Genomic DNA, 72089 nt, shown 5'->3' on the forward strand with positions numbered 1-72089 from the left:
ATTGTTAAAATACCTAATGAGATACATACTTATAATAAAATCATGTTAACTATATATATAACCATATATATGTCATCGTATAGTTTTTTTACAAGTTTTAACGTTCGTGAATCACCGGTCAACTTGGGTCGTCAATTGTCTATATGAAACCTATTTCAATTAATCAAGTCTTAACAAGTTTGATTGCTTAAAATGTTGGAAACACTTATTCATGTAAATAAAAATTTCATTTAATATATATATAAACATGGAAAAGTTCGGGTCACTACAGTACCTACCCGTTAAATAAATTTCGTCCCGAAATTTTAAGCAGTTGGAGGTGTTGACGTATCTTCTGGAAATAAATGCGGGTATTTCTTCTTCATCTGATCTTCACGCTCCCAGTTGAACTCGGGTCCTCTACGAGCATTCCATCGAACCTTAACAATCGGTATCTTATTTTGTTTAAGTCTCTTAACCTCACGATCCATTATTTCGACGGGTTCTTCAATGAATTGAAGTTTTTCATTGATTTGGATTTCGTCCAACGGAATAGTGAGATCTTCTTTAGCAAAACATTTCTTTAAATTTGAGACGTGGAAAGTGTTATGTACAGCCGCGAGTTGTTGAGGTAGCTCCAGTTGGTAAGCTACTGGTCCGACACGATCTATAATCTTGAATGGTCTAATGTACCTTGGATTTAGTTTCCCCCGTTTACCAAATCGAACAACGCCTTTCCAAGGTGAAACCTTAAGCATGACCATTTCTCCAATTTCAAACTCTATATCTTTTCTTTTACTATCCACGTAGCTCTTTTGTCGACTCCGGGCGGTTTTCAATCTTTGTTGAATTTGGATGATTTTCTCGGTAGTTTCTTGTATTATCTCCGGACCCATAATCTGTCTATCCCCCACTTCACTCCAACAAATCGGAGACCTGCACTTTCTACCATAAAGTGATTCAAATGGCGCCATCTCAATGCTTGAATGGTAGCTGTTATTGTAGGAAAATTCTGCTAACGATAGATGTCAATCCCAACTGTTTCCGAAATCAATAACACAAGCTCGTAGCATATCTTCAAGCATTTGTATCGTCCTTTCGCTCTGCCCATCAGTTTGTGGATGATAGGTAGTACTCATGTCTAGACGAGTTCCCAATGCTTGCTGTAATGTCTGCCAGAATCTTGAAATAAATCTGCCATCCCTATCAGAGATAATAGAGATTGGTATTCCATGTCTGGAGATGACTTCCTTCAAATACAGTCGTGCTAACTTCTCCATCTTGTCATCTTCTCTTATTGGCAGGAAGTGTGCTGACTTGGTGAGACGATCAACTATTACCCAAATAGTATCATAACCACTTGCAGTCCTTAGAAATTTAGTAATGAAATCCATGGTAATGTTTTCCCATTTCCATTCCGGGATTTTAGGTTGTTGTAGTAGACCTGATGGTTTCTGATGTTCAGCTTTGACCTTAGAACACGTCAAACATTCTCCTACATATTTAGCAATATCGGCTTTCATACCTGGCCACCAAAAATGTTTCTTAAGATCCTTGTACATCTTCCCCGTTCCAGGATGTATTGAGTATCTGGTTTTATGAGCTTCTCTAAGTACCATTTCTCTCATATCTCCAAATTTTGGTACCCAAATTCTTTCAGCCCTATACCGGGTTCCATCTTCCCGAATATTAAGATGCTTCTCCGATCCTTTGGGTATTTCATCCTTTAAATTTCCCTCTTTTAAAACTCTTTGTTGCGCCTTCTTTATTTGAGTAGTAAGGTTAGTGTGAATCATTATATTCATAGATTTTACTCGAATGGGTTGTCTATCCTTTCTGCTCAAGGTGTCGGCTACCACATTTGCCTTCCCCGGGTGGTAACGAATCTCAAAGTTGTAATCATTCAACAATTCAATCCACCTACACTGCCTCATATTCAGTTGTTTCTGATTAAATATGTGTTGAAGACTTTTGTGGTCGGTATATATAATACTTTTGACACCATATAAGTAGTGCCTCCAAGTCTTTAATGCAAAAACAACTGCGCCTAATTCCAAATCATGCGTTGTATAATTTTGCTCGTGAATCTTCAATTGTCTAGACGCATAAGCAATCACCTTCGTCCGTTGCATTAATACACAATCGAGACATTGCTTTGATGCGTCACAATAAATCACAAAATCATCCTTCCCTTCAGGCAATGACAATATAGGTGTCGTAGTTAGCTTTTTCTTCAATAATTGAAACGCCTTCTCTTGTTCATCCTTCCATTCAAATTTCTTCCCTTTATGCGTTAATGCAGTCAAGGGTTTTGCTATTTTGGAGAAATCTTGGATGAATCTTCTGTAGTAACCAGCCAATCCTAAAAATTGACGTATATGCTTAGGAGTTTTTGGGGTTTCCCACTTTTCAACGGTTTCGATCTTTGCCGGGTCCACCTGGATACCTTCTTTGTTCACTATGTGACTGAGGAATTGAACTTCTTCCAACCAAAATGCACACTTTGAAAACTTAGCGTACAGTTTTTCTTTCCTCAATACTTCTAGCACTTTTCTCAAATGTTCTTCGTGCTCTTGATCATTCTTTGAGTAAATAAGTATGTCATCGATGAAAACAATGACAAACTTGTCAAGATATGGCCCACACACTCGGTTCATAAGGTCCATGAACACAGCTGGTGCGTTAGTCAATCCAAACGACATAACCATAAACTCGTAATGACCATAACGCGTCCTAAAAGCAGTGGAATATCATCCTCCTTTACTCGCATTTGATGATATCCAGAACGTAAATCAATCTTTGAATAAACCGACAAGCCTTGTAGTTGATCAAATAAGTCGTCAATTCTCGGCAGTGGATAACAGTTTTTGATGGTAAGTTTGTTCAACTCTCTGTAGTCAATACACAACCTAAATGTACCATCCTTCTTCTTGACAAACAAAACAGGAGCTCCCCATGGTGATGTGCTTGGTCGAATGAAACCACGTTCTAATAGTTCTTGCAGTTGGCTTTGCAGTTCTTTCATCTCGCTGGGTGCTAGTCTATAAGGAGCACGAGCTATTGGTGCAGCTCCTGGTACAAGATCTATTTGAAATTCAACAGATCGATGTGGAGGTAGTCCCGGTAATTCTTTCGGAAATACATCGGGAAATTCTTTTGCGACGGGAACATCATTGATGCTTCTTTCTTCAGTTTGTACTTTCTCGACGTGTGCTAGAACAGCATAGCAACCTTTTCTTATTAGTTTTTGTGCCTTCAAATTACTAATAAGATGTAGCTTTATGTTGCCCTTTTCTCCGTAAACCATTAAGGGTTCTCCTTCTTCTCGTACAATGCGAATTGAATTTTTATAACATACGGTCTCTGCTTTCACCTTCTTCAGCCAGTCCATGCCAACTATTACATCAAAACTCCCTAACTCTACTGGTATCAAATCAATCTTAAATATTTCGCTACCCAGTTTAATTTCTCGATTCCGGCGTATATTATCTGCTGAAATTAATTTACCATTTGCTAATTCGAGTAAAAATTTACTATCCAACGGTGTCAATGGACAACTTATTTTAGCACAAAAATCTCTACTCATATAGCTTCTATCCGCACCCGAATCAAATAAAACGTAAGCAGATTTATTGTCAATAAGAAACGTACCCATAACAAGCTCCGGGTCTTCCTGTGCCTCTGCCGCATTAATATTGAAAACTCTTCCGCGGCCTTGTCCATTCGTGTTCTCCTGGTTCGGGAAATTTCTAATAATGTGGCCCGGTTTTCCACATTTATAACAAACTACATTGGCATAACTTGCTCTGACACTACTTGCTCCGCCATTACTCGTTCTGACACCATTTGTTCCTTTCATTCTGTTAACCCCTGGTCCATAGACCTCACACTTTGCCGCGCTATGACCATTTCTTTTACCCTTGTTGCAAAATTTGGTGCAGAACCCCGAGTGATACTTTTCACACCTTTGGCATAGCTGCTTCTGATTGTTGTTGTTGTTGCGGTTGTTATTGTTGTTGGGATGATTGTTGTTGTTGTTGTTGTTGTTGTTGTTGTTGTTGTTGTTGGGCCGTTTGTTGTAGTTGCGATTGATGTTGCGATTGTTGGGATAATTGTTGCGATTATTATTGAAATTGCTGTTGTTGTTGTATTGGTGATTCTTATCACCGTTTTCCTCCCACTTTCTTTTGACTTGCTTCACATTGGCCTCTTCAGCAGTCTGTTCTTTAATTCTTTCCTCAATCTGGTTTACTAGTTTGTGAGCCATTCTACATGCCTGTTGTATGGAGGCGGGCTCGTGTGAACTTATATCTTCTTGGATTCTTTCCGGTAATCCTTTCACAAATGCGTCGATCTTCTCTTCCTCATCTTCGAACGCTCCCGGACACAATAGGCACAATTCTGTGAATCGTCTTTCGTACGTGGTAATATCAAATCCTTGGGTTCGTAACCCTCTAAGTTCTGTCTTGAGCTTATTGACCTCGGTTCTGGGACGGTACTTCTCATTCATCAAGTGCTTGAATGCTGACCACGGTAGTGCGTACGCATCATCTTGTCCCACTTGCTCTAGATAGGTATTCCACCATGTTAACGCAGAACCTGTGAAGGTATGCGTAGCGTACTTCACTTTGTCCTCTTCAGTACACTTACTTATGGCAAACACCGATTCGACCTTCTCGGTCCATCATTTCAATCCGATCGGTCCTTCGGTTCCATCAAATTCCAAAGGTTTGCAGGCAGTGATTTCTTTGTAGGTGCATCCTACACGATTTCCTGTACTGCTAGATCCAAGGTTATTGTTGGTATGTAGCGCAGCCTGTACTGCGGCTATGTTTAAAGCTAGAAAAGTACGGAATTCCTCTCCATTCATATTCACGGTGTGTCGAGTAGTCGGTGCCATTTCCTTTAAAATAGTCAAATGGAACAAGTTAATCATACAGAATATTAAGAGTAGTTAATAGTATTTCGTAGCATAATATGAACTCATTTATAAAAGCTTTTTCTTCATATTAGCGTTTTATAAGTTTAAATTAGGGTAGTACCTACCCGTTAAGTTCATACTTAGTAGCTAATATACAATTCAACTACTACAATTCTATATGAAAAACTGATTATAATAATATTTCGCGTTCAAACTTTTATACAATATTTTACAAACTTACAATACCGCTTATTTTACATAAAGCATGAAATATAGCACACAATAACTTTGATACAAGATAGTTGTGAAGATAATTCTATCTAGTACACAAGTCGTTCAGAAAAGGCAATAAAGACACGTAATTCATACGTCCAGAAACAAGTCATGCATTCGGGTTTTACTAGGACTACTTCCCATCCTTGGTCTTGTGGAACATAACCGTTATGGCCGTTGATAAGACAGCGTGTTGTAACGTCGTCAAAGGGATGAGGGTTACGTAATGTCCAACAGTCCCGTAACAACCTAAAAACCTCATTTCTTACCCCAATTACCGATTCCGTCACTTGTGAGAACGTTTTGTTTAATAGTTTTCTTTTTCTCACTTTGGTGAGAAGCGAACATTACTAACCCGTAAGCATAGCATGCTTCTTTATGTTGCATGTTAGCAGCTTTTTCTAAATCATGAAGTCCTATATTCAGATACATTGAGTCAAAATAATTTCTTAACTCGTTGCGTTAAATAGCATTTGGGTTCCCCGCAATATACGCGTCAAAGTAAACACATCGTAACTTATGGGTTTCCCAATTTGATATCCCCCATCTTTCAAACGAAAGTCTCTTATAAACCAAGACATTCTTGGAACGTTCCTCGAATGTCTTACAAACTGATTTCGCCGTAAATAGTTGTGCCGAAGAATTCTGACCGACTCTAGACAAGATTTCATCAATCATGTCTCCGGGTAGGTCTCTTAAAATATTGGGTTGTCTATCCATTTTGTGTTTTTATACTGTAAAATAGACAAGAGTTAGATTCATAAAAAAAATACTTATTAATACAAGCAATTTTTACATATATCATAAAGCATAAGCACACTATATTACATATATTACACCACACGAATACAATTATCTTATTCTGACTCGCTCGTTTCTTCTTCTTCGGTTTTGGTTCGTTTTTCCAAGTTTCTAGGGATATATGATGTTCCCCTAATACTAGCTGTCGTTTTCCACAACGGGTTACAAAAACCTGGTGGTTTAGAGGTTCCCGGGTCATTGTTACAACTTAAGGACTTCGGGGGTTGACGATACATATAAAGTTCATCGGGATTGGATTTAGATTTCTCTATTTTTATGCCCTTTCCCTTATTATTTTCTTTTGCCTTTTTAAATTCAGTTGGGGTAATTTCTATAACCTCATCGGAATTCTCGTCGGAATCCGATTCATCGGAGAATTGGTAATCCTCCCAATATTTTGCTTCCTTGGCGGAAACACCATTGACCATAATTAACCTTGGTCGGTTGGTTGAGGATTTTCTTTTACTTAATCGTTTTATTATTTCCCCCACCGGTTCTATTTCCTCCTCCGGTTCCTCCTCTTCCGGTTCTGATTCTTCTTCCGGTTCTGATTCTTCTTCCGGTTCCTCTTCGGGAACTTGTGAATCAGTCCAATATATATTCGACTCTTCGTTATTATTAAGTGAGTCAATGGGATTTGTGCTAGAGGTAGACATCTATCACACAATATCAAACATGTTAAGAGATTAATATATCACATAATATATACATGTTAATCATATATAGTTTCCAACAAAAATGTTAAGCAATCATTTTTAAAGAAAACACGGTCGAAGTCCAGACTCACTAATGCATCCTAACAAACTCGATAAGACACACTAATGCAAATTTTCTGGTTCTCTAAGACCAACGCTCGGATACCAACTGAAATGTCCCGTTCTTATTGATTAAAAACGTTCCATATTAATTGATTTCGTTGTGAGGTTTTGACCTCTATATGAGACGTTTTTCAAAGACTGCATTCATTTTTAAAACAAACCATAACCTTTATTTCATAAATAAAGGTTTAAAAAGCTTTACGTAGATTATCAAATAATGATAATCTAAAATATCCTGTTTACACACGACCATTACATAATGGTTTACAATACAAATATGTTACATCGAAATCAGTTTCTTGAATGCAGTTTTTACACAATATCATACAAACATGGACTCCAAATCTTGTCCTTATTTTAGTATGCAACAGCGGAAGCTCTTAGTATTCACCTGAGAATAAACATGCTTTAAACGTCAACAAAAATGTTGGTGAGTTATAGGTTTAACCTATATATATTAAATCGTAACAATAGACCACAAGATTTCATATTTCAATACACATCCCATACATAGAGATAAAAATCATTCATATGGTGAACACCTGGTAACCGACATTAACAAGATGCATATATAAGAATATCCCCATCATTCCGGGACACCCTTCGAATATGATATAAATTTCAAAGTACTAAAGCATCCGGTACTTTGGATGGGGTTTGTTAGGCCCAATAGATCTATCTTTAGGATTCGCGTCAATTAGGGTGTCTGTTCCCTAATTCTTAGATTACCAGACTTAATAAAAAGGGGCATATTCGATTTCGATAATTCAACCATAGAATGTAGTTTCACGTACTTGTGTCTATTTTGTAAATCATTTATAAAACCTACATGTATTCTCATCCCAAAAATATTAGATTTTAAAAGTGAGACTATAACTCACTTTCACAGATTTTTACTTCGTCGGGAAGTAAGACTTGGCCACTGGTTGATTCACGAACCTATAACAATATATACATATATATCAAAGTATGTTCAAAATATATTTACAACACTTTTAATATATTTTGATGTTTTAAGTTTATTAAGTCAGCTGTCCTCGTTAGTAACTTACAACTAGTTGTCCACAGTTAGATGTACAGAAATAAATCGATAAATATTATCTTGAATCAATCCACGACCCAGTGTATACGTATCTCAGTATTGATCACAACTCAAACTATATATATTTTGGAATCAACCTCAACCCTGTATAGCTAACTCCAACATTCACATATAGAGTGTCTATGGTTGTTCCGAAATATATATAGATGTGTCGACATGATAGGTCGAAATATTGTATACATGTCTATGGTATCTCTAGATTACATAATATACAATACAAGTTGATTAAGTTATGGTTGGAATAGATTTGTTACCAATTTCACGTAGCTAAAATGAGAAAAATTATCCAATCTTGTTTTACCCATAACTTCTTCATTTTAAATCCGTTTTGAGTGAATCAAATTGCTATGGTTTCATATTGAACTCTATTTTATGAATCTAAACAGAAAAAGTATAGGTTTATAGCCGGAAAAATAAGTTACAAGTCGTTTTTGTAAAGGTGGTCATTTCAGTCGAAAGAACGATGTCTAGATTACCATTTTAGAAAACATACTTTCACTTTGAGTTTAACCATAATTTTTGGATATAGTTTCATGTTCATAATAAAAATTATTTTCCCAGAATAACAACTTTTAAATCAAATTTTATCATAGTTTTTAATTAACTAACCCAAAACAGCCCGCAGTGTTACTACGACGGCGTAAATCCGGTTTTACGGTGTTTTTCGTGTTTCCAGGTTTTAAATCATTAAGTTAGAATATCATATAGATATAGAACATGTGTTTAGTTGATTTTAAAAGTCAAGTTAGTAGGATTAACTTTTATTTGCGAACAAGTTTAGAATTAACAAAACTATGTTCTAGTGATTACAAGTTTAAACCTTCGAATAAGATAGCTTTATATGTATGAATAGAATGATGTTATGAACATCATTACTACCTCAAGTTCCTTGGATAAACCTACTGGAAATGAGAAAAATAGATCTAGCTTCAAAGGATCCTTGGATGGCTTGAAAGTTCTTGAAGCAGAATCATGACACGAAAACAATTTCAAGTAAGATTTCCACTCGAAATAAGATTGTTATAGTTATAGAAATTGAATTAAAGTTTGAATATGATTATTACCTTGTATTAATAAGATAACCTACTGTAAGTAACAAAGGTTTCTTGATCTTGGATGATTACTTGGAATCGATTTAGAAAACTTGGAAGTAAAGTTGCAATCTTGGAAGTATTCTTGATTTTATGAAACTAGAACTTTTGGAATTTATGAAGAACACTTAGAACTTGAAGATAGAACTTGAGAGAGATCAATTAGATGAAGAAAATTGAAGAATGAAAGTGTTTGTAGGTGTTTTTGGTCGTGGGTGTATGGATTAGATATAAAGGATATGTAATTTTGTTTTCATGTAAATAAGTCATGAATGATTACTCATATTTTTGTAATTTTATGAGATATTTCATGCTAGTTGCCAAATGATGGTTCACACATGTGTTAGGTGACTCACATGGGCTGCTAAGAGCTGATCATTGGAGTGTATATACCAATAGTACATACATCTAAAAGCTGTGTATTGTACGAGTACGAATACGGGTGCATACGAGTAGAATTGTTGATGAAACTGAACGAGGATGTAATTGTAAGCATTTTTGTTAAGTAGAAGTATTTTGATAAGTGTCTTAAATTCTTTCAAAAGTGTATGAATACATATTAAAACACTACATGTATATACATTTTAACTGAGTCGTTAAGTCATCGTTAGTCGTTACATGTAAATGTTGTTTTGAAACCTTTAGGTTAACGATCTTGTTGAATGTTGTTAACCCATTATTTATTATAACAAATGAGATGTTAAATTGTTATATTATCATGATATTATGATATATAATATATCTTAGTATGATATATATACGGTTAAATGTCGTTACAACGATAATCGTTACATATATGTCTCGTTTCGAAATCATTAAGTTAGTAGTCTTATTTTTACATATGTATTTCATTGTTAATACACTTAATAATATATTTACTTATCATTTAACATAATTAACCAAGTGTATCAATATCTTAATATGATTCATATGTACCTAGTAAGACGTTGTTATAACGATAATCGTTATATATATCGTTTTCGAGTTTCTTAAATTAATAGTCTCATTTTTATGTATATAACTCATTGTTAAAATACCTAATGAGATACATACTTATAATAAAATCATGTTAACTATATATATAACCATATATATGTCATCGTATAGTTTTTTTACAAGTTTTAACGTTCGTGAATCACCGGTCAACTTGGGTGGTCAATTGTCTATATGAAACCTATTTCAATTAATCAAGTCTTAACAAGTTTGATTGCTTAACATGTTGGAAACACTTAATCATGTAAATAAAAATTTCATTTAATATATATATAAACATGAAAAAGTTCGGGTCACTACATCAATTCTCCTAGGTCTAGTTTAGTGTATAGTGAATACGGCATTAAATTTATACTAGCACCTAAGTCTGCCAATGCTTCTATTGAACTAAGACTACCCAGAAAACATGGAATTGTGAAACTTCCTGGATCAAATAATTTTTCTGGTATCTTATTCAACAGCACTGTTGAAAAATTAGCATTCATAGTAACGGCCGAGAGTTCTTCCATTTTTTTTCTATTTGTGATTAAATCTTTCAGAAATTTAGCATATCTAGGCATTCCTGAAATTACATCAATGAAAGGAAGATTTACATTTATCTGTTTAAACATATCCAAGAATTTGGATTGCTCGGCTTCAAATTTCTCTTTTTTCATTTTACTCGGGTAAGGAAGTGGTGGTTGGTATGGTTTAACATAAGGTTTAGCCTTAACTGTGTTATCTTCATTAACCTTTTCAACTACCGGTTCTTTTTCCTTATCTTGTTCAGGTTGTGGTTCTTGTGGAGTAGGAATAACTTCATCTGAAATTACAGGTATTTCAGGTGGTTTAAGTGTAATACCACTCCTTGTGGTAATGGGTTTAGCTGTTTCATTCCGGGGGTTAGCATTTGTATCAATAGGTAAACTTTCCGGTTTTCTTTCACCTATTAACCTTGCTAGGTTACTTACTTCTTGTTCCAAATTTTGAATAGAAGCTTGTTGATTTCTAAATGCTTGAGCATTTTGTTCATTGGTTTGTTTCTGAGATGTGAAAAACTGCGTTTGAGTTTCAACTAGCTTCGTCATCATATCTTCTAAATTTGGCTTTTTATCATCGGTTTGTGGTGGTTTGTTTTGAAAATTAGGTCTTTACTGATTGTAAGTATTATTGGATACTTGTTGATTGCTAGGACCTTGTTGGTTGTTGTATGGAATATTTCGGTTATAATTCTGGTTTTGATTGTAAATTGGTCTTGGCGGTTGATAATTATTCTGATAATTATTTCCAGGCCTTTGGTTTATGTATGAAATATTCTCTCTTTGTTCCATTGTTAGTTCAATACTGAGACAATCTTTTGTCAAATGTGGTCCTCCACACTGCTCACAACTAATTCGTATTGAGTGTATATCCTTAGTCATCTTTTCCATTCGTCTCTCGACAGCATCTATCTTTGCAGAAATGGAATCAAAGTCATGGCTAGAATCGGCTCTAGCTGCTTTAGATGATCTAACGATATCTTTTTCTTGATGCCACTCATGTGAGTGGGAAGCAGTGTTATCAATAATTTTATAAGCGTCAGTTGCGGTTTTCTTCATAATGGAACCACCAGCTGCTATATCGATGTCTTTTCTTATAGTGATGTCGCATCCTTGGTAGAATATTTGTACTATTTGACAGGTGTCTAAACCATGTTGCGGACATCCTCTCAATAACTTTCCAAATCTGGTCCACGCTTCATATAGAGTTTCATTTGGCTTTTGCGTGAATGTAACAATTTCTCTTTGAAGTCTCACGGCTTTAGATGCAGGAAAGAATTGTTTAAGAAATTTTTCAACTAAAACGTCCCATGTATCGATCGCCCCTTCAGGTAACGATTCCAACCAATCTTTGGCTTCTCCCTTTAAAGTCCAGGGAAATAACATGAGATATATCTGTTCATCCTCCACTTCTCTTATTTTAAATAGTGCGCAGATCCTATTAAAGGTACGAAGATGTTCATTTGGATCTTCCTTCGGTGCACCACTAAATTGACATTGATTAGTCACCATGTGTAGAATTTGTCCTTTGATTTCATAATCTGGCGCATTAATGTCAGGATGAGTAATTGCGTGACCTTAGCCAGTGCGTTTAGCTCTCATTCGGTCTTCCATACTTAGAGGTTCCAGATTCTCCATAATTGAATTTGTTGAATCTGAATCACTAGAGGATTCTGATTTAATGGTTCGTTCCTCAACAATCTCTGTTTGAATAATTGGTGGTTCCGGAGGAAAAATTAATGGTTCAGGATCTATGAATCGTCCCTGAATATTCTCCGGATTCTCAATTGTGAGGTCGGGTTCAAAAAATGGATTATCAGAAATTTGAATTGGAGTACTTGGTCGACTGGATGACGATTCTAAAGAAAAATCAACGGCGGCAATATTTGCTAGATGTCTTGATTGAGTTACAGGTGGTGAACGTACAAAAGGTGGTGAACGTCTTGCTCGGTGCATTCACTGAATATCCAATTAGTTTTTAAAAGGAAAGAAAAATTATATAAGTTATCCAATTAATAGACTTTTCTGATTTTGCCCACGTTTCGAATAGCCAAAAGATGCAGCAGAGGGGCAGGATTCGTTTGGTCTCAATATAATTTAGTACTGTTTGGCTCCAATAACCTGGTCCACGTACAAATCCAACTATTACTACGAACTAGAAAATTTTGATGTCTATCAATTTAACCACTTAAAATAAATTTTCGTAATTTTAAGAAATTTAGATAAGAAGTAGAATAAAAATCTATGTCCTAAAACTGGAATTGCGAGAAATAAGAAAGAAAAAGAGCGCGTCAAAAAAGGTCGAAAAAGAAAAGGGTTGAAAAATAAAAGGTGTCGAAAAATAAGAAAGAAAAAGAGCGACTTATAAGACTTTAAAACACTCGTCTAACCCAACCTTATTACTATCACTAACTTAAAATTAAAATTGTAAATTAGATTACTAATTGGAGTGATAATTGATACATAGGTAAAAGGTGTCGAAAAATAAAAATAAGAAAGTAGCGCGTTGAAACTTAAAAAGGAATTAAAAACTAAAAATTAAAAGTTGCGTCTAAAAATATAAAAGCTTACAAGAAAAACTATATCCCAAATGGCAATATCTTAAAAAGGTTCTAAAACTTAAAAAGGTGTCGCAAAATTCTAAAGCACCTAAATCTTAGTCTAAAGAAAAAGCACTTAAGGGATTTTACGGCAAAGCCTAAAATTCTAGAAATAAAAATAATTATGGCAAAAACTATAACTTAAAACAAAATATGAGCGAAAAATATAAAAAATTACGCTAAAACAATTAAAAGGGACAAAATATAAAAATATACTAAAAGTTGTAAAAAGTACAATTTTTATAAAAATATTATTTTTATATTATTTTATAAAAGCCTTAATTTTTATATATATTAAAACTAATTATAATTAATTATACTAATTAAATTATAACTTAAACTAATTAATATTAATTAAAAACTTAAACTAAATTATAATAATAATAAAACTAATTAGGGTTAAAATAATAATAATAATTAATTACTCCGTATTAAATGCAGATTAGGGTTCTGGACACGCGTGTCAGGGTGGCTCCGCGAGTCGCGGTGAACCCAGTTCAAAAACTCCGCGGGTCGCGGAGGGTACAGTTTCAGTTCAGAAACAGGTCAAGTTTCGACGGGTTTCGGTTTTTTTTAATTTATTTTTTTTTATTTTCTGTTTTAATAATTAAATAAAATATTTATATAAATTAAATAAAAACTTATGTTTTAAAAGCTAAAATAAAAATAGAAATACTTTATAATTTTATAAAAATCTTAAAAATAGATTTATATATATATATTTTTTCGGTTTTTTTTTATATATTTTAAATAAAAACAAAATATTTAAATAAGACTTATATTTTTATAAAATAAAAATAAAGAAACTTTATAAAACTTAAAAATTTAACAAACTCTTAAAAATATTTTTATTTTTGTTTTTCTTTTTATATTTTTGAATATTTAAAACGTATTTTTACAAAAGCGTATTTTTTATAAAAGTAAACTAAAAATAAAAATCTTTTTTTTATTTAGCGTTGCGCTTCCGGCTTTTAACCTAGATTTCGAATCCCCGGCAGCGGCGCCAAAAATACTTGATGTTATGCGAGGTGTATATGAAATAGCTTTATTTTTTTACTAGGAAAAACTATTAAATACGATACAATTTTACACAAGATATTTATTTATTTATAGAATGGATATACTTAAACCTTGCTACAACACTTATAGGCAGTGTACCTAATCGTACAGTAGTGTAGTTTTTAGTAAGTCCAGTTCGTTCCGCAGAGAATCTTTTTAAACAAAGCTTAACGCTATATTAGTTTAATTTATAAAAATACAAATATATATATAAGTAATATTATTATTATAAAAGGGGTGTTTTTTACCGTTTAATGACCGGTTTGTCGATTTTAAAACTTTAGTCGCAGTTAAAACCTAATGTAAAATAATAAATAAATAAAAGACTAAATTTAAAGCGTAAAGTAAATAACGATAATGAAATTGCGATAAATAAAAGTGCGATGAAATAAAATTGCGATAATTAAAAAGTGCGATAATTAAAAGTGCAATTAAATACAATAACAATAAATAAAAGTGCGATAATTAAAAGTGCAATTAAATATAAAATAAAGGAAATTAAATATGAAATAAAAGAATTATGCTTATTTAAACTTCCGTAATCATGATGTTTGACGTGTTGATTTTAGTTTTATGCCCATGGGTTAATTGTCCTTTGTCCTGGATTATTTAATATGTCGATCTGGTTTTTGTCCATAACAGTCCATCAGTCATAAATATAAAGTGCGAGTGTCCTCGTCAAATTATCCTTATACCCGAAGTTAAATATTCCAACTAATTGGGGACTTAAACTGTAATGAGGTTTTAATACTTTGTTTAATAATTACACCAGGTTATCGACTGCGTGTAACCCAAGGTTTTAATACTTTGTTATCAATTATGCCAAGTGTCTTTGTACATAATTTCACCCCTGTTTTAATAATTCTAGTGACTATTAATCCATTCCCGTGTCCGGTTAAATGAACGATTATTCGTACATATAAATACCCCACCCATCGTGTCCGATCGAGTGTATATGATTATTTATAGGGACGTTCAATTGTAAATCTTTATATTAAAATTAACAAACTTTCATTTAGTTAAACAAATATAAAGCCCATTAATAGCCCATAGTCTAATTTCCACGAGTGTCGTTCTTTTGTCCAAACCCCAATTATGGTACAAAGCCCAATTACCCAATTTTAATATTTTTAGCCCAACATCATGATTATTTCGGATTAAATAAGCATAATAATAACTTAGCTACGAGACATTAATGTAAAAAGGTTGAACATAACTTACAATGATTAAAAATAGCGTAGCGATACACGGACAGAATTTCGACTTACACCCTTACAACATTCGCTAACATACCCTTATTATTAGAAATTAAAATCAAAATTAAAAATATAAATATATATATATATATATATATATATATATATATATATATATATATATATATATATATATATATATATATATATATATATATATAATTTACGTATGATGAAGAAGGAAAAAGATGATTAAAAAAGATCAAAATGCGTTGGCTTTTATAGGCGTTTTTTTCCAGGGAGGCTCGGCGAGTCGCGGTATTTTTTCACTACAAACTCCGCAACTCGCGGAGTTTGCATTTACAGCTCACACAAGTTTGGATCTTCTTTGCTGACGGTTTATTATATAAATATAATATATATATATAAATAATTATAAGAATTATTTAAATATTATATTATATTTATATACATAGTTAACTTGTAATTTTTAGTCCGTTGCGTCGAGCGTTGAGAGTTGACTCTGGTCCCGGTTCCGGATTTTCGAACGTCCTTGCGTACAATTTAATATCTTGTACTTTGCGTTTTGAATCTTGTACTCTTGTAATTTCGAGACGTTTCTTATCAATAATTGGAACCTCTTTGATTGTCTTTTGTACTTTTGAGCTTTTTGGTCGTTTGCGTCTTCAATTTGTCGAATCTGTCTTTTGTCTCCACCTTTTAATATTTAAACGAATATCACTTGTAAATAGAACAATTGCAACTAAAAGCTTGTCTTTCTTGAGGAATAATGCTATGAAATATATGTTCGTTTTTAGCATTATCAACTATTACTATGATTTCCTTGTAAAGCTTGGGGAGATCCAAATTGAAGCTTTCGTTAACAACAAGCATTAATAGCGAATTATGGGGCAAACGGAGTCTATTACTTTAGGCCCGCATAGTTTGTTGTCTTTTCAAGGTAGAGTGTGGGTGCCTAAGATGGGTGGTTACCGACAAGTGCTACCTGATGAAGCACATAAGTCAAAATATTCCATTCATCCGGGTACGACAAAGATGTACCTTGATTTGAAGAAGGAGTATTGGTGGCTCGGAATGAAACATGACGTGGTTAAGTATGTTGAACAATGTGTTACGTATTTGCAAGTTAAGGCCGAGCACCAAAAGCCGTATGGTATGTAGCAACCGTTAGAAATTCCGAAGTGGAAGTGGGAGCACATTACCATGGATTTCATTACAAAGCTACCAAAGACAGCGAGAACCCAAATTAATACAATCTGGGTAATAGTTGATCGGTTGACTAAGAGTGCATTGTTTCTTCCTGATAATGCTAAAAACGAACATATATTTCATAGAATTATTCCTCAAGAAAGACAAGCTTTTAGTTGCAATTGTTCTATTTACAAGTGATATTCGTTTAAATAATAAAAGGTGAAGACAAAAGACAGATTCGACGAATTGAAGACGCAAACGACCAAAAAGTTCAAAAGTACAAAAGACAATCAAAGAGGTTCCAATTATTGATAAGAAACGTCTCGAAATTACAAGAGTACAAGATTCAAAACGTAAAGTACAAGATATTAAATTGTACGCAAGGATGTTCGAAAATCCGGAACCGGGACCAGAGTCAACTCTCAACGCTCGACGCAACGGACTAAAAATTACAAGTCAACTATGCACATAAATATAATATAATATTTAAATAATTCTTATAATTATTTATATATTATAATAAATAATAAAAACCGTCGGCAAGAAAGACTCCAAACTGGTCTGAGCTGTAATTTCAATCTCCGCGACTCGCGGAGTTTGAAGGCCAAAAATGCCGCGAGTCACGGAGCCCCAAGTTTTGAAACTCCCTATAAATCCAACCGAATTCTGAGCATTTTTTCATCATCCTTTTCTTCTTCTCCTCATTCATACGTAAAATATATATATATATATATATATATATATAAATATATATATATATATATATATATATATATATATATATATATATATATATATATATTTATAATTTATATTTTAATTTTAATTATAATTATAATTCTAATAATAAGGGTATGTTAGCGAATGTTGTAAGGGTGTAAGTCAAAATTCTGTCCGTGTAACGCTACGCTATTTTTAATCATTGTAAGTTATGTTCAACCTTTTTACATTAATGTCTCGTAGCTAAGTTATTATTATGCTTATTTAAAACAAAGTAATCATGATGTTGGGCTAATTACTAAAATTGGGTAATTGGGCTTTGTACCATAATTGGGGTTTGGACAAAAGAACGACACTTGTGGAAATTAGACTATGAGCTATTAATGGGCTTTATATTTGTTTAACTAAATGATAGTTTTTTAATGTTAATATAAAGATTTACAATTGGGCGTCCCTATAAATAACCATATACACTCGATTGGACACGATGGGCGGGATATTTATATGTACGAATAATCGTTCATTTAACCGGACACGGGAATGGATTAATAGCCACTAGAATTATTAAAACAGGGGTGAAATTATGTACAAGGACACTTGGCATAATTGATAACAAAGTATTAAAACCTTGGGTTACACGCAGTCGACATCCTGGTGTAATTATTAAACAAAGTATTAAAACCTTGTTACAGTTTAAGTCCCCAATTAGTTGGAATATTTGACTTCGGATATAAGGATAATTTGACGAGGACACTCGCATTTTAAATTTATGACCGATGGACTGTTATGGACAAAAACCAGACGGGCATATTAAATAATCCAGGACAAAGGACAATTAACCCATAGGCATAAAACTAAAATCAACACGTCAAACATCATGGTTACGGAAGCTTAAATAAGCATAATTCTTTTATTTCATATTTAATTTCCTTTATTTTATATTTAATTGCACTTCTAATTATCGGATTTTTATTTATTGTTATTGTATTTAATTGCACTTTTAATTATCGCAAGTTTTTTTTATCGCACTTTTATTAATCGCAATTTCATTATCGTTATTTACTTTATGCTTTAATTTAAGTCTTGTATTTATTTTTAATATTTTACATTTGGTTTTAACTGCGACTAAAGTTTTAAAATCGACAAACCGGTCATTAAACGGTAAAAACCCCCCTTTATAATAATAATATTACTTATATATATATATATATTTGTATTTTTATAAAAGTAAACTAATATAGCGTTAAGCTTTGTTTAAAAAGATTCCCTGTGGAACGAACCGGACTTACTAAAAACTACACTACTGTACGATTAGGTACACTGCCTATAAGTGTTGTAGCAAGGTTTAAGTATATCCATTCTATAAATAAATAAATATCTTGTGTAAAATTGTATCGTATTTAATAGTATTTTCTGTAAAAATATAAGTTATTTTATATACTACTCTGCTAAAACACCAAGTATTTTTGGCGCCGCTGCCAGGGAACCTCTTAAAAGCCGGAAGCGCAACGCTAATATAAAAAAAAAATTTAAGTATTTTTAAGATTTTGTTAAATATTTAAGTTTTATAAAGTTTCTTTATTTTTATATAAGTTTTATTTAAGTATTTTGTTTTTATTTAAAAACATATAAAAAAAAATATATATAAATCTAGTTTTAAGATTTTTATTTATAAAATTATAAAGTAATTCTATTTTTATTTAAGTTTTAAATATAAGTTTTTATTATACACATATTTTTTTTTATATAAACAGAAAAAAATTAAAAACAAAAAAAAAACGCGTAAATTTTAAACTGTTTCAGAGTTGAATTTCTGAACCCCGCGACTCGCGGGGTTTTCTGCCTGATATACCGCAACTCGCGGAGCTTTTTCTGACACGCCTGCCAGAAACCATAACTGCAATTAATACGGAGTAATAATTATTATTATTAATTAATTAAGATTTAGGCTTTAATTAAATTAATATTTAATTTTAATTATTTAGTTATATTAAGTTTTAATTAGTTTTATTTATATATTTAAATTAATACTTTTATAAAATAATATAAAAATAATATTTTTATAAAAATTGTACTTTTTACAACTTTTTGTATATTTTTATATTTTATCCCTTTTTAATCGTTTTAGCGTAATATTTGTATTTTTAGCTCATATTTAGTTTTAAACTTAGTTTTTGCCATAGTTATTTTTACTTCTAGATTTTTAGGCTTTGCCGTAGAATTCCTTAAGTGCTTTTTCTTTAGAATAAGATTTAGGTGCTTTAGAATTTTGCGACGCCTTTTTAAGTTTTAGTTTCTTTTTAAGTTATTTGCATTTGGGATATAGTTTTTCCTATAAGCTTTAATATTTTTAGACACATTTTACTATGTACCAATTATCATTCCAATTAGTAATCTCAATTTGCGATTATAATTTTAAGTTAGTTGTAGTAATAAGGTTAGGTTAGTCAAGTGTTTTTAAGTTTTATAAGTTTCTTTTATTTTTCCGTCACCTTTTATTTTTCAACTATTTTTCTTTTTCGACCTTTTTCGACGAGCTCTTTTTCTTTCTTATTTCTCGCTATTCTAGTTTTTAGGACATAGATTTTTATTCTACTTCTTATCTAATTTTCTTAAAATTACAAAAATTTATTTTAAGTGGTTAAATTGATAGACATCAAAATTTTCTGGTTCGTAGTAATAGTTGGATTTGTACGTGGACCGGGTTATTGGAGCCAAACAGTCCTCAATTATATTGAGACCAAACGAATCCTGCCCCTCTGCTGCATCTTTTGACTATTCGAAACGTGGGCACAATCAGAAAAGTCTATTAATTGGATAACTTATTATAATTTTTCTTTCCTTTTAAAAACTAATAGGATATTTAGTGAATGCACCGAGCAAGACGATCACCACCTTTTGTACGTTCACCACCTGTAACTAGATCAAGACATTTAGCAAATATAACCGCCGTTGATTTTTCTTTAGAATCGTCATCCAGTCGACCAAGTACTTCAGTTCAAATTTCCGATAATCCATTTTTTGAACCCGACCTCACAATTGAGAATCCGGAGAATATTCAGGAACGGTTCGTAGATCCTGAACCATTAAACTTTCCTCCGGAACCACCAATCATTCAAACAGAGATTGTTGAGGAACGAACCATTAAATCAGAATCCTCTAGTGATTCCGACTCAACAAATTCAATTATGGAGAATCTAGAACCTTTAAGTATGAAAGACTGAATGAGAGCTAAACGCACTGGCCAAGGTCACACAATTACTCATCCAGACATTAATGCGCCAGATTATGAAATCAAAGGACAAATTCTACACATGGTGACTAATCAATGCCAATTTAGTGGTGCACCGAAGGAAGATCCAAATGAACATCTACGTACCTTTAATAGGATCTGCACACTATTTAAAATCCAGGAAGTGGAGGATGAACAGATATATCTCATGTTATTTTCCTGGACTTTAAAGGGAGAAGCCAAAGATTGGTTGGAATCGTTACCTGAAGGGGCGATCGATACATGGGATGTTTTAGTTGACAAATTTCTTAAACAATTCTTTCCTGCATCTAAAGCCGTAAGACTTCAAGCAGAAATTGTTACGTTTACACAGAAACCAAATGAAACTCTATATGAGGCGTGGACAAGATATGGAAAGTTATTAAGAGGATGTCCGCAACATGGTTTAGACACCTGTCAAATAGTACAAATATTCTACCAAGGATGCGACATCACTACAAGGAAAGACATAGATATAGCAGCTGGTGGTTCTATTATGAAGAAAACCGAAACTGATGCTTACAAAATTATTGATAACACTGCTTCCCACTCACATGAGTGGCACCAAAAAAAGACATCGTTAGATCATCTAAAGCAGCTAGAGCCGATTCTAGCCATGACTTAGATTCCATTTCCGCAAAGATAGATGCTGTGGAGAGACGAATGGAAAAGATGACTAAAGATATTCACTCAATACGAATTAGTTGTGAGCAGTGTAGAGGACCACATTTGACAAAAGATTGTCTCAGTATTGAATTAACAATGGAACAAAGAGAGAATATTTCATACATAAACCAAAGGACTGGAAATAATTATCAGAATAATTATCAACCGCCAAGACCAATTTACAATCAAAACCAGAATTATAACCGAAATATTCCATACAACAACCAACAAGGTCCTAGCAATCAACAAGTATCCAATAATACTTACAATCAGCAAAGACCTAATTTTCAAAACAAACCACCACAACAAACCGATGATAAAAAACCGAATTTAGAAGATATGATGACGAAGCTAGTTGAAACTCAAACGCAGTTTTTCACATCTCAAAAACAAACCAATGAACAAAATGCTCAAGCATTTAGAAATCAACAAGCTTCTATTCAAAATCTGGAACAAGAAGTGAGTAACCTAGCAAGGTTAATAGGTGAAAGAAAACCGGGAAGTCTACCTAGTGATACAAATGCTAACCCCCAGAATGAAACAGCTAAAGCCATTACCACAAGAAGTGGTACAACACTTAAACCACCGGAAATACCTGTAACTTCTGATGAAACTATTCCTACTCCACAAGAACCACAACCTGATCAAGATAAGGAAAAAGAACCGGTAGTTGAAAAGGTTAATGAAGATAACACAGCTAAGGATAAACCTTATGTTAAACCATACCAACCACCACTTCCTTACCCGAGTAAAATGAAGAAAGAGAAACTTGAAGCCGAGCAATCCAAATTCTTGGATATGTTTAAACAGATAAATGTAAATCTTTCTTTCATTGATGTGATTTCAGGAATGCCTAGATATGCTAAATTATTGAAAGATCTAATCTCAAATAGAAAGAAAATGGAAGAACTCTCGGCTGTTACTATGAATGCTAATTGTTCAGCAGTGCTGTTGAATAAGATACCAGAAAAACTATCTGATCCAGGAAGTTTCACAATTCCATGTTTTCTGGGTAGTCTTAGTTCAATAGAAGCATTGGCAGATTTAGGTGCTAGTATAAATTTAATGCCATATTCACTGTACGCTAAACTAGACCTTGGAGAATTGAAACCAACCAGAATAAGCATACAACTAGCCGATAGATCAATAAAATATCCTAGAGGGATAATGGAGAACATGCTAGTTAAAGTTGGTACTTTAGTATTTCCAGTAGATTTTGTTGTTCTGGACATGGAAGAAGATTCTCAAGTTCCTCTCATATTAGGAAGACCATTCTTAAACACGGTTAAAGCAATGATAGACGTGTTCGGTAAGAAATTGACCCTAAGTATAGAGGATGAGAGTGTTACCTTTTCAGTTGATAGAGCAATGCAACAACCACAATCTGCAGATGATACATGTTATTATATTCAAACTATAGATGCACATGCAGACTTATTAGAAGAATTTCCAGAATTACAAGGAACAGGAGAATGTTCTTTAGGAGAAGGTAATGAACCAATTGATGAAGCTGAAACATTAGCTACACTTATAGCTAATGGATATGAACCAACAACAGAAGAAATTCAAATGCTAAAAGAAGAAGACAGATATCGATATAAATCATCGATAGAAGAACCACCGAAATTAGAATTAAAGCCACTTCCAAACCATTTGGAATACGCTTATTTACATGGTGAATCTGAATTACCTGTAATAATATCGTCTTCTCTTACTGAAAATGAGAAATCACAACTCATTTCTGTGTTGAAAGCTCATAAACCAGCCATTGCATGGAAAATTCATGATATTAAAGGAATAAGTCCTTCGTATTGCACTCATAAAATCCTTATGGAAGAAGGTCATAAAACGTATGTGCAACGCCAACGAAGACTAAATCCTAATATGCAAGATGTAGTTAAGAAAGAGATTATTAAACTGCTAGATGCAGGTCTAATTTATCCAATCTCTGATAGTCCATGGGTAAGCCCTGTTCAATGCGTGCCAAAGAAGGGTGGCATGACTGTCATTACAAATGAGAAAAATGAGCTTATTCCTACTAGGACTGTAACAGAATGGCGTGTATGTATTGATTATAGAAAATTAAATGACGCCACCAGAAAAGATCACTTTCCCTTACCTTTCATTGATCAAATGTTGGAAAGATTAGCCGGAAATAGTTACTATTGTTTCCTAGATGGATTTTCCGGATATTTTCAAATTCCAATAGCACCCGAGGACCAAGAGAAAACCACATTCACGTGCCCTTATGGTACTTTTGCTTACAAACGCATGCCATTTGGACTTTGCAACGCCCCAGCAACCTTCCAAAGGTGCATGATGGTGATTTTTCACGACATGATAGAAGAATGCATGGAAGTTTTCATGGATGACTTTTCAGTCTTCGGTGATACATTTGAATCATGTCTAGTTAATCTGGAACGAATGCTTCTTAGATGCGAACAATCAAATCTAGTTCTTAATTGGGAGAAATGCCATTTCATGGTTAAAGAAGGCATCGTTCTTGGTCATAAAATTTCAAAAGAAGGAATTGAAGTGGATAGAGCTAAAGTAGATGTAATTGCTAAACTTCCACATCCCACCAATGTTAGAGGATTTAGGAGTTTTCTAGGGCATGCCGGTTTTTACCGACGTTTCATAAAAGATTTTTCTAAAATTGCCACTCCTATGAAAAAACTCCTAGAAAAGGATGCTCCATTCATCTTTTCAGATGAGTGTATCAAATCTTTTAATATTCTTAAAGAGAAACTCACTAATGCACCGATCATGATAACACCAAATTGGAATCTACCATTTGAACTAATGTGCGATGCAAGTAATTTTGCAATGGGAGCCGTTTTAGGACAAAGGATTGAAAAACGATTTCAACCTATATATTATGCTAGTAAGACGTTACAAGGAGCATAAACGAACTATACAACTACTAAAAAAGAACTCCTTGTTATTGTCTTTGCTTTTGAAAAATTTCGATCATATCTCGTTCTAGCAAAAACGGTGGTCTATACCGACCATTCTGCTCTTAGATACCTATTTTCGAAACAAGATGCTAAACCAAGATTAATCCGTTGGATCTTACTCTTACAAGAGTTTGATATTGAAATCCGAGATAAAAGAGGAGCAGAAAATCTCGCCGCTGATCATCTTTCTCGTCTTGAAAATCCTGAGTTAGAAGTTCTAAATGAATCGGCCATACAAGACAACTTTCCTGATGAATATCTATTAAAGATAGATTATAAAGAAATCCCATGATTTGCAGACTATGCAAACTACTTAGTTTGTGGATTCCTTGAAAAAGAATTATCGTACCAAAGACGAAAGAAATTCTTCAGTGATATAAAACACTATTTCTGGGAAGATCCACATCTGTTTAAAAGTTGTCCCGATGGAATAATACGCCGATGTGTATTTGGAGATGAAGCTAGTAAAATATTAAACCATTGTCACACAGGACCAACAGGAGGGCATTATAGGCCTCAACTAACAGCAAGAAAAGTTTATGATGCTGGATTCTATTGGCCTACAATTTACAAAGATGCACACCTTCTTTGCAAATCCTGTGATGCTTGTCAAAGGGCCGGAAAAATAAGTCAACGTGATGAAATGCCACAAAATGTCATCCAAGTATGTGAAGTATTTGACATTTGGGGTATTGACTTTATGGGTCCATTTCCAAAATCTCATAATAATCTATATATACTCGTAGCCATTGATTATGTATCTAAATGGGCGGAAGCACAAGCTCTCCCAACTAATGATGCACGAGTTGTAGTCAACTTTTTAAAACGTCTTTTTGCAAGGTTTGGAACACCGAAAGCTTTGATAAGTGATCGGGGTACTCATTTCTGTAATAATCAACTTGAGAAAGTTCTTAAAAGATATGGAGTAACTCATAAAATCTCCACCGCATATCATCCACAAACAAGTGGACAAGTTGAAAATACCAACCGAGCCTTAAAACGTATTCTAGAGAAAACCGTAGGATCAAATCCGAAGGAATGGTCCATTAAATTGGAGGATGCACTCTGGGCTTTTAGAACAGCCTACAAAACTCCAATTAGAACCACACCTTTTAGACTTGTTTATGGAAAAGCATGTCATCTTCCAGTAGAAATTGAACACAAAGCATTTTGGGCTTTGAAGACATGTAATCTTGATTTACATGAAGCCGGACGTCTACGATTAAGTCAACTAAACGAATTAGAAGAATTAAGACATGAAGCATACGAAAATTCGTTAATCTATAAAGAAAGAACGAAGAAATGGCATGATAAAAGAATCAGAAGTTCAAAAGAATTTAAAGAAGGAGACAGAGTTCTTCTTTTCAATTCACGATTCAAGCTATTTCCTGGAAAATTGAAATCAAGATGGTCTGGACCATTCATAGTCAAAAGAGTTTTCCCATACGGAACAGTAGAATTGATAAATTCAAATGGGATTGAATTTAAAGTTAATGGTCACAGAGTTAAACACTACATACATAGTCCGATGGAAGTCGACAACGAAGTTAATCACAATTTCGACACCACAGCTAAGTAAGTGTGGGGAGAATCAAGTCTTTAAAGGATAATATGTATTTCTGTTAGAGTTAGATTGTCTGTTTTCGTGTAGATTCTCGAAAATGGAACCCGAATGGTCTTTCCCTAGCAGACCCTAAAGAACTAGTCTTCTCCCCCCATTCTGAATTTTTATTTTTTTTAGGTTTTTACAAAATGAAGACTGCCTGTGAACTAAACCATGGTCTAATGCTACATGCTTTGATCACTAAACGAAATAATGACATACTACCGAGTGAATTAGTATCAGTAATCAGAGAAAGAATGGACGGAGTTAGAAAAGAATCCAGATGCGAAGATAATAAATTACAATTTGGTAAAGGAAAATCAAAATCCGCAGCGAAAAGAAGAGCACGACACCTAGAACGATGTCACAAATGCGGAAAATGGTCACATGGAGGTAAATGTTCAAATAATCAAACCTATTCAAATACCGAATTTGTTACTTTATGCAGAGACGGACCGTTCATATGTTTAGAAGAAAAGACACTGAATGCTCGAGGTTACGCCTATGTAGCTATGGAAAACCAATTAAACCGACTATCTTATGAATGGGATAGATCATATAACTAAGAAATCTATTTCACAGGTATGTTTGTATAGTTTTTATTTTTATTTTTAACCTTTTGATAATAAACGCTAATTTGTTCGCTATAAAGTATTAAATTGGTATTAAATAAAATTAGGTTTGGCGACCGAAATTATTGATATCATTCAAAAATTTATTACATCACTGCGAAATTTAACGTTTATTCTTAAGGTATAAATATCTTTAATCAATCAACCCAAAATATTTCAAAAATTCGTCATGAGTTAAATTAGGTTTTGGAACCGAAATTACTTTACCGAAAAGAGGGGCGCATATTTTTGATAATATTTGATTGATTAAAGTGGGATAAAAAGCCAAAAAGATTTTTAATTTTATTTTTACCATGTTTTTAAAATTAATATTTAAATCTTAAATTAATATTGTAAACTTTGTAAAAACAATATATTTAAAATTGTAAATATTTGAAAAATTAATATAAGTTTGGTGTGAATTTATAATATGAATTTTTAAATTAAGTTTGGTGTGAATTTTTAATTTTTAAAATATGAATTTTTTAATTTTATGCATTTTAAATTTTAAGTTTGGTGCGAACTTTTAATATTAATTTTGAATTTTATATTTAAATTGTGTGAATTTAAAAACAAAAATTTACTTTATCTCATTAAGTTAAAAATATGATTTTTAAAATTCGTCGTAAGTTGAAGACTAGGTCTTTGAACCGAAATTGCTTTACCCGAGAGAGGGACGAGAACTTTTATTATCATTATTTTTAATCTTATTGAATTAAAGTATGCCAAAAACAATAAAAAAAACCCAAAAAAATCTTAGCTTTTAAAACAATCGCTACAAAAAGAAAAATTTTAAAATTTTGTCGAGGGACGGACTAGGACATCGATCCGAAACGACCTCGTCCTAAATAACAAGGAAAAAAAAATTTTTAAAATTAATTGCTTAATTGTTTTATAAGTTAAAGATTATAAAAAAAAAAAAAAAAGCAAACTCCGCGACTCGCGGAGTTTGAAGTGTCCAAACACCGCGAGTCGCGGGAGGACCGAAATCCAGAAAAAAAAAATATAAACTGATCGAATTAATCAGTCCACACACCACAAAACCAAACCTGCAAAATAAACCCGAAATACTGCGCGAAAAAGCACCCAAAACACCCCCAAAATCACAATTTTTAACCGTTAATCACCAAATCTTTTACTAAAATCATGTTGAGAAGGATGCTATCTAGGAATTACTCAAGAAAAACGGTAAATTTCTACACCTAAACACCATTTAATCCGAAATTAGTGTTCTTGAGCAATTTTTTCCCCAATTTGATTTTGATGCTTTTTAGTGTAATTAGGCTTAAATTGTTTATGTATTATGCTTGTATAACCTAGATTGATGCTGTTTAACATGATTAGAAGCCTTAAACTTCAAATTTTGAGTAATCTATGGTTTGTGTTCTTGAGCAAATTTGGGGCTTTTTGATATAAACAGGTTATGGCCGATTTTTGTCATGAATTGTTGCTAAATTAAGTAGTGTAACATGTCTAGGTAGTTAAATGATCCAAACTTTGAGCCTAAACATGATTTTGAGAATTAAAGTGGACTTTTTCAAGTCTAAAATCCATGAACTTGATTTTTGAAAGATAATGCCATTTGAAACTTGTTTAATTGCTAGTAATGATTATTTTCACATGTTATTTGAGTTGAATGCTTATGAACTTGGCGAACATTTTCGTATATGCTTATTTGAAAACGTGTAGATTTGATGAAAATATGAAAATAAGCTTAAGTTTGATATAAATTGATCATGTCATTGTAATTATTTTGATTGATGATTTTGCTGACACTAATGCATATTTGGATGCACAAAAATTGTGTTAGATGTGTTTTGCAGACTGAAAGGGGTGAATCTTCATCCCAAGCCCGCAATGCTCCTGATGAGAATGCGGAACAACAGGAGGTGGATAACTACTACAAGCAGGATATACCTCATCCAGTCATGACCTTTTCTGATATGCACTTGGAAGAGTTGCACCCGAACCTGAGATTTGACAGACTTTGGATAGATTATCCAAAATACCAAAGGGGTTTGCATACTCTTCATTCTAAGGTTGTTGAGGTACCGAGGGTCATAGAATGGGGACCCTTAGAAGCTGTAGAATTGGCCGGGCCAATTAGGGAATTACTTGTACAGAGGTATGGTAATTCTACTTTTAATGACTGGGTACGTTTATTCACCATGCGTAGACCTGTATATAAAGTATGGTGTGAAGAATTGTTGTGTAGTATAGAGTTGAATGATCGGGTAGCTAGTTTAACCGATCGTTCTTTTATTAGATTTTTGTTAGGCAGTTCGATGCCCCACATGTCTTTACTGGACATGGCTCAGGCTTTACGTATATATACGCCTGAGGAGTTAGCATCTGCCGATTGTAGAGGGTTGATACTAAACGGTAGAAAGATAGATGAAAATTTTGATACACACGGTGTGTGGAGTCAAATGACAAGCCATCACCGTTTCAAAGGGGGAAATTACTCTTATTTGGATATAGATAGAGCCGAATTAAGAGTGATTCATAGGTTTTTAGCTAATTCAATTACACAAAGGGGTAAGAACAAGGAAAAGGTAAATGAACAGGATTTGTTTTACCATATGTGTATTCGAGACCCACAAAGCGCTGTAAGTATACCGTATTGTGTGGGTTATTATTTATCAGCTATGGTTCGGGGGATGAGACCGCATAGCATAATAGGAGGTGGTATTTTTATTACTTTGATTGGTGAATATCTCGGTGTGGATATAAGTCGGGGGGATTATTAGTAGAAGAACCAGAACCCTGCGATACTATAGGTTTAAATGTATACCATGGTGCGAAAGTTTTGAAAAGGCGAAATAACGCCGCAGTACCATACCATGGTAGACATCCACAGGTTGAGAGAAACCAACATCAAGGTAATGTAGGAGGGGGAAATGAGATGCAAGAAATGCAAAGGTTTATAGCTTCACAGGAGTACGAAAATGCTAGACAAAGAGCATTTGAAGATTGGTAAGTTCATCAGAATCAAATCATAGCTCATTGCCAACATATAGGTAGAAACTATATTCCTACACCGAAACCCATCTTCCCTCCCTGGTCTATAGAGATGCAACCACCGTATCCTACGTATAACCCTGCCGAAGCATTCTATAGCACCTATGGTTATGCCAGGAACCCCTATTGGTACCAGTATCATCCCTAGTATACTTAGTTTTATTTATTTTGTAATTTGTAATGATTGATACGTTTAATACTTTTGTTAATATTGTAATAGTATTTATAATTGTCTAACTTTTATTCTTAGATTTTAATAATTTTTGAATGTGGGGTAATATACCAAACTTCAAAAATATGTATATATGTTTGCAGTTTATCTTATGTATACAACAGGGTAAAACAACGCATTTTCAAAGACTGGCATTAAGTTCAGCAAAAGCAACTAATTTTGACGACAAGATGCAAAATATATGTGAAATAACAACAAGACGGAATGAACAAATGATGTGCACCATTTATCATTCAGCAAACAAACGCCAATATATTTGGAAACTTTGGTAAAAATTTAATCATTTTCACACAAATCACCCTCAATAATTTAAATTATTATTGATTTCTTGCAAATAAGGGCATTGCAAGATCTTAAGTGTGGGAAGGGGTTAAATTCTTTCGGATTTTAAAATTTTTTACTTTATACACTTGGTTACCATTAAAAATACTAGTAAAACAGTAGTTGTATTAGAATCTAGTGCTCTCTGATAATAAAGAACAGCCCTAGTCTTATATACTGACTACCCAATTCTAGTAAAATTTTTCAAAATTTTCAATTAAATGAACTCAAAATCATGTTTATACATATTTATGAACGATAAAACTAGGTTTTAACACCGAAATTATTGTTACCTCGGAAAGGACATAAATTGAGAAACAAACCAAAATGCTAAAATTCATTTAAAATGGAATAGAGGACGATAAAAAGGAAAATAAAAGCCAAGTGTGGGAAAATTTACCAAGTTATCTTAAACATATGTCACATATATCTGTAACAAATAACTGAAAATACGTTTGCTTTGGACTAAACTAAACTGTTTTACCCGATGAAAGAAAAGAAGAGATGGATCTACACGATGAATCAATTCCATCATTAAAAGGAAGTAAAGTCTTCCGAAAAAGAATCGTGCTTCTTGATTTAGGTCATGAAGTTGTCGTCCAGGCCAGCTGTAGGTTGACGAAAAATCCAGAAAAGTCATCACTAAAATCAGCAGGAAATCCACAGACCTCAGCATTAAACAGGGTCACCAAGTGGTCAGATTTATCCTAACCATGAGAAGGATTTATCTCGTACAATGGGGGGGCACCATGCAAATTAGCTGGATAAGACTAATGAATCAGATCCCCAGAAAGGATAATCTCCTTAAAGATTAAAAATCAGCTTTTAAGACTGATATTACTCAATCCTAGAGATTGACCTTAAAGATTGAGAATTACAAACTCATGGAATTCAATGATATCTAAACTCGAGCTTGAACGAGAAAATATTTTGATCAAAAATTACAAACCGATTTGTTTTCTGAAAACCCTATTTTCAATGCGTTCATTACCATTGAACGTAAAATCCTAGGAATTCACCTGGAATTCATTAGGTCACCTGAACCAAATCGGGTGTCAACCGTAAGAACGGTGGTTGCATAGTGGTCAAAGACAGGACCTTGTGCCATACCGAAAAATTATAAGGGTGAGCTTTACTATTGCTCCTACCAAGGATAGTAATTGCGCCCGACACGTTATAGACCATAATTAAAAGCATGTCAGGGGACATTGCCTTAACAGTTGCTTGTTCAACGCTTTCCTTTACAACCGGACGGTAGTTTACCGAAAGGTAATATACGGGACAAGTAAACTGGACGTGTTGCTTTCCAAATACAAGGTTAGCAAGTGGGTGACACAAAACCATAAGTTTTGAGCTAAAATTGTCAAATCTGAAACCCACCAAACCCACAAAAATATTTTGCAAACACCGGTAAAGGGTTATTCCGGAAAACTTATCTAGGGTAAAAACTAGATTTAATTTTCAAAAGATCAAATGTTTTCATAAAGATCCAATTTCCTTAATGGATCTAAATTTTTATAGTCATGTGGGACTGTAAACTATATCGTTACTACCATTGTTTATACCACCGTATAGAAATCACTGATGTACAAAGTGTGAAGAATAAAGAAGTGATTCTAGTATTTCAAGACGATATTGCTTGAGGACAAGCAACGCTCAAGTGTGGGAATATTTGATAATGCTAAAAACGAACATATATTTCATAGCATTATTCCTCAAGAAAGACAAGCTTTTAGTTGCAATTGTTCTATTTACAAGTGATATTCGTTTAAATAATAAAAGGTGAAGACAAAAGACAGATTCGACGAATTGAAGACGCAAACGACCAAAAAGCTCAAAAGTACAAAAGACAATCAAAGAGGTTCCAATTATTGATAAGAAACGTCTCGAAATTACAAGAGTACAAGATTCAAAACGCAAAGTACAAGATATTAAATTGTACGCAAGGACGTTCGAAAATCCGGAACCGGGACCAGAGTCAACTCTCAACGCTCGACGCAACGGACTAAAAATTACAAGTCAACTATGCACATAAATATAATATAATATTTAAATAATTCTTATAATTATTTATATATTATAATAAATAATAAAAACCGTCGGCAAGAAAGACTCCAAACTGGTCTGAGCTGTAATTTCAATCTCCGCGACTCGCGGAGTTTGAAGGCCAAAAATGCCGCGAGTCGCGGAGCCCCAAGTTTTGAAACTCCCTATAAAGCCAACCGAATTCTGAGCATTTTTTCATCATCTTTTTCTTCTTCTCCTCATTCATACGTAAAATATATATATATATTTATAATTTATATTTTAATTTTAATTATAATTCTAATAATAAGGGTATGTTAGCGAATGTTGTAAGGGTGTAAGTCAAAATTCTGTCCGTGTAACGCTACGCTATTTTTAATCATTGTAAGTTATGTTCAACCTTTTTACATTAATGTCTCGTAGCTAAGTTATTATTATGCTTATTTAAAATGAAGTAATCATGATGTTGGGCTAATTACTAAAATTGGGTAATTGGGCTTTGTACCATAATTGGGGTTTGGACAAAAGAACGACACTTGTGGAAATTAGACTATGAGCTATTAATGGGCTTTATATTTGTTTAACTAAATGATAGTTTGTTAATGTTAATATAAAGATTTACAATTGGGCGTCCCTATAAATAACCATATACACTCGATTGGACACGATGGGCGGGATATTTATATGTACGAATAATCGTTCATTTAACCGGACACGGGAATGGATTAATAGCCACTAGAATTATTAAAACAGGGGTGAAATTATGTACAAGGACACTTGGCATAATTGATAACAAAGTATTAAAACCTTGGGTTACACGCAGTCGACATCCTGGTGTAATTATTAAACAAAGTATTAAAACCTTGTTACAGTTTAAGTCCCCAATTAGTTGGAATAATTGACTTCGGATATAAGGATAATTTGACGAGGACACTCGCATTTTAAATTTATGACCGATGGACTGTTATGGATAAAAACCAGACGGACATATTAAATAATCCAGGACAAAGGACAATTAACCCATAGACATAAAACTAAAATCAACACGTCAAACATCATGGTTACGGAAGCTTAAATAAGCATAATTCTTTTATTTCATATTTAATTTCCTTTATTTTATATTTAATTGCACTTCTAATTATCGCATTTTATTTATTTTTATTGTATTTAATTGCACTTTTAATTATCGCAAGTTTATTTTATCGCACTTTTATTAATCGCAGTTTCATTATCGTTATTTACTTTATGCTTTAATTTAAGTCTTGTATTTATTTTTAATATTTTACATTTGGTTTTAACTGCGACTAAAGTTTTAAAATCGACAAACCGATCATTAAACGGTAAAAACCCCCCTTTATAATAATAATATTACTTATATATATATATATTTGTATTTTTATAAAAGTAAACTAATATAGCGTTAAGCTTTGTTTAAAAAGATTCCCTGTGGAACGAACCGAACTTACTAAAAACTACACTACTGTACGATTAGGTACACTGCCTATAAGTGTTGTAGCAAGGTTTAAGTATATCCATTCTATAAATAAATAAATATCTTGTGTAAAATTGTATCGTATTTAATAGTATTTTCTGTAAAAATATAAGCTATTTTATATACTACTCTGCTAAAACACCACTTCCCATCTAGGAGACGATATCGTTGGAGACACTATCAAAGTTATTTATCAAGGAGGTGATATCCAGACATGGGGTTCCTATATCTGTTGTTTCGGATCGGGATACTCGTTTCACATCTCGATTCTGGAATAAGTTTCATGAAGATATGGGTACATAATTGAAGATGAGCATTGCGTATTATCCGTAAATGGACGGTCAAACCGAACGTACGAATCAAACATTAGATGATATGTTATGGGCGTGTGTTATTGATTTTGGCGGTAGTTGGGATGAGCACTTGCGTTTAGTGGAATTATCGTACAATAATAGTTATCATGCTAGTATCGGGATGCCACCGTATGAGATACTTTGTGGTCGAAGGTGCCGAACTCCAGTTTGTTGAGGTGAGGTGGGTCAAAAGAAATTTGGGAGTACCGACTTGGTGCTAGAGACGAATTGTAAGATTGAAATGATTCGGGCTCGACTTAAGGCGGCGCAAGATAGACAAAAGTCTTATGCTGATAAACGTAGGTGACCAACTGAATTCCAAGAAGGTGACATGGTGATGCTCAAGGTTTCGCAATGGAAGGGTATTATTCGGTTTCGGAAGCGGGGAAAGTTAGCTCCTCGATTTATTGGGTCATTCAAAATTTTGGCTTGAGTTGGCGAGGTTGCTTACAAACTAGAGTTACCCGAAGAGCTTGCAAGAATTCATAACACATTCCATGTTTCCCATCTCCGTAAGTGTCTTGCGGATAAATTGACGTGGGTTCCACTAGATGAGATTTCGTTGAATAACAAGTTAGAGTATGTTAAAGAACCGATAACCATCCTTGATGAGAAGGTTAAGATGTTGCGTAACAAGGAAGTGAGAACGTATAAAGTGCAATGGCGGCATAGAAAAGTGTCGGAGTTTACTTGGGAACCCGAAGAGTTTGTGTTGGTGTATCTTCCGGCTTGTCATGCGGCGTGGATCGCGAGGTCACGATCCGATTCAAGTGGGGGAGAGTTGTAAGACCCTTTTTTACTTACACGTGTTGACTTGGTCGTCTAGCGAAGCTTTGAGGTACGATTTTGATCTTTATTACACTTATACCTTAACCCCAGTTAATATTCATGTTAATCGAGCAATTTAAACACTGGAAACCCAATATCGCAGTCGCAATTGGGTCTATCGCGGTCGCGATTCTTCAACAGGAAAAACAGAAAGTATGTTAGGCTAGCTTTGTGGTCGCGACCATAACAATCGCGGTCGCGATATGGCGTGTTTCAGTCTTGATTCGTATAATCGCGGTCGCGAAATGGAGTTAATCATTCAGCTATTTTTCTTGTAATGGGCATCGCGGTCGCGATTCAGCTGCAGTTTTGCCCATCTAACTCGTTTTAAAGAAGGTTTTAAAGGTTGTTCTTGTCTTTCCACCCTAGGTCGGTTTTTATGGCACAAAACTAACCACAAGGCTCACTAGGAGCTTATTCTTATCCACATCAACATTTCAATTTAGAGAGAGGCCTTGAAACCTTAGAGTGAGAAAGTTGAGATTTAGAGAAGAAGAAGCTAATTTCCATCAAATCAAGTTGTGTTCTTGTTAGATCTACCTACTAATCACCTCTTGGTGTTGTGGTAAGCTTTAATTCCAACTCTTAATGTTTAATTGGATTTATGACTAGTGATTTGTTATGGGTTGGGTGTGAACTCCAATTTCATGAAAATGGGTGATTTTGGGTATGATGCTAGTAACTAAACTTAAAGATTCATAATCTAGGGTTTTAGGTTACAAATTGGTGTTGTAAGCCTTAAGTGTTGATTAGAACACTAACTCACTTAGTTGTTAGTGAAATGGGTGTATTAGGGTTATGGGTGACCCAAATACTTGTATAAGCCTTTGGAATGGGTTAAATGGGTCAAGGGGGTGTATTGTCACCCAAACTAGCATTGTGAGATGTTTATTGCTCAAAATTGTGTTAGTTGGTGTAGTTGGACTTTAATACCTAGCCATTAGTAATTTAAAGTGCCCTTGACGTAGTATGAGTGTCATTAATTCTAATGGGTCATAATTGCACCTTGAGTCATTAATGCACTAGGATTGTAAGTTGGTAAGTAGTCCTACTTGCTTGTGTGTTAAATTGTGCAATTAATGTAATAGGTACATTACATTGAAGGTTACAGGATTAGCTTGTCTACTACCAAAGTATTAAGGTGAGTGGAATAATTATATATATATATATATATATATATATATATATATATATATATATATATATATATATATATATATATATATATATATATATATATATATGTGTGTATATAGTTTATTTGCTTGTGGGCTTGTGGTTAGTGTTATCTGTGCGTGTAGATTCACTATAGTGTTATCCGTTCGTGTGGATTCACTACTCTTTTGTGCGATGGAGACCACATGTGCGTGAAGGGTGGTTCGGTAAATGCAGACGTCCATCTAGGGGGTTAGTGTATACTAACGGTCAATGTGCGAGTACCAACGGTCATTGTGCAAGTACCATACCCTTGTGTGTGTGTGATATAGTTAACCATGGTTATGTGTTGTAGTTTAGTATATTATATTGTATCGACTATTTACTATTGGTTATGCTACTTTGCGGTATTAGAGGTTATTAGCTTTATACTTTGAGATGGTATGCTAATTAGATTGCAAGTAAGTAGATTATATATGTATATGTATAATTGTTACATTCACTAAGCGTTTTGCTTACCCTCTCGTTGTTTACTCTTCTTAGGTTCTGGTGTGGACAAGGGCAATGTATTCTTTCGGATTAGAGACCTCCATCGAGTGGGCTATCGGAGGGTATTATTTTGGATGCGACCTTGTTGGGTAGTTTAACACCAAACGCCATGCTCGAGTTTTGTTTGGCAATCAAACTCGTGGGTCGTCATTACATTTTGAATTGTACTAAACTCTAATACCCGAAGCTTGTGTGAAACCTTTTATGATGGTGGTTGTTTATTATTTGAGAAACGCAATTGAATGTTGTACAATGTCACTAATGTTTCAAAAAAAAAATCGGGTTAAAGACAGGTTGGGTTCTTTCAACGGGCGCCCCAAGATGATGGTGGGTGGGACATCTCTATTCCTAGGTTCTATGTCCATTACAATAAAATCAATCGGGTAATATAAATCCTCCACTTTAACAATTACATCCTCTAACATCCCTATAGGCGTTTTAATCGATTGGTCCACTAGTTGAATTATTATATCGGTTATTTCATTAAACCTAATTCAAAACGGCCAACAGGACAAAAAGGTAAGATGTTAATACTTCCTCTTAGGTCCAACAACGCCCTTTTCACATTCACATTACCTACTGTCACTGCTATTAATGAGGTCCCTGGGTCCTTAAACTTAGGTGTGAGTGTACTGGAAACAACCGCACTTAGGTGCTCGGTTAACTCCACCTTTTTGGGAAAAGATGCTCTTTGCTTCCTCTTTTGAGTGCAAAGGTCTTTCAAAAATTTAGCATAGGACGGGACTTGCTTGATAGCCTCAAAAAGGGGAAAATTAATTTTAACTTGCTTAAAGGTCTCCCACATATCCTCCAGTTGTGGTCCCTTCTCTAACGACCCGTCCTAATCTATCAGGACGAATACATTACATTTGGTTACATCGCGAGGTACTTGACCTCTATATGATACAATTTTACAAACATTTCATTTTTTTTTAAAAGACAAACTTTCATTACATCAAAAGTTGACCGCATGCATACCATTTCATAATATATCCAACTATAATTGACTTAATAATAATCTTGATGAACTCAATGACTCGAATGCAACGTCTTTTGAAATATGTCATGAACGACTCCAAGTAATATCTCTAAAATGAGCAAATGCACAGCGGAAGATTTCTTTCATACCTGAGAATAAACATGCTTTCAAGTGTCAACCAAAAGGTTGGTGAGTTCATTAGTTTATCATAATCAATCATTTTCATCATTTTAATAGACCACAAGATTTTCATTTCCATTTCTCATAAATATACGTCCCTTGCATAGAGATAAAAAATAATCATTCATATGGATTGAACACCTGGTAACCGACATTAACAAGATGCATATAAGAATATCCCCTATCATTCTGGGAAATCCATCGGACATGATAAAAACGAATTCGAAGTACTAAAGTATCCGGTACTCTGGATGGGGTTTGTTAGGCCCAATAGATCTATCTTTAGGATTCGCGTCAATTAGTAGATCGGTTTACTAATTCTTAGGCTACCAAGCAAAAGGGGCATATTCAGCTTCGATCATTCAACCATATAATGTAGTTTCGATTACTTGTGTCTATTTCTTAAAACATTTATAAAAGCGCATGTATTCTCAGTCCCAAAAATATATATATTGCAAAAGCATTTAAAAGGGGAGTAATGAAACTCACAGTATTGTATTTTGTAGTAAAAATACATATGACGATATTGAACAAGTGAAAAATGCAGGGTTGGCCTCGGATTCACGAACCTATATCATTCGTATATATATTAAAACATATACTTGTAATCGAACCAATATATATATATATATATATATATATATATATATATATATATATATATATATATATATATATATATATATATATACATATATACATATATATATATATATATATATATTATATATTATTAGTGATATAATTTTTATAGTATTAATTTATATATTTCATTTTTACTATATAAAAATATACGTTTGTTATATTACATGTATCAAATATTATATATGTATTTTTTTCATTTGTTTGTTAAAATAGTAATGATAATGAAAATAATAATTTTGATAATAATACATAATACTTAATAATAATATGTACTATAATAATCTTATTACTAATGATAATCTTTATAATAATACTTTTGTTAATAATAATAATAAGTCTACAATGATACTAATACTAATATTAATGATAATAATAATAATAGTTTGTGTTATTCTCGTAGTAACAATAATAATAATAACCATATCCGTGATAATAATAATAATCATACTTTTAATTCATAACGATGTTACTTAATAATAACTAAAATGATAAAAATCATGTTATAACAATAACAATAGTTAATAATGATCATAATATCGATAATAATACTAATGGTTATAATAATACTAATATTAATAATATTATCATTTAATACTAATACTTATTTTACTAGTTTACACATTTTTGTAATTATAAGTAAAAATATTTATCACTTGTATTAGTAATAATGATGACAACAATAATAAACTTAATACAAATAATAATATAACCATAACAATAATCAGATTAATAATAATAATAGTAATAATAATATTAATAACAATAATAATAATAATAATAATAATAATAATAATAATAATAATAATAATAATAATAATAATAATAATAATAATAATAATAATAATGAAAAAGGAAGCTACCTTCAAGGAAAATCGGCCCAAAAAGTAAACTGCCCCCTCAGGGACTCGAACCTGCGACCTCTTGAAACCCCAACACCTCCCTTAACCATTCCACTAATTCTACTTTCCTGTTATAAACCGTGTCCCATATTAATTTAACTACTTTCTGCTCGTCCCAATATAATTATGGCCCAACAATAGATCTCAGCCCAAGATCCATTTACGGCCCAACAGTAAATAACTACCCGGCCAAAGTTCTATATTAAGCTCATGACCCAAATCTTATAAGAGGCCATATACCTTACTAGTCCACTAGGTTGTAAATCTATATATCTGTTATTTATTTCAGTGGCATACAGCCGTGATATTTTTAATCCTAAAACTCGACAGATTAACTTTACAGCTATTGATGCCACGTCTAATCATAATTAAGATCATCATCTTTAATCATTATACATCGTCTTTATTGCAGGTTGATCATGGTTCGAACCTTAACAGCGAACTTAGTTAATGTGATTTGGTTTTAACCTATTGAACACCAGCAGGTATCTACGATGGTTAATGGTGAGTTTGGTGGGTTTCGTTGATGGCAACTAAAACAAGATCAACAGTAAATGGGTAGCAATAGAGTTGTTTAGAGGTTTAACGGTGAGGGAAGTGATTCGTGGGTCATGCAGCAGTGAAACAAAAGAACACGAATTGAATCACTTGCAGCCTTTTTGCGTCTTTGATCGGTTATAATCAGGAAACAAAACAAAAATTGATCGTGGCTTAATGAAAACACAACAGTAACATGGCAGTTGTTGGGTGTTTGTAGACGGGTACAAAAACTGCCATTATCGAATAATAGGTTTATGGTGATAGGTGTTAATAGTGGTTGCTTCGGAGGTGGTTTTAGAGTGATGATAGCCGGAGATCAAGGTGGTTTTGTGGTGACTATTTAGACAGAACATAATCAAGCAATAGTAGATAGCAGTATACTAATAGTGATGGTAATGATGGTGATCATATGTAATCTCCGATGTGTGTTCCGACTGAAAATAGAAATAAATGAGCATGGCAGTAGTAGGTTGGTGGCGTGTGGTGGTTGTATTGATGTCTTTGATTGAAACAAAACAGAAAAACAAATAATATAAGGAGATGATGTGTGTTTTCGGGTGATGAAGTGGTGATCATCGACGGTTGGTGGTGGTTTGAGATAACTCTCGGCCACAAACAGAAACAAAAATAGATGAAATAGAATTAAGTAGATTTGGTGATCAAATGGTTTAGTAAAGAAACAAGGTGTTAATTTCGAACAGAAAGATAGAAACAAGGTGTAGCAGCCTTTAATGATCGTGGGGTTTGTTGGGTTAGGGTCTGTGATGGTGATGATCGGATGATATGTGATAGTTCATGATGGTTGAGATGGTGGAAGTTTAAAGTGGACGAGTGTGGTTGTATGTTGTGTTGGTGTCTCTCGAAGTGCAGGAAGAGGTTGATAGAAGTGGTGTGTAGGGGGTTATTATCTAACAAGTCTGAGTATATATGTATATCACTATCGATATGCATGTGATAAATATAAATATATAAATTTGATTTAGATAGATAGCAAAAGCAAACAGTGACACTTAATCATACTTTAAATCACGGATGTATCATTCAATTCAGTATATAATATTAATTCTCAATCACCAAATTTAGTAAAATAAATCAAGTGGGTATGAATTCAAAAAGAAAACAGTCCAGCCATCGAATGAATTGGATTACTCTAACGACAGTTTTCACGGACTGTGTATCGTTCACTATTTGCAATCAGTGGCGGATAAAAGTCTTCAGAAAAATCCCATATTTTTAAATTAACTATATTTATTTATTTTGGTCATTATGGTATAAAATTCGATCATTAACTATTAAATAAAAATTACCTTAATTATTCACTCCCAACCCCAATTAAAATATAGAAAGTTCTAAAATTCAACAAATAGTTCTTGAATACATTTTTAATAAGCCTAAAATTTATAAAATTTATTTTCGTATCACCATTTATTTTAAAATTATATAAGTTTGAATTTAACTTGCTTAATATCAATCGAAACATCAAACGAGTATTACAATCATTTAATATTTATTTTTAATATACTTTATTTATATATAGAGATATATTTTAAATAATAATTATTATAATATCCTATTTTTATTTTATTAATTTTTAATAACAACAACATATAATACTTCAAATTATATTTTGAATTATTATTTATATATACATACACACATATCTATTTACAATTAATTGTTCGTGAATCGTCGAGAGCAGTCGAAGGTCAATTGAATATATGAACGTCGTTCCAAAATTTTTGAGACCCAACATTACAAACTTTGCTTATCTTGTCGAAAAGATATAAAGATTAAGTTTAAATTTGATCGGAAATTTCCGGGTCGTCACAGTACCTACCCGTAAAAGAAATTTCGTCCCGAAATTTGATTGGGATGGTCATGGCTGACAATAAAAATATTTTCATGACGAATATGAGTTGATAAATAGAGTTTTATCATCATTGAGTAATATAATTAAAACGAAATGATTACTCGAAGTGTACGAATGAAGCTATCACTAAATAGTGAAATGAGATAGACAAGTTTCATCATAACTTCTCACCTGTCATGGTTGAATTCCAGAATTCAAGGGATTTGGAGAAAATCTTTGTAATAAGATTTGGTTCTTCGGTGATTAAGGAAATTAGAATCTCTTTAATTAAATGTGATGATCTGTCCCGATTACTACGTCTGATATTTCCATTATAAATTTACCTTTTCCGTTACATTAGTTTTCACCACTTCTATACCTTCTTTCTTAATTCATACATCCAGAAGATTGTGAAAATGCTTAATCCCGTTCAAATCCTTGATATTTTCTTAATTATCATTTCTGTCATCCTTCTTTTCAATCTTCCATCAGAAAAATCTATTTACTTCTACTATTACCTTGGGCTGATACTATCCTTAATTCTACCATGTCTTTATATTGCTATTCGTACTAATATCCACGGTTTGTAACCTCCGTGTTATTATTGGGCTTTATATTTTCTCTTATATTTTGGAGCTCTTTGCCTTTTTATTCTCTACTCGACCTCTAGTAAAGCGAGTAATGGTCCAGAATTCGTAAGTATGGAGTTTCGAATGAACTTAATATTCTAAACAAGAAGGAACGTAATAGCACGATTTGATTTGTCAAATTACCAAAATATCCGAAAAAGACCGAATCATCAAGAAAATATTTTCTTGATATTTTTTTTTTAGGTTAAATAGAATACAAGAGTCGTGTAACATGGCACATGATGACGTTATGATCTGTGAATCATCACGTTCCATTAGAAACTCAGCATAACTTACTGTAATATAATCACGTTGATCAAGTGTCATTATATTATACTAACCCATGCATCAATTTCTTTACATTTCTCCAGAATTCATTCATAAATTAAACTTAGATTTTACAGAAGTTTCCAATATAATAAAACACAGGAAGCACGAAGAGGTATATAATTTCGGACGAGAATATTTATGAAAATATTCTCAAAAATATCGAAGATATTTATGATGATATTTTGGAATTTCCAAGTTCGAAGGTTGATGAAGAAAAATTTTCCACAAGATTTTAACATGACTTCGGAGCAAGATATTCTATAAAGATTTCAACGATCCAGAATTACCTGGATTCTTTGAATATAGGGTATGGTCCTTGTATTTGTCCTTGGTCTCCTTCGTGGTTAGCTCAATCCATTTTCCAGTTTCAACTTTTCTGAGCTTTTCCAACATACTATTCTTTATCATCAAACTTTCAATGATTAAGGTCGTTTACGGTTGTCTACGGTTTCTGCTGCTTCATTCAGCTTTTTCAACATTCAGAGTATTGATTTGCAGACTGGGTGCTTTTCAGAATTTCAGAATGAAAGATCATAATTCTAAGAGATAAATGTTATACATATAACTGTTGATGCAGATATGCGGTGAGTTTTCAAAGTACTGATTACTGATTCCCGGTAATTGGTATGTCAGTTCTCATTGAGTATATGATAGGGTTTTAATGAATAAATATAACGATTTAACAGAGAGATTTAAGCCGAGAAGCAACGAGGTTGCTGGTACGTCTGCTGGTAATATGGTGGAATATAAAAGGTTCCCTGGTAACAATAAAAGAGCACGCATATATATCAAGGTTATAATAAGGTTGTTTCGAACGAAAAGTCGAAGTTAACTTGTTGGAGCTGTGACAAAATTTGCTACTTTGAAAGGGATTACCAAGTTATTTTAGGTAATAATAACGCTGAGGAATTAGCACAGCTACGTGTTAAACGTTTACTCAGTTGCCGAGAGTTTCTCAGGTGCATAACTATATGCATAAATCTTTCCTTCCATAGGTGAAGTGCGGTTGATTCATCCTATCGATTGAGGTGTTTTCAAGAATCATGAAAGGTTTGAACGCAGATTGTAATCATCAAGATACAAATGAGGTTTAAGATGAAATCAAGTAGCAAACTTGAAGAATTGTTTAGTTTCATATTTTATAATCAATATTTTAATTCATTTTAATTGTCCAATGTTGGCAGTCCACAGTTGATAGTCCACAGTTAGCAGTTCAATAATTCATATATATAATATTCGAATTAATTAATACGTATCGTGACCCATTGTATACATGTCTCAGACTCAATCACAACTCAAAGTATATATATTATTGTAGAATCAACCTCAATCCTGTATAGCTAACTCAAACATTACTGCATATAGAGTGTCTATGGTTATTCCAAATAATATATATAGATGCGTCGATATGATATGTCAAAACCTTGTATACGTGTCCCGATATTTAAAATGCGTAAATAACAGTATTTAAATGACGATAAATAAAGTGCGTAAAATAAATAACAGAAATTATATGACGATAAATAAAATTGCGAGAATTAAAATTGCAATAATTAAATTGCGATAAATAAATTGCGATAAATAAAATGTAATAAGGAATTAACAGTTAGCTAGGAACAGTTAGCTAGGATTTTATTAACGTGGATTCTTAACAAAATTTATCATAGTTAATTTGTTTGTTTCTAACAAATTTTATTTTGTCAAATGTTTTTTTCATTATGCCACTTGTTGGATTCTGATAAGTCAAAATCCAAATATGAAATTGAATGAAAATAGTTATTCGGTGGTGAAAGGATTCGTATATCTGTGGATGTAAGTAGGATAGTAATTGACTGTTGAATCAGATTTGAAGAATGTACAATATAACTTATTAATGTGAAATCTAAATATTCCTCGGGTATTACCTACCCGTTAAAATATTTTTACCATTATCAGTTTGTACGAAAGAATTTTTAATTACAATCTTTATGAAAATATACTTACATATATATTTTCCTCAGATGTAATCATGGATTAAATGAGTTAATATAATATTAATCTCATTTGATTTACCGTTAGAACTAGAATACATAATCTCTAAAACATTAGAGATTACATAATCATCATGAAGAACGAAGATGTAGAACGTCATGTAGAACGATGATTATACTCGAGGTACAGAATGAGATGTTGAGGCATGTGATGTTGAAGCTTGGGTTGTTAGTGGTACTGGTATTGATATTGGTGATACTGTTGGTGCCGGTGATGTTGTTGAAGCTGGTATATTTTGCACTATATTTTCCAAGGCTACAACTCGGGCGCGAAGCTCGTTGACTTCTTCTATTATACCAGGATGATTGTTGGTTCGGGCGAGCGGATGAATGAGGTTTATAATCTGAGATAGTATATGATCGTGACGAGATACTCTGGAAATGAGAGAGAAAATGGTGTCTCGAACAGGTTCGCTGGTAAACGCTTCAGGTTCAATGTCAAGAGGTGAATTCGGTTGGTGGATGTAGTGACCCTAACTTTTACATGTTTATATATATTAAATGGGATTGATATTTACATGATTAAATGTTTCCAACATGATAAGCAATCAAACTTGTTAAGACTTGATTATTTGAAATGAGTTTCATATAGACAATTGACCACCCAAGTTGACCGGCGATTCACGAACGTTAAAAACTTGTAAAAACTACATGGTGTTATATAAATGGATATATATATGGTTAACATGAGATTATGATAAGTAAGTATCTCCATAAATATGTTAACAATGAGTTATATACAAACAAATGAGATTATTGATTTAAGAAACTCGAAAATGATATATATAACGATTATCGTTATAACAACGTCTTACTAAATACATATGTATCATATTAAGATATTGTTATAATATATTTAACATGATAAAATGATAATTAAGTAAATCATTAAGTGTGTTAACAATGAACTACATATGTAAAAACAAGACTACTAACTTAAGAATTTCGAAACGAGACATATATGTAACGATTATCGTTGTAATAGTATTTTAACATATATATATGATGTTAAGATATATTTATACACCATGTTATTATGATAACATAACAATTTAACATCTTATTTAAGTATTATAACAATGGATTAATTACATTTAACAAGATCGTTAACTTAAAGGTTTCAAAACAACACTTACATGTAACGACTAACGGTGACTTAACGACTCAGTTAAAATGTATATACATGTAGTGTATTAATATGTATTAGTACACTTTTGAAAGACTTCAAGACACATATCAAAGTACTTCTACTTAGCAAAAATGCTCACAATTACATTCTCATTCATTTTCATCAACAATTCTACTCGTATGTACCCGTATTCGTACTCGTACAGTACACATCTTCTAGATGTATTTACTATTGGTATATACACCTTTAATCATTCATTCTTAGCAGCCATCTTAGAGTCAAAAACATGTGGAACCATTATTTAACAACTTGTATGACTAATGAGCTAAAAACAAACTTAAGGATCTTTTTTTTCTTTATAACAAGTAATCCCGTTTTTATGATTTCACCCCATTTTTCCATTCCATTTTCTCATACTTAAACTCCAAATTCTCTCTCAAAATACTCCTAAAATCATACTTGATCATCTCCAAGCATTTTCACCATCTTTTAGCTTCAATTACAAGCTTTAATCATCATAAAAACAACCATTCAAGAACACTTTAAGAAATCTTTCAAACTTGCTAGCTTACTTCCAATCTTGCAAATCCATTTCAAGTGATCATCCAATCTCAAGAAATCTTTCTTATTTACAGTAAGATATCTTTCTAATTCAAGGTAATACTCATACTCAAACTTTGATTCAATTTCTATAACTATAACAATCTTATTTCGAGTGAAAATCTTACTTGAACTTGTTTTCGTGTCATGATTCTACTTCAAAAACTTTCAAGCCATCCAAGGATCCTTTGAAGCTAGATCTATTTTTCTATTATCCAGTAGGTTTATCCAAAAAACTTGAGGTAGTAATGATTTTCATAACATCATTCGATTCATACATATAAAGCTATCTTATTCGAAGATTTAAAATTGTAATCACTAGAACATAGTTTAGTTAATTCTAAACTTGTTTGCAAATAAAGTTAATTCTTCTAACTTGACTTTTAAAATCAACTAAACACATGTTCTATATCTATATGATATTCTAACTTAATGATTTAAAGCCTGGAAACACGAAGAACACCGTAAAACCGGACATACGCCGTCGTAGTGAAACCGGGGGCTGTTTTGGGTTAGAAAAATAAAAACTATCTTAATCTTTGAATTGGAAGTTTGTTTTCTGTAAAAATGATATTAGATATGAACATGATACTATATCCAAAAATCATGGTAAAACACAAAGTGGAAGTATGTTTTTCAAAATGGTCATCAAGATGTCGTTCTTTCGACAGAAATGACTACCTCTTTAAAAATGACATGTAACCTGTATTTTTGACTATAAAATTATACTTTTTATTTTTAGTTTCATACATTTTAGTTCATTATGAAACCATAGCAACTTGAATCACTCAATACGGATTTGAAACGAAGAAATGACGGGTAAAACAAAATTGGATAAATTTTCTAGTTTTAGCTACGAAAATTTTGTAACAAATCTAGACTAAACATATCCTAACTAATTTATATTGTATTATACATATTATGTAATCTTGGGATACCATAGACACGTATGCAATATTTTGACATATCATATCGACCCATCTATATATATATTTCGGAACAACCATAGACACTCTATATGCAGTAATGTTTGAGTTAGCTATACTGGGTTGAGGTTGATTCTAAAATAATATATATACTTTGAGTTGTGATCTAGCCTGAGACTTGTATACACTGGGTCGTGGATTGATTCGAGATAATATATATTGATTTATTTCAGCACATCAAACTATGGACAACTTGTTGTAGGTTACTAACGAGGACTACTAACTTAACAAACTTAAATCATAAAAACGTAATAAAAAATGTTGTGAATATATTTAAATTATACTTTGATATATATGTACATATTTGTTATAGGTTCGTAAATCGACCAGTGGCCAAGTCTTATTTCCAACGAAGAAAAAATCTGTGAAAGTGAGTTATAGTCCCACTTTTAAAATCTATTATTTTTGGGATGAGAATACATGCAGTTTTATAAATGTTTTACAAAATAGACACAAGTGATCAAAATTACATTCTATATTGAATTATCGAACCGAATATGCCCCTTTTTAGCTTGGTAGCCTAAGAATTGGTGTTTATTATAATTGCCACCAATTGACACGAATCCTAAAGATAGATCTATTTGGCCCAACAAGCCTCATCCGAGTTACAGATGCTTTAGTACTTCGATTTATCATGTCCAATGAGAGTCCCGGAATGATGGGGATATTCTATATGCATCCTGTTAAGGTCGGTTACCAGGTGTTCATCATACGAATGATTTTTATGCAGATTGCATGTTGTTTATGAGAAATGGAAATATGAAATCTTGTGGTCTATTTTTACGATTTGATAAATATATAGGTTAAACCTATAACTCACCAATATTTTTGTTGACGTTTAAAGCATGTTTATTCTCAGGTGATTATTAAGAGCTTCCGCTGTTGCATGCTAATTTATGGACAAGAGTTGGAGTCAGCATGCTTGTATAATATTGTTTAAAAACTGCATTCGAAGACTTAAATTGATGTGTAATATTATTGTAAACCATTATGTAATAATCGTGTGAAAACGTTATATTTTAGATTATAATTATTTGATAATCGTCGTAATATTTTTAAACCTTTATCGATAAAATAAAGGTTATGATTTGTTTTAAAATCGAATGCAGTCTTTGAAAAACGTCTCATATAGAGGTCAAAACCTCGTAATGAAATCAATTAATATGAAACGTTTATAAATCGATATGAACGGGACATTTCAGTTGGTATCCTAGCGTTGGTCTTAGAGAACCAGAAATTTACATTAGTATGTTTTATCGAGTATGTAGGATGCATTAGTGTGTCTGGACTTCGACCGTATATTTTTCTTTAAAAACGATTGCTTAACACTTTTTGTTGAAAACTATATATATTTAACATGTAAATATTATGTGATATATTAATCTCTTAACGTATTTGATAATGTGTGATAGATGTCTACCTCTAGTACAAATCCCATCGAATCACCTAATAATAATGAAGAGTCGAATATATTTTGGGAAGATTCACAAATTCCCGAAGAGGAACCGGAAGAAGAGGAACCAGAAGAGGAGGAATCGGAAGAAGAGGAACTGAAAGAAGAGGTTCCGAAGGGGGAAATTTTAGGAACCACTGAAAAACAGACAAATAAAAGAAAACCCTCAACTAATGAACCAAAATTAATAATGGTCAATGGTGTTTCCGCCGAGGAAGCAAAATACTGGGAAGATTACCAATTTTCTGATGAATCGGATCTCGATGAGGATTCAGATGATGTTATAAAAATTACCTCGACCGGATTTGAAAAACCAAAAGAAAATAATAAGGGAAAGGGCATCAAAATAGAGAAACCTGATTCCAACCCCGATGAACTTTATGTGTATCGTCAACACCCGTATTTCTTAAGTTATAACAATAACCCAGGAACCTCTAAGCCACCAGGTTTTTCTAAACCATTTGTGAAAACAATGGCTCGTATTAGAGGAACATCATATATCCCTAGAAAATTAGCAAAACGAAACAGGTCCGAAGAAGAAGAAACTAGTGAGTCGGAATAAAGAGTTGTAATCATGAGGTGTAAAATATGTAAAATAAGTGTGCTTGTACTTTTCTTGTTGTATGTGAAAATTGCATGTATTATTTGATAATTATCTTTTACGAATATAATTCTCGTCTGTTTTACAGTATAAAAACACAATGGACGTTAAGGATAGACAACCAAAAATTTTAGAAGACCTACCCGGGGACATGATTGATGAAATCTCGTCTAAAGTCGGTCAGAATTTGTCGGCATAATTATTTACGGCAAAATTAGTTTGTAGAACATTTGAAGAACGTTCCAGGAATGCCTTAGTTTATAAAAGGATTTCATTTGAAAGATGGGGTATATCACATTGGGGACACCGTAAGTTACGCCGTATTTTCTTTAAAACGTTAAATGCGGGAAACCCAAATGCAATTTTACGCTACGGGTTAAGAACCTATTTTGACTCAACATATCCCAACATAGGACTTCGTGAGTTAGAAAGAGCTTCTAACATGCAACATAAAGAAGTCCAGACCCACTAATGCAGACACGGTCGAAGTCCAGACCCACTAATGCATCTAAACAACTATCAGTTAGACACACTAATGCAAGACCTGGTTCACTAAGACCACCGCTCTGATACCAACTCTAACGACCTGTCCTAATCCATCAGGACGAATACATTACATTTGGTTACATCGTGAGGTACTCGACCTCTATATGATACAATTTTACAAACATTGCATTTGTTTTTAAAAGACAAACTTTCATTACATTGAAAGTTGACGACATGCATACCATTTCATAATATATCCAACTATAATTGACTTAATAATAATCTTGATGAACTCAATGACTCGAATGCAACGTCTTTTGAAATATGTCATGAACGACTCCAAGTAATATCTCTAAAATGAGCAAATGCACAGCGGAAGATTTCTTTCATACCTGAGAATAAACATGCTTTCAAGTATCAACCAAAACGTTGGTGAGTTCATTAGTTTATCATAATCAATCATTTTCATCATTTTAATAGACCACAAGATTTTCATTTCCATTTCTCATAAATATACGTCCCATGCATAGAGACAAAAAATAATCATTCATATGGATTGAACACCTGGTAACCGACATTAACAAGATGCATATAAGAATATATCCCCTATCATTCCGGGAAATCCATCGGACATGATAAAAACGAATTCGAAGTACTAAAGCATCCGGGACTTTGGATGGGGTTTGTTAGGCCCAATAGATCTATCTTTAGGATTTGCGTCAATTAGTAGATCGGTTTACTAATTCTTAGGCTACCAAGCAAAAGGGCATAATCGGCTTCGATCATTCAACCATATAATGTAGTTTCGATTACTTGTGTCTATTTCGTAAAACATTTATAAAAGCGCATGTATTCTCAGTCCCAAAACTATATATATTGCAAAAGCATTTAAAAGGGGAGTAATGAAACTTACAGTATTGTATTTTGTAGTAAAAATACATATGACGATATTGAACAAGTGAAAAATGCAGGGTTGGCCTCGGATTCACGAACCTATATCATTCGTATATATATTAAAGCATATACTTGTAATCGAACCAATATATATATATATATATATATATATATATATATATATATATATATATATATATATATATATATATATATATATATATATATATATAATTTTTATAGTATTAATTTATATATTTCATTTTTGCTATATAAAAATATAAGTTTGTTATATTACATGTATCAAATATTTTATATGTATATTTTTCATTTGTTTGTTAAAATAGTAATGATAATGAAAATTATAATTTTGATAATAATACATAACACTTAATAATAATATGTACTATAATGATCTTATTACTAATGATAATCTTTATAATAATACTTTTGTTAATAATAATAATAAGTCTACAATGATACTAATACTAATATTAATGATAATAATAATAATAGTTTGTGTTATTCTCATAGTAACAATAATAATAATAAACATATCCGTGATAATAATAATAATCATACTTTTAATTCATAATGATGTTACTTAATAATAACTAAAATGATAAAAATCATGTTATAACAATAACAATAGTTAATAATGATCATAATATCGATAATAATACTAATGGTTATGATACTTATAATTGTGATGATAATAATAATAATTGAACTAATAATAATACTAACATTAATAATATTATTACTTAATACTAATACTTATTTTACTAGTTTACACATTTTTGTAATTATAAGTAAAAATATTTATCACTTGTATTAGTAATAATGATGACAACAATAATAAACTTAATACAAATAATAATGTAACCATAACAATAATCAGATTAATAATAATAATAGTAATAATAATATTAATAACAATAATAATAATAATAATAATAATAATAATAATAATAATAATAATAATAATAATAATAATAATAATAATAATAATAATAATAATAATAATAATAATAATAATAATAATAATAATAATAATAATAATAATAATGAAAAAGGAAGCTACCTTCAAGGAAAATCGGCCCAAAAAGTAAACTGCCCCCTCAGGGACTCGAACCCGTGAACTCTTGAAACCCCAACACCTCCTTTAACCATTCCACTAGTTCTACTTTCATGTTATAAACTGTGTCCCATATTAATTTAACTACTTTCTGCTCGTCCCAATATAATTATGGCCCAACAATAGATCTCGGCCCAAGATCCATTTACTGCCCAACAGTAAATAACTACCCGGCCCAAGTTCTATATTAAGCTCATGACCCAAATCTTATAAGAGTCCATATACCTTACTAGTCCACTAGGTTGTAAATCTATGTATCTGTTATTTATTTCGGTGGCATACAGCCGTGATATTTTTAATCCTAAAACTCGACAGATTAACTTTACAGCTATTGATGCCACGTCTAATCATAATTATGATCATCATCTTTAATCATTATACATCGTCTTTATTGCAGGTTGATCATGGTTCGAACCTTAACAACGAACTTAGTTAATGTGATTTGGTTTTAACCTATTGAACCCCAGCAGGTATCTACGATGGTTAATAGTGGGTTTGGTGGGTTTCGTCGATGGCAACTAAAACAAGATCAACAGTAAATGGGTAGCAATAGAGTTGTTTAGAGGTTTAATGGTGAGGGAAGTGATTCGTGGGTCGTGCAGCAGTGAAACAAAAGAACACGAATTGAAACAGAAAAAAAAATTGATCGTGGCTTAATGAAAACACGGCAGTAACATGGCAGTTGTTGGGAGTTTGTAGACGGGTACAAAAACTGCCATTATCGAATAATAGGTTTATGGTGATAGATGTTAATGGTTGTTGCTTCGGAGGTGGTTTTAGAGTGATGGTAGCCGGAGATCAAGGTGGTTTTGTGGTGACTATTTAGACAGAACATAATCAAGCAATAGTAGATAGCAGTATACTAACAGTGATGGTAATGATGGTGATCATATGTGATCTTCGGTGTGTGTTTCGACTGAAAACAGAAATAAATGAGCATGGCAGCAGTAGGTTGGTGGCGTATGGTGGTTGTATTGATGTCTTCGATTGAAACAAGATAGAAAAACGAATAATATAAGGAAATGATGCGTGTTTTTGGGTGATGAAGTGGTGATCATCGACGGTTGGTGGTGGTTTGAGATAACTCTCGGCCACAAACAGAAACGAAAATAGATGAAATAGAATTAAGAGAATTTGGTGATCAAATGGTTTAGTAAAGAAACAAGGTGTTAATTTCGAACAGAAAGATAGAAGCAAGGTGTAGCAGCCTTTAATGATCGTGGGGTTTGTTGGGTTAGGTTCTGTGATGGTGATGATCGGATGATATGTGATAGTTCATGATGGTTGAGATGGTGGAAGTTTAAAGTGGACGAGTGTGGTTGTATGTTGTGTTGGTGTCTCTCGAAGTGCAGGAAGAGGTTGATAGAAGTGGTGTGTAGGGGGTTATTATCTAACAAGTCTGAGTATATAGGTATATCATTATCGATATGCATGTGATAAATATAAATATAGAAATTTGATTTAGATAGATAGCAAAAGCAAATAGTTACACTTTCAATCATACTTTAAATCACGGATGTATCATTCAATTCAGTATATAATATTAATTCTCAATCACCAAATTTAGTACAGTAAATCAAGTGGATATGAATTCAAAAAGAAAATAGTCCAGCCATCGAATGAATTGGATTACTCTACTGACAGTTTTCATGGACTGTGTATCGTTCACTATTTGCAATCAGTGGCGGATAAAAGTCTTCAGAAAAATCCCATATTTTTAAATTAACTATATTTATTTATTTTGGTCATTATGGTATAAAATTCGATCATTAACTATTAAATAAAAATTACCTTAATTATTCACTCCCAACCCCAAGTAAAACATAGAAAGTTTTAAAATTTAACAAATAGTTCCTAAATACATTTTTAATAAGCCTAAAATTTATAAAATTTATTTTCGTATCACCATTTATTTTAAAATTACATAAGTTTGAATTTAACTTGCTTAATATCAATCGAAACATCAAACTAGTATTACAATCATTTAATATTTATTTTTAATATACTTTATTTATATATAGAGATATATTTTAAATAATAATTATAATAATATCCTATTTTTATTTTATTAATTTTTAATAACAACAACATATAATACTTCAAATTATATTTCGAATTATTATTTATATATACATACACACATATCTATTTACAATTAATTGTTCGTGAATCGTCGAGAGCAGTCGAAGGTCAATTGAATATATGAACGTCGTTCTAAAATTTTTGAGACCCAACATTACAGACTTTGCTTATCGTGTCGAAAACATATAAAGATTAAGTTTAAATTTGATCTAAAATTTCAGGTTCATCACACCTTCTTCCCATAAGGGAATTGATTTGGGGATTCTAAGGCCTTAGGAAATGGAATAGTTTTTGGTCCCGTTTCTGATTTCCCAATTTTATCTAGGATTAGTTCTTTTATGTCTACCCTATTCCCGTGGTTCTCATTTTCAACTACCTCATCTTCCTCATAAATAATGATAGGAGACTTACCTGAATCACGTTGAACTTCCTCTTTCTTACCAACTTTGTTGTTGTACTTCTCTCCACTACGCAAAGTACCTACCATGTTCACACTATGTCCTTTTCCCAGGTACTTGTGATTGGGTTTAATACCGTATAGCTTGGAATAGTACCCGGTTCCCTCGATCCCTTATTTTTAGCCACATTACCAAACTCCTTAGCTAACGCAGCAATGGATTTATTCTGAACTTGCACTATCTTTCTCATCTCTAAAATAAACACATCCATATTTGCATCCGAACTTGATGGTTGATTTTGTGAAATATTGACATGGTTTTGGTTTTGGTGACTTTGATTTTGACTGGTTTTGGTGATGGTTTTGGTTATAGTTTTGGGATTGGTTATTGGGATAGGAGTTTTGGTAGTTTCTTTGGTAATTTCCTTGGTTGTGGAATTTTCCTTGATTTTGGAAGTTACCTTGAGGTCTCGGTTGGTTTCCTTGGTTATTAGAGTTTAGAGCGTTGTTTTTGCTCCAACTAAAGTTTGGATGATTCCTCCAACCCGGATTATAAGTGTTGGAGAATGGATCATATCTTCTCCCTTGAACCTTATTAATCTGCTCTTCCATCATCTGTTGATTTCCCAGTGGAATCCCATTCCTACACCCGTGTGTAAAATGAGAAGCATCTCCACAAATTTCACAAACTTCCTGAACCTGCACAGCATTACAAGCAATACCCTGGTTTGGGTTTTTAAATATAAGCATCTTTAAATCATCTAACTCTTGCTCAAGGTTCCTTGATGAATCACCCGAGTCGGACACTTAATTTACCCGGGCAGTATTAGGTTGCTTTCTATTGACTGAAGCTTGGGTTTTAGTACCCTTAGTTATTCAAAGAAAGTCTATTCATCATCACTAGTTTTGGTTAAGAATGCCCCGCCACTAGCGGCCAAAAGGAATTGCCTATTTTGAGATTCCAAACTATCATAAAAAACTTGACCAATTCCCATGTTAGTATCTCGTGGTGTGGACATGCTCTAAGTAATTTCTTGAGACGCTCGTACGCTTCATGAAATAGTTCACCAGGCAATTGCCTAAAAGATTTAATTTGTGTACGCATGTCCGAGGTCTTACTTATCGGGTAAAACTCTTCAAGAAATTGTTTTTTCATCACCGCCCAAGTATTAATACTACGGGCGGGTAAGGATAGGTGAAAGGACCCGTTCATATACATTATAAACGATTCACAATAGTTGATTACATCGCGAGGTATTTGACCTCTATATGATACGTTTTACAAACATTGCATTCGTTTTTAAAAGACAAACTTTCTTTACATAAAAAATTGACGGCATGCATACCATTTCATATTACATCCAACTATAATTGACTTAATATTAATCTTGATGAACTCAACGACTCGAATGCAACGTCTTTCAAAGTATGTCTTGAATGACTCCAAGTAATATCCTTAAAATGAGCTAATGCACAGCGGAAAATTTCTTTAATACCTGAGAATAAACATGCTTTAAAGTGTCAACCAAAAGGTTGGTGAGTTCATTAGTTTATCATAATCCATCATTTCCGTAATAGTAATAAACCACAAGATTTCAGTTTCTATAAATATCCGTACACTCGCAAGTGTATAAAAGTATTCTATAAGTTGTAGGCACCCGGTAACAAGCCTTAACGTTCATGTTTTACCCTCTGAAGTACACCAGATCAGGTGTGTTTAAGATAACCTCGAAGTACTAAAGCATCCCATAGTCAGGATGGGGTTTGTCAGGCCCAATAGATCTATCTTTAGGATTCGCGCCTACCGTACATAGACAAGTAGTTTAATGTTACCAAGCTAAGGGTATATTTCTGGTTTAAACCCACATAGAATTAGTTTTAGTACTTGTGCCTATTTCATAAAACATTTATAAATCAGCGCATGTATTCTCAGCCCAAAAATATATATAAAAGGGAGCAAATGAAACTCACAATACTGTATTTCGTAGCAATTATGTATATGACGGCATTGAACAAGTGCAGGGTTTGTCTCAGATTCACGAACCTATATTAAGTATATATATTTATATGTTGATCAATATCTGTCTAACAATTTAGGTCAAGTCGTAGTGTATCACAATCCTAATGCTCGAGACCGACATGCAAAAGTCAACAAAAATCAACTTGACCCAAAATGACTTTCAAAATCTATACATGTTTATTATATAACTTATATATAGTAGTTTTATATATTTAAATATATTTATCAGATCTTATTATACTAAATAATACAAGTCATTTATTAATAAATAAAAATTTATATTAAAATTCATATATGATAAAAATATACTTTTATATATCTCAAGTAATAAAATTTATAAAATTCACTTAATATCATAAAAATATAGTGGTATGTATTATTAATGTAATTACATTACGTGTGGTAAAAATATCTTTGTACGCATATTTATTTGATAAAATAATATTGATAATAATAATAATGATAAAAATAATAAAATGATAGTTTCAATAAAAATATTAATTTTTAGTAATAAAGATAATTTTAGTAATAACATCAACTGATAATAGTTATAATAATCGTTTTAATAATAATATTAAAATTAATGATAATTCAGTTGACCATATCTTTTAATTCGTTCATCGAAACCACACGATTTCTAAATGAAAAGTTATTAATTTTTTTCCTTCAGCTTTTCAACGACATGCATATCATATAACTTATCTCAGTAGCATATGTATCAAATTCGTGATTTATCATAAACTATTTAACGACGAAACTAAGCATACAAACATGCATAATCATATATACTCGAGCACTAGTCAGGGATACACTATTAATATATAAAAGATAAGATATGAATGCTCACGTATCAATATTGTGATTCAATATTGCAGGAAAGTACGTAGACGCAACGAAAATGATAAATGTTAGGTTGACCTCACGAGCAATACCATCGATCAATACCCATAACCTTCATAGCTATAACCCATAATTTCCTTAGCTATATCCCATTTGAAAACTTATTTTGAAATCGTCTGAATATTACTCCGTCGTAGTATTTTATGTATACTAATAATATCTTGAAATAGTACTAAGTAAATATATATATATATGTAATTCGATTGAGAGAGTTTAGAGAAATATATTTTCAAGTTTCTATGAAATAATGAAACCTATTGAATTCTATTTATAATAGATTTTTGAATTATTAAAGTGAATTATTAAAGTATGAATTATTAAAGTGAATTATTAAAGTATGAATTATTAAAGTGAATTATTAAAGTATGAATTATTAAAGTTAAAGTAAAGTAAAAGTAAAGTAAAGGTAAAGTTAAAGTATAGTAAAAGTATAAAACTATGTACGTATAATACGCGTATAAAAATATATAATATTAATTTAAATCGTTATATATATTTAATAAAATAAAATATAAATATCGTTATCTTTATCATACTGGTTAAGTAATGAGTTGTCAAAAAGAATAGATTTCTTAAATCACAGTGGACCTCATAACATAGGCCCGTAATCATATCATAATGTATCTGATAATTCAATCATTTGATATTATCTCTTAATTTTGTCGATAAATATATCGAAACAAATATGTTCATGTAAAGTATCATATATCTAATACTTTGTTAATGTTTTCAGTTAATATTATATATTATATATACATATCTATATACACATAATTGTTCGTGAATCGTCGAACACGGTCAAAGGGTAATTGATTACGTGAATGTAGTTCCAAACTTTTTAAGATTCAACATTACAAATTCTGCTTATCGTGTCGGAAACATATAAAGGTTAAGTTTAAATTTGGTCGGAAATTTCCGGGTCGTTACAGTACCTACCCGTTAAAGAAATTTTGTCCCGAAATTTGATCGAGGTCGTCATGGCTAACTATAAAAATGTTTTCATGATGAATATGAGTTGGTAAATAGAGTTTTATCATCATTGAGTAATATAGATAAAATAATTTGATTACGCGAAGAGTATAAGTGAAGCTATCGCAAGAGAGTGAAATGAGTAAACATATATTCGTTTTAACCGATGACGTAGTTATGATTGATTTTCGGAATTCATGGGATTTAAAGAAAATCTTTGCAATAAGATTTGGTTCTTTGGCCATTAAGGAAATCAGGATCTTCTTTGATTAAATGCGATAATCTGTCTCGATTTCTCTGTCTGATATTTTACTATAATTCCACCCCCTTCGTTTCTTTATTTCCACATCTCACACCTTCTAGTCTTTCTCCCCAATTCATACTTTTAAGCATTCGTTAATATGCTTCATCCAGTATTGATTCTTGATATACTCTTAACTTTCATATATGTCATTCTTCTTTTTCATCTACCACCGGAAGAAGTTATTTTCTTCTACCATTACCTTGGGGTTATTGTGTTTTTCATTCTCCCGTGTCTTTATATTGCTATACGCATTGATATACAAGGTTTGTAATTTCGGGGTTGTTATCGGGCTTTATATTCTCCATTATATTTCGGAGCTTCATGCTTTCGTTTTCTCTTTCTGACCTTAAGTCAAGCGGATAATGGTCCAGAATTCGTAGATATGAATTTTTGGATGAACATAGTTAATGTTCCAAGAAGAAAATCGTAATGGCACGATCTTGATTTGGCAAATTACCAGAATATCCGAAAATATAGAGCTATCAAGATGATATGTTCTTAATATGTTTGGAAATTGGGTAGAATGTAAGAGTCGTATAAACAGTAAATGATGATAGTATGTTCTGTGAATCATCACGTTCCATTAGAAACTCAGCATGACTTACTGTAATATAATCACGTTGATCAAGTGTCATTATATTATACTAATTCATGCTTCAGTTCCCAACACTACTTCAAAAACATTTCTATTTTAAATTCAAATTTTTTTTTTTTTTAGAATTTAGAAACAAACACAGTTTCTTTTTATGTTGTAACGCAGATATTGCGAAGAGATAAAAGATTTCAGATAAGAATAGTTGTGAAAATATCTTCAGGAATATCGAAGATATTATAATAAAAGATACGATAATATGGATGATGAAGAAGATTTGTCTGTGAAGGTTTAGAATAAGAAGTAAGTTGTTTGCTAATGATTTCAGTAGACACTGAATCATTTGGATCCTTTAAAGGCAGGTTTAGTCTTTGTGATTTGTCCACAGCCTCCTTCATGGTATGCTCAATCCGTTTTCCAGTTTCAAACCTTCTCTTTTTCTCAACTTTACCACCATACTATTCTTTATCATCAAACTTTTGACTGTTAAAGTCGTTTACAGTTTTTGCTGCTTCATCGGCATTTTTCCAATTTCGGAGAACTAGTTCATGGTTTGGGATGTTTTTCAGAAAATTCACATTCGAAGTATGTAAGTCTAGGAGATAGACGTTATATGTATAAATTTTGACGTAAAATTGTCGCGAAATTCAAAATACTGATTGCTAATTCCCAGTAGTTGGTGTGACAATTATTGTTACAGGATGTAGGTGAGTACATGATGGGGTTTTAATGAATAAGTATAGTGGCTTTTCGGAGAGGCTTAAGTCGAAGGTTAATGAGGTTGTTGATAAGTTTACTGCTAATGTGGCGAGATATGAAAGGTTCCCCGGTAACAATGATGAAGGGGTAATTGTTATAATAAGGTTTATTCGTATAAACAAATGAAGGTGATTTGCTGGAACTATGACAAAACTGTCTATTTTGGAAAGAGATTGAAAAATTATATTTGGTAATAAATATCAAAGGATCTGACATGGATACGTGTTAAACTATAACTTTGGTTTCGAGAGCTTTTCAGATGCATGACAGTGGGTAATATGTAGTTGGATCATCATCTCGCATGTCTTTAGGAATTTCGAAGTGTTTGAACACATATTATAATTGTTAATATACATATGATGTTCTAAGATTTTGAATGATACAAATATTTTTGTGAGTTCCATGAATAGAAATGAGGTTCTAGGACAGTTTTGAAGTCAAAGTATAGTTTTGAAAGATGTAGGAATCTAAGAGTGACGATTTCGGTTATATCTTGACTCGAATTATGAGATTTCAAAATCAGAATATGTAATTAGATTTTGAATGAGTATGGTTGTTTTGATTTTTATAAAAGAATGTATATTGTTGTGAAAGTAGGGAGTATAATGGATGATTTGCTGAATCAGATTCGAAGAATGTAACATAATAATTGTGAATTTATATATCTCTCGGGTATTACCTACCCGTTAAAAAAAATTCACAATTAATATTTTGTACAAAAGAATTTTATTACAGTCTTTATGGAAATATATATGTGTATATTTCTTCAGATGTAATATTGATTTAATGAGTTAATATTAAATTAAACTCATTTGATTTATGGTTAAGGCGAGGATAGATAATTTCTAAACTTTAGAAATTACATAATCGCCGTAGAATGTTTCCCCAATGAAGTTATGAATCAATACTTCATCGTTGTGGTATTCCTTGGTATCTACATGGCGTATGACGTCGATGCTCGTGGGACAGATTGTGAAGTTGAGGTTTGCGATGCGGTTGTTGTTGGTGGTGGTAATGGTACTGTTGATGGTGGTACTGGTTATGCTGTTGGTGCTGCTGCTGGTGTTTGTAACCTTTGCACCATATTCTCCAAAGCCACTACCCGAGCGCGAAGCTCGTTGACTTCTTCTATTACACCGGGGTAATTGTCGGTTCGGACGAGCGGATAAATAAGATCTAGAATTTGGTGTAGTATACAATCATGACGAGATACTCTGGAAATGAGAGAGAAAATGGTATTTCGGACAGGTTCACCGGTAAGTGCTTCAGGTTCATTGCCAAGAGGGCAATGTGGTGGATGAAAGGGATCGCCTTCTTCTTGTCTCCAATGGTTAAGTAGATTACGAACCCATCCCCAATTCATCCAGAATAGATGATGGCTAATTGGTTGATTCATTCCAGTCACGCTGCTTTCGAAGCTCATGTGGAAATCCATATCGGCATAGCTGTCGGAATCCGAGGAACTCGAACTGGTTGAGGGATCCATCTTGTATGATCAGGGAAAGAATTTTTTGGTATGAAATAGATTGTAGAATTTAGATTTGGTATTCTTCAATACATAATTTACATATGTATATATAATACCAAAATCCCATAAATTACGGAGGAATCTTTGAAAGATGTCAGTCAAAGTTCACAGTAACAGATATGCTAAGATAAGAATTCGTCTATACACTATTATGAAATAAATGTAGGAAAACGCGTCTAGACTTAAGAATGATAAGCAGGTAATTTCCTAAGGATGGTAAGTAGATGATTTTCGACTAAAAATGATAAGCAAAAATTTTGACATGCAGACACGGTCGAAGTCCAGACTCACTAATGCATCTTAACAACTATCAGTTAGACACACTAATGCAAGACCTGGTTCACTAAGACCACCGCTCTGATACCAACTGAAAGGACCCGTTCATATACATTATAAACGATTCACAATAGTTGATTACATCGCGAGGTATTTGACCTCTATATGATACGTTTTACAAACATTGCATTCGTTTTTAAAATACAAACTTTCTTTACATCAAAAATTGACGGCATGCATACCATTTCATATTACATCCAACTATAATTGACTTAATATTAATCTTGATGAACTCAACGACTCGAATGCAACGTCTTTCAAAGTATGTCTTGAATGACTCCAAGTAATATCCTTAAAATGAGCTAATGCACAGCGGAAGATTTCTTTAATACCTGAGAATAAACATGCTTTAAAGTGTCAACCAAAAGGTTGGTGAGTTCATTAGTTTATCATAATCCATCATTTCCGTAATAGTAATAGACCACAAGATTTCAGTTTCTATAAATATCCGTACACTCGCAAGTGTATAAAAGTATTCTATAAGTTGTAGGCACCCGGTAACAAGCCTTAACGTTCATGTTTTACCCTCTGAAGTACACCAGATCAGGTGTGTTTAAAATAACCTCGAAGTACTAAAGCATCCCATAGTCAGGATGGGGTTTGTCAGGCCCAATAGATCTATCTTTAGGATTCGCGCCTACCGTACATAGACAAGTAGTTTAATGTTACCAAGCTAAGGGTATATTTCTGGTTTAAACCCACATAGAATTAGTTTTAGTACTTGTGCCTATTTCGTAAAACATTTATAAATCAGCGCATGTATTCTCAGCCCAAAAATATATATAAAAGGGAGCAAATGAAACTCACAATACTGTATTTCGTAGCAATTATGTATATGACGGCATTGAACAAGTGCAGGGTTTATCTCAGATTCACGAACCTATATTAAGTATATATATTTATATGTTGGTCAATATCTGTCTAACAATTTAGGTCAAGTCGTAGTGTATCACAATCCTAATGCTCGAGACCGACATGCAAAAGTCAACAAAAGTCAACTTGACCCAAAATGACTTTCAAAATCTATACATGTTTATTATATAACTTATATATAGTAGTTTTATATATTTAAATATATTTATCAGATCTTATTATACTAAATAATACAAGTCATTTATTAATAAATAAAAATTTATATTAAAATTCATATATGATAAAAATATACTTTTATATATCTCAAGTAATAAAATTTATAAAATTCACTTAATATCATAAAAATATAGTGGTATGTATTATTAATGTAATTACATTACGTGTGGTAAAAATATCTTTGTACGCATATTTATTTGATAAAATAATATTGATAATAATAATAATGATAAAAATAATAAAATGATAGTTTCAATAAAAATATTAATTTTTAGTAATAAAGATAATTTTAGTAATAACATCAACTGATAATAGTTATAATAATCGTTTTAATAATAATATTAAAATTAATGATAATTCAGTTGACCATATCTTTTAATCCGTTCATCGAAACCACACGATTTCTAAATGAAAAGTTATTATTTTTTTCCTTCAGCTTTTCAACGACATGCATATCATATAACTTATCTCAGTAGCATATGTATCAAATTCGTGATTTATCATAAACTATTTAACGACGAAACTAAGCATACAAACATGCATAATCATATATACTCGAGCACTAGTCAGGGATACACTATTAATATATAAAAGATAAGATATGAATGCTCACGTATCAATATTGTGATTCAATATTGCAGGAAAGTACGTAGACGCAACGAAAATGATAAACGTTAGGTTGACCTCACGAGCAATACCCTCGATCAATACCCATAACCTTCATAGCTATAACCCATAATTTCCTTAGCTATATCCCATTTGAAAACTTATTTTGAAATCCTCTGAATATAACTCCATCGTAGTATTTTATGTATACTAATAATATCTTGAAATAGTACTAAGTAAATATATATATATATATATGTAATTCGATTAAGAGAGTTTAGAGAAATATATTTTCAAGTTTCTATGAAATAATGAAACCTATTGAATTCTATTTATAATAGATTTTTGAATTATTAAAGTGAATTATTAAAGTATGAATTATTAAAGTGAATTATTAAAGTATGAATTATTAAAGTGAATTATTAAAGTATGAATTATTAAAGTTAAAGTAAAGTAAAAGTAAAGTAAAGGTAAAGTTAAAGTATAGTAAAAGTATAAAACTATGTACGTATAATACGCGTATAAAAATATATAATATTAATTTAAATCGTTATATATATTTAATAAAATAAAATATAAATATCGTTATCTTTATCATACTGGTTAAGTAATGAGTTGTCAAAAAGAATAGATTTCTTAAATCACAGTGGACCTCATAACATAGGCCCGTAATCATATCATAATGTATCTGATAATTCAATCATTTGATATTATCTCTTAATTTTGTTGATAAATATATCGAAACAAATATGTTCATGTAAAGTATCATATATCTAATACTTTGTTAATGTTTTCAGTTAATATTATATATTATATATACATATCTATATACACATAATTGTTCGTGAATCGTCGAACACGGTCAAAGGGTAATTGATTACATGAATGTAGTTCCAAACTTTTTAAGATTCAACATTACAAATTCTGCTTATCGTGTCGGAAACATATAAAGGTTAAGTTTAAATTTGGTCAGAAATTTCCGGGTCGTTACAATAGGAACCAATGTTTTGCCTTATCTTTTAATGAATAAGGAAATAAGCGAATGCGTACCTCTTCGTTGGTGAACCCATTTACCTAGTTTGTAGCACAAATTTCGTTGAACTCGGTAATATGCTTATATGGTTCTTTATTAGCCGTACTTCGGTAGGTCGGCAAAATGGCAATGAGTTGAGGTCGGACCTCAAATCTTCGAGTGTTTTCCCCTGATTGAGCTGAAAAAATGATAGGTGAATGATCTGTATATTCACCCGGTTGGTAGTAGGAATCTACTCCTCTTTCACCTTCTGCCATTACAGTTGGTTAAACAAAAATTTCCTCCTCGACTTTGGAGTCCGATTTGGGAGAATTCGGTAGGACTACTGAATTAGATTCGGGTGGTGACTCCAGCGGTGGTTGTGTTTATGCTGAAGCCACTATTGAACTTTTCAAAATCATAGCGGCTTTTCGATTAGCTTTTGCTGATTTCTCGATTTCCAAATTATAAGGCTCAAGAGTCTGATTTCCTGATTTCCGAGTTTGCATACACTAACCTGCACTTCATAAAAACGAGAACACCAAGCGTAAAACTGACAAAAACAAAATAAAAAGAAAGACAATATTTTTGGTTTTTTCTAATTTTATAAGTTTTACGGTTTTTTTTTAGTTTAAAAAAGAAAGTAATTAAAATAAGAGCTCGCAATCAAGCGCATACCTCCCTGGCAGCGGAGCCAAAATTTGATCGGTGTCGAAGGGCCAACCAAAAATGATCTAATTACACTAACTTAGCTAGGGTAAATGTGATTCGTTTCGCGAGAAGTCGTGGTCAAATGCAAGCAATTCTCAGGAGTTGGTTTTTAATGATTAGCTAAGATTATATAAAGTAATGACTCGTTTTAATAATTACTAAACGAAATGCGAACTTTAAATGATTAAAAACTAGAAGCATAAACAATAAACAAAATCAAGAAGTTGTAAACAGTTGGAGTAAAAGCCTTTATCCCTTCACAATCCCAATTAAGCATGTATCCGTTCAAACAAGTTTTGTGTTGTCAAGTATTGATCAAATCTCATAGATAAGAATTCTTGAGTTTGTTGATCACAATTATCTTAAGCTTGAACTATGTGATCTAAAAACTTTGTCTCTTTCCCTAGACTAATTAACACTAAGTTGGATCAAGTACACAATGTGAAATCACAATAATTCAACTTATAATAATCAATAACTGTAAAACTTGCATCAATCAATATTCAATGAGTTCATAATATAATAATCCAAAAGACTTCAGTTTTACAATATCATAAACCACAATAAACATGAAGAACAATACATGCATTAAAAGTTCATGGAAGGAATAAAGCAAAGGAGACTAGCCGTGCATGTTTGTGATGATGATCATGGTGATTTGATGATGAAACATGAAACTCTAGCCTTTTTATCCTTGAAAGATGATGAAAATTTTGCTGCTAGGGTTTTCCTTGCTCTCAAAAACTGCTACGTGAAGTGTGTTTTTCGTTTAGGGTTGATTAACCCTTTTTATAGGCTGTAAGGAACAACTAGCACCGCCAACCCGTTGCACCGCGAGAAACAAGTGTATCGACGCGAAACCTAGTGTAAACCTGTTCCCAATTTCACCAACCTCTCAACATTTCTGTTTCACTTTACCTCGCGTCGTGAGCCGACTTTGTCGCGCCATGACCTTACTCTTACACAAATTCTTTAACTTTCGAAATCTCTCGAAATTTATTTCATACATGTACTCACGTCACAAGATGATTCCGTCACGCCGCAATATTACTCCTAGAAAAATTCATCAATTATACACACGCTAGACTTTTGTTTTATACTTCCCATCGCGTCGCAAGCCAACTTTGTCGTGCCGCGACTTTGCTGCTATTTCAGATACTGACTGCGATCCATATTATAAATACAACAAAATGCTTCCCAAACAAATGAGACTGATAGCTTATGATAGAATAACGAAAATGTATCTCGAAATGCTCAAATAACCAGCTTTATCAACTTTGTAACTCTCGAACTCGAATCTTCACAAATACCACTAAATAGTCTCCAAAACGTATCCAAAGGACTAAAAAATAACGGATATTGCTATGAAAAACGTAGTTGAATTATGCAATATCATGTTGTTAAGGGCTGCTGAGCCGATCAGATGAGCTCATCAGCCGGTCAAATGGGCTCATCAGCCGATCGTAAGGGCTCATCGACAGATCAGATAAGCTCATCAGCAGATCAGATGAGCTTATCAGTCAGTCGGATGAGTTTGTCAGTTGATCGAGTGAGATGTTGAAGTGTGAATTGTTTTGATTTCACTCGATCGAATGAGAACCTCAACCGATCGTGTGAGACCTCAGCTAGCCGAATGTGATCTCAACCGAATGACCTAATGGATTAATTATGTTAACTTTGTGAACCAGTATGCTGATCCGATCTGCTGTGTATATAGCATGATAATGATGATTAAGAATGCTTTGTTGTGCCTAAGTGCCTAATGCGTGTGAAACCTTGCCATTAAATAAGAATGAAATTATGGTATTTTGGTTCGGAGTTTATTGTGACCCATATGTGTTGTAATGTGTTAAAGTTGTCTGGAATTTAGTATTTGATTAAGATATGATTACTGACTTGTTATGTATCATTTCCAGGTGAGAAAGTCAAAGAGAAGGCTCATTAAGATAAGAATTCTGAGTGCTTTCTTACGCTGGTAATTGGTGAGTGAGACTAAATATGGAAAAAGTATAAAGTAGCAAGCTAGGCTACTGTGGATATTGTAACATTTTGAGCTGAAATTACCTTTTTGCGCACCGCGCAAATTTTTACACACCAAACTAGATCTAAATCTCATACTTTTCTCCATTTCTCACCAACCAAACCCTTTAGAGAGAGAGGAGTGTTCTAGTGAGAGAAAACTTGAATGGGTAAAGATGGTGGTGATTTCTACCCAAATTGGAGTGGATCTTGGTTCTTCTTGGTGTGTCTAGCTTCTTGGCTTCATTTTGGTGTTAAGGTAAAAACTTAATCGGAATTTTGTTGTTTAATTTTCCATTTTTTGTTAGGGTTTGTGTTAGTGATGGGTTATAAACCCCATTTTTTTATGAAATTGGAGGTTTTGTTGTATGTGTTGGGTAAGTAAACCCAATTATTGTGGGTTTAGGGTTATATGATGAATTTGGTTACATTTGTCATGGATTTGAGTGTTAATCACTAGATTGTAAGTCCATTGGTGATTTCGATGTTCACAAGAACATGTTGATTGGTCAAAGTGGGTGTTGACCTTGAATTGTTGTCAAAATTAAGCATGAGTCAAGCTTTGGTGAATCAAGTATGCAAATACTTGATTTATGTGTTTAATTGGTGTTTTAAAGACATAATCACTAGCCATTCGTGATTATGGGTGAGTTTGACATAATTCAAATGTGGTCAAGCGCAATATGAGTCAATATTGCGTATATTGTAAGAATTTGTGTAAGTGACGTTTTAGTATGATCACTAACTAGCTAGTGATCTAGTGTCAGGACCTAGGTTGGTCAACTTAGTGTCAAGTATAATTTAGGTTAAATTGTACTTTGTAGTGTGGGTTGAATAACCACCCGAAGTAGTAATTGGATTGAGCCCATTAGGTGTCAAATGGGCGGGTTTTGGCGTGCAAGGGGTGATCCCTCGATTAAGGGATGATTGTGTCAGATTCTCTTTTAGAGAATGTAGATTTATGTGAATATTGTACATGTGTATGATATAGGTAACTACTTGCTCATATATGTGGACGGACATCATATTACGTGACTTGTGCGGGCATTCCAAGGTGAATGGAATAATTATACGTATGTGTATATAGTTTGTTTGCTTGTGTGGGTTGAACACGGTGTGGGTTAAAGTCAAGGCTATGACACCACATCGGGTTGGCGGAATGAAATGTGGGATTAAAGTCGAGGCGTATGACACCACATTTTACGTGACAGGTGGTTTTAAGTCGAGGCGTACGACACCACCTAAGGGATAGTGATACAAGGCGTAGGTATACTAGCGCTCATTGTGAGTGTCATTTCCTCATTTGTGTTATGGTGTGAATCCAGTGTAGATAGCACCATAGCATGTGTAAGGTGTAAGCCCAGTGTAGGCAGAACCATCGTTTGTGCTATGGTGTGAATCCAGTGTAGATAGCACCATAGCATGTGTATGGTCGACCATGGTTGTGTGTTTTTTGTATTTAGCATATTATATTGTAATGGATTTATGCTATTGGTGATGCTAGCTTGTTATGAATTGTGAGTATTTAGTATTACATTGTGATTGTATGCTAATTGGATTGCTAGCTCGTATGCGGTATTTGTGTAAGTGAAGGCTATGTATAATTATTACATTCACTAAGCGTAAGCATACCCCTCGTTGTTGTTACCTTTTTATAGGTACTGTTCGTTAAGGAAAAGACTTCTAGTTGCTAGACTAGTTGCTTTTTGGCTGATTGAGCTTATGATAGGGTAGCTTTTGGTTATTCGATTGCGGATTGGGGGTTTGGTAAATCCCCAGGATTATGCTCTTGGTATCAGGATGGGTTATAGAGTCCTAACTCGTCTAAATGTATATTTGGGTCAAAATTACACCGTTTGGCTTTATGGGTTATTGAAAGCGTTTTGTAAACTTATATACATTTGTTATACGTTGACACTGTGCGTCGTTAAACAGGTTTTGGTATAATGAAACTTGCTTTGTCGGAAGAATTGGTTTTATCTTAAAAAGTGGCTGCATGACGCATAAATGAGCAGGAACTGGTTCATCAGGTCTAGCAAAGTCACTGATTTGAAAACCCTTTATATGGAGCGACGCGCACGGGTTTGCGTGCCGTGCATATGTACTGTTCTGGTGTGTTGTTTAAAAAAAGTGTGTTGTTTTCTCGTATTAAGTTTTGGGTTGTTACATATATATATACTGATAATATAGAATTATCATGTGTTAGAATATTGATGCGCATTAGAATATTGTTAGTATGCTTTATTTGTGAATGTAATACTATATGCACTAGTTGTAAGAACCAACCAAGCCACGACAGTTGGGGACCGATCGGGCCAGGAAGGTTGGGTCCACATGAGGTCAACCGAGCCAGGAAGGTTGGGACCAAGTACTACTGTCTTCACAATATAGCATAGAATGACCCATGTGATGCGTCTGGATGGTTATGCAGTAGATTTAGTAGTAGAGACTATCAGTAAACTCTAGCCGGATCAGCTAGCGGTTGCGGGCCCGTAAAAATCGTCGATCCTGATGACGTTAGTGTTTTAATTGTTGTTAGGTGTTAGCAATTATATTGGCAGATGCATGATTGATGATGTATGCTTATTCTGTTAGTTTGTTTCATTCACTTAGTGGTGCGCTAATCCCTCACATCTTCCCATACAGGTTGTTGATTTGTATGCATGCTAGTTTTGGGGTAACTGGGGTTTTTTGAAGATATGTTTGACAAGATAACTCTGATGACTTTTTTCTATTTATGAAAATCATTTGCTCAACGTAATACCAGTTTGGGGATAATATGTATTAATGTCTTGTATTTAAAATATAATATGTTATGGTTTGTTTATATAAATGGTGTTACATCGTCTTAATTACCAATTACACTTCATGCTTTTTCCTGACGCAGACTGAGCTGGTGATAAAGATAACTATATATCTACTATGGGTCAAATTGAAGATAAAGTTGTCTCTTATACCAATGCTGAAGTACTTTGGATGTCTAATCTTCTTCGGGAAATGGGTATCACATTGCCTTCTCGCCTGGTTTTTTATTGTGACAATCTTGGTGCCACATTGTTAACGGATAATCAGTGTTTCACTCTCGAATGAAGCATCTCGGAATCGCATATCACTTCATTCTTGAAAAATTTCAACAAGGAAATGTGTGTGTCACCCGTATGTTGACTAAAGATCAACTTGCGGATCCCTTTACAGATCTACTACCTCATACAAAATTTGAGTTGTTTATGCGCAAGATTTGACTCTCTCTCCCCAACTGTCCATCTTGAGAAGGCGATTAAGTCCATATTTGTTTTTATCCTTCCTGGTTTATTGGATGTATAGTTGAGATATATCTCTTATGTCGAGTTATCCTTATACATTATATATACCTGTTGTAAATCTTGTTTCTATAAATATAATGAATACACATTTAATCCTCTCAGTTGATAACCTTAAACTTAACGTGCTCATCGTGGACTTTGTTCCTCTCTCGGAGGCTAAGGTAAAGCGGTTTCTGTTGCAATACAATATTATTATTTTCATTCGAGTATGATTGCTGCGCTTGCGTGCGTGCTTTTTTGTGGGGACGGGGATGACTTTGATCGTTTGGTTCCATCCCCCGTTGATTCTCACAAATTTGTTTTAGTATCTTGTTTTCAGGTATAGTCGATTGCTTTCGTTGATATATCTGGGTGGAATGCTAGGGGCATTCTGGGTATCTTTGCTTTTCTAGAGAGTGATCACAAGTTGGCTGGACTATTTGGGGAGGTTTGGAGGTAGATAACGCTTTGGCTTGATTAGGAAATATCGGCCTGTTTTATGCTTTTATCGAGTCTAAAAGTATTAAACACTTCCATGACTTTATTGAGGTCGATTTGGATGTGCAGGACTGTGCTAACACCTTTGTTTGGATTAACGAGTTGTGTGACCCATTTGTTATTATTAGAGTGCTGGCTAAGGTGTTCGAGCCAGGTTTCTTGGCTTCCTTTACATCGAGCGATTTTGATTGTCTCCTTGGATGATGTAAAAGCTGGCTGGTTTGGTTAATGTGAGATCGAGGGATGAGGCTTCTATTTTGAAGTGATAGTTAAACATTTGGGAGTCCATTAAAGTTGTTGTGTCCAAAGCCAATTAGAGTCGCTATGTGGACAAAAATGTTGGTTTGGTTATTCCAACTATGATCCCTAATGTGTAGTTTGATTCCTTCATTTTTAATATGGAACTTGGTGAAGAACTAGTGGAAGTGGTACCTCAAGTAGCAAATTTCTAAGCAGATCATTCTGGTCCCTTGGAGGCTTCGGTTTCTGATTAACCAGGTCAAAGTTTGGCTCCGGATGTGAGTAATTGCTTTGATTAGTGGTGTGAAACCACTTCTGTGTATTAGAAGATTTGTGAAGATTCGAGTCAGGTTTATTAAGATAATCACATGAAGCGGAAGTCAGTGTCATTCAGCTCCAAGAGAAATGAAAAAGGTATTAATTTTGGTGTTGGAGCTTAGACGAAGAAAATAGCAAGAAGGCGGCGAGTGGGGATGATAGAAGATGCTACTGAATTTGAGGAGACGGTTCAAAAATTTTAACGGAATTCAAAGTGGATATCCTGTTAATGTAAGCTCTTCAAAGGTTATACCTCCTAAGGATCCCATTATTCGTTCTTTTCTAGATCGGGCAAGTCATTGTTGTACGAACGGGTCGAGGGAAAGCTCATCAAGTCTGGACCAAATAGTTGCAAAGCTTCTGGAGTGGCGGAGAAGAATGAAATGTTTTGAGCATTCGGTTAGTTATGTTAGGCTTTTGATTAGATGGTTGGTTTGTTTGTATTATGTGTAGGATTAATGTGCAAGGTACAACATATAACTATATAGCCAACTTCATTTGAGCCTTCGGGGTCACACACATATACACCGAGACGTCAAATAAAATATATATATGATGTATATATATATATATATTACTCAAGTAACAAAATAGTAAATCGAAATTAATTCATTTACTATTCATATGAATAGTAAATGAAACGAAATTAATTAATTTACTATTCACATGAAA

The sequence above is a fragment of the Rutidosis leptorrhynchoides genome, chromosome 1, assembly GCF_046630445.1.
Source record: "Rutidosis leptorrhynchoides isolate AG116_Rl617_1_P2 chromosome 1, CSIRO_AGI_Rlap_v1, whole genome shotgun sequence".
In the NCBI taxonomy this organism is placed as follows: domain Eukaryota; kingdom Viridiplantae; phylum Streptophyta; class Magnoliopsida; order Asterales; family Asteraceae; genus Rutidosis; species Rutidosis leptorrhynchoides.